This window comes from Triticum aestivum, chromosome 4D, assembly GCF_018294505.1.
Source record: "Triticum aestivum cultivar Chinese Spring chromosome 4D, IWGSC CS RefSeq v2.1, whole genome shotgun sequence".
NCBI lineage: Eukaryota > Viridiplantae > Streptophyta > Magnoliopsida > Poales > Poaceae > Triticum > Triticum aestivum.
Genome location: NC_057805.1, coordinates 16,521,959 through 16,593,388, shown reverse-complemented (window position 1 = coordinate 16,593,388; position 71,430 = coordinate 16,521,959). Strand labels below are relative to the sequence as shown.

Sequence of the window (71,430 nt, the reverse complement as noted above, 5' to 3'; positions counted from 1 at the left end):
TCAGCTCTAGCGCGGCGAGCGTCCGCCATGGAGACGACGGAGCGACGGAGCACCGATCGACGGAAGGGAAGCTACGGCGCACCCCTACCTGATGCGCCAAATGTCGGATCTGGGGTTCTGGCAAAACCCTTAAGGTTCAAACTCTGGGGTGCGAAGTTCTTTCCCTCCTACCGATCTACGCCCTAGCTCGCTAAGATCTCGCGGACGAACTCGACGAACTCGCAACACAGAAAGACACGAGATTTATACTGGTTCGGGCCACCGTTGTGGTGTAATACCCTACTTCAGTGTGTGGTGGTGGATTGCCTCTTGGGCTGATGAAGAACAGTACAAGGGGAAGAACATCCTCCTGGGGTTGAGGTGTTCTTGTGCTCGACGAACTTGTGTGGGTGAGATGTCTCTGAAAGAGTTATCCGATCAATGCCCCCAACTGGGGCGGCTAGTTCTACTTATATAGGTCCTGATCCTCTCCCCAAATATTGAGCGGGAAGGGAGCCAACAACGGCGGCCAATTTGAAAGGGGACAGCTAGTACAAGCTATCCTGACAAAAGCGGTCTTCGCCTGCGAAAGGGCTCTGGTGATGACGCCGTCTTGGGTTCCACGGTGACCTCCGTCTTGCTGGCCTGCTGGTCTTGGTCTCGTTGCACAGTTATGGAAACCTTTGCCTGATGCCTCGGTACTCCGCGCCTGCGCTTGCCCCCTTGGCACCAAAGAGGAAAGAAGGACGCTGCGCGCGCTGGCGCCCGTCTGGTGTCGATCGTCATGGCTCACGTCACGAGAGCCTCGCGAGGTTTGCCCCGCCTTGATATCTCCGCTCCTCGCGAGGCAGCCTGGAGAGGCCCCTCCTGAGGAGGTCTTGCGTCGTCCGCCTCGCGAGGGTCTTGAATGCCTTGTTGATGAAGATGGGCCGTACAGGCCTGCTAGCACAGCCAGCCGTGGGCCGCAGGCAGGCAAGTCTGGGGACCCCGTTCCCAGAACGCCGACACAAGGCAGGCGGCGAGATGGGCGCGATTCAAGTCAAGCTCTCCGTCAAGGCTCAACATCCGGCCTCCACCGGTGCTGCAGATCTCCCGCATCCCACCGGAGGCGCTGCCACCGGGGGCCGTGCTCCCGAGGGCTCCTTGAAGCTTCAGCAACCTGGCGCATGGGCCTTGCAGGGTGTCCCCGCTCTGCAAACAGGGCGCAGGAGGATCAGGGGTTCCACCCTGGAGCCTCCGCCATGGCCGGGTGACCGCGGGGAGAAACCTCATACTACGGTACAAAAAAATCGATCCAATTCCTGTTCTGATGTTTTTAGCGCTCGATCTCAACTTCATTCAATTGGGGATTCCTAGATTTTTTTGGATGGGGGATTTAGTAACACTAGTGGGTTTGATGCAATTGAAAGGGATGTCCCTTCGTGTAGCCAGTGCGAGACCTCACCTACCCCGAGAGCGCCGCGAATCCTACCTAAGGATGGCAATTTTATCCATGGACATGGATACCCGCGGATACCCGACCCGAATGGATAGGGTTTGGGTACATTTTTATGTCCATGGGCAGCACCCGAATCCGGCCCGATTACTCGTGGATAGGGAATGGACATAATTATGTATCCGTGGATATATCCGAACCCGACACGATGGTATGACATGTGTGGCAAAATTCATGATGATCCCCACTATCCCATCTTCTAATATATTTTTTTATAAAAATAAGAAGTAAATTGCACAGTCCCTCCCGATTCCCACCGTAACTTTACTCCACCACCTCTTCTCATTCTTCGATCTCCTCGTTAAACGACTTGTCATTAAGCTTCATCTTCCTCGCCTTGACTTATCCTCCGGCTGCTCTAGATGCAGTCGTCGGCGCCACCAGCCTTTACCTCTACATATGGTGTAGGCGTGCAGCACTTCAGCATCCAACGCCATTGTCCAGTGGAGCCCAACTCCATATCCCCTCGACCCCCCGTCTCGGATTCTCGCACGGGTACGGCGGCGAGCCCGCGCAAGTCTCTGAACTGGGATGCAGAGCAGCGCGACGCACGAGTACCGCTCTGCGCCGGACTAGGAGCATGGCAGCACGTGAGTGTAGGGAGACGGGCGCATACCAAGAAGTGAATCATGACCTTGCTGAGAAGGTGATGGACACACCGAATAGTCGGCATTCAGGGTAAGTTTTGCTGTTTCCTGAATCCTCTCATGTATGTGTGTGTTCCTGTACGTGGGTGTCCAACATGAGCATGTAGCAACTGGAGCAGTAGTAATTTTTCTATGTGTGGTGTTCCTACTCGCTCCCAAAATCCTCTGAGAGTCTCAGGGTAAGTTTTTCTGTGTGGTGTTCCTGCTTGTTCCCTGAATCCGCATGTATGTCTGCAAATTATTTGTTTCAATTTACAGTAGTAAATGGAGAAGTAGTCCAAAAAATCCCCTGAATACCTCTCATGTATGTCTGCAAATTAAGTTTTTTTTAGGTTATACAGTAATAATTGGAGCAGTAGTAATATTTTTGTTCCATGAATCCCGCTCGTGTATGTCTGCAAATTAAGTATTTCTTGAAGTTTACAGTACTAACTGGAGCGGTAGTAATTTTCGATGAATCATTCTCATGCATGTCTACAAATTAAGTATTTCTTGTAGTTTACTGTACCAATTAGAAGAGATTTATAGAGTTAGGTAGTTTTCGTTGGTTACCAAATCAACATTTTTCAGATATGGAACATGGCGTGATTTGTAGTTGTGCATGTTAATTAGCAATTAGGTTTTACCACGTTAGTGTATTTCAATCTAGAGAGCTACGAATCATTAAGATTCATTAGAATCTGATTTGTAATCTGGGCAGATCTACATTATTCCCTAAAAGAAGAGATGGCAAAAAATAGTTTCGTAGATTCTCTTTTGTGAGAATTTGAGAGGTTATGTGGCGATCTGCACTTGTACTATGTCATTTTGTGAGAATCTAAGAGCTTATTTGATGTCATGCACTTGTGCTATGTCACTTTGTGAGAATTTGAGAGCTTATGTGAATGTTGTGCTATGTCTTGTGTATACGTGTTGAGAGAACCCGATGGATATCCAAACCCGATGGATATTCATCGGGTTTGGACATGGGCCTAATTTTACGCCCATGGATTTTTTCGTGGATGGGCACATACTATCTTCATGGATTTGGATATGGATTTGATATTGTTCAACCCGAGCCGAACCTGATCCATTGCCATCCTTAATCCTACCTGATGTGCCGATTCCGGTGACATGTTCTAACTCCGATGAACTCGCTTGTGCGAGGGAGGCGGGACTGCGTTCAAACCAACCAGTCTTTGCGTTTGGGCAAAACCCACCCCATCGCCGTTGATCAGGGGATGTGTGGTTGAGAAGAAAGCGGGTACTCGTAAGACGTTTTCTGCTTCGGCAAACGGGTTTGGAGAGGAGGTGGAGAATTTTTTCGGTCAGCTCTGGGTTATCCCTTCCCCAACCCGCAGCCGCCGCCTACATAAACCTAGGCAGCTACCTCCAAACCCTAAATACGCCATCCCCAAATTGTTTTGGGTGAGGAAATATCTGTTCCACTCAAAGAAGTTTTCGGTCCAAGACTGCTTCCCAATTTCGTCTGTTGGTCCATTTGATCCTACCCGTACCATCTTCAAAATCTCCACTGAGGACCCTAGGTTTCCTAGATCGTTCGTTGAAGCTGTTAAGAGCGGGATGGAGAATCGTGGTCAGATGCCGCAGAGAAATCGCCGGCCACCACCGGGGAAGAAGCCCAATCCTCAGGAGGGGAAGTCTGTTACCGCTGCTGTGGGCGCTGCCGGGAAACCAGGTCAGCAGGGGGCGATCAAGCCAAATCAGGGGAACCAAGCCCAAGTTGTCCCTCCGACTGCCGCTGCCCCACCACCTCTCCCACCACCCCAGTGGTACAGCCTCTTGATCCAAAATACAAAGATATGATCTGGTTCAATTGCAGTTGGCCTGGTCACTATGTGGGGAATTGTGTGGAGCCAAAAAAGTGTTTTATTTGCGCTGGGAACCATAATGTTAACAACTGCGCTGCTTGGGCAAAGCCACAACCTGCTGCCACTTATTTTGGTAGTGCTGCTTCTGGACTGGGGTTTTATCACATTGAAGTTCCTGTGGCAGCCGAATCTAGTTGGCTAAATTACAAAAATTGTGTTGTTCTTAAGGTGGTCAAGGGAGAGGTTTCTACCTCTGAGCTGCTAACACAACTGAATGGAATCTTCTGTAAGAACAAGGAATGGCCATGGCAAATCAGAGGGCTGGAAAACAAGAAATTCCTATTAAGGTTCCCACCTTGGAAGAATGTGGATGACCTGATTGAATTCCCTCCTTTTGAGCTGCCTATTTCTGGAGTTTCTGTTAAGATCTGTGAATGGGAAGGTATGCTGGATGAGTTTGGGGCACTTACTGAAGCTTGGGTGCAGATTGATGGTATCCCACCTAAGTGGTGTGCATGGAAAGTATTTTCCCAGATTACTGCTTGCTTTGGTATCCTTGTGGATGTGGACTGGAATGGTATTTTCAAGAGCTTTTATGAAAAAATTCGAGTTAAAGTTGCCTGCAGAGATCCAAGGAAAATTCCTTTTGAGAGATTGGTGGAGATGAAAAAGAAACTTTACCTGCTGTTTTTTACAGTAGAAGGGTTTGAGCAGATTGATGAGGACAATGATGGAGGTGATGATGATCCAGGTCTGGACAATCTTGAAGGAAATGATGAGAATAACAGTAAGGATGCTGAGGATAAAGAGGGCATGGAAGAAGATGATGATGAGGCAATTGATGAATTGGACAAGGCCAATTTTCCTACCAAGACTGATAACCCAACTAGCTCGAACAAAACCATATCTCAAGTGACTGCTTCTGCAATGGAAGTCCATCCAGCCAACACAATTAATGCAATGCAAGTAATGATCTCTGGTGACTTCAAAACCTTGACACCAGTGAAAGTTAACGGAGATGAAATTGAACCAAGTTCAAGGTTTGAAAAAACTGATGCTCTGTCAGTCCATCTGGACTACTGTTCCGAACAACTTAGCAAGTTTGAGATGGAGGAATCTGATGTGGAGGAGGATAACATTAATATGGAAATGTAATGTTTACCAGAAGATCTGACTCTGGCAATGAATTCAGTCAAAAGATCACTACTTGATTCTCTGGAAAGAGCAGACACTATGGTCAAGAAAAAAATCAACATCAAAAACTCACCTACCTGGGGCCCAGTGCTTGCTGATAAACCAAGGACCAGAACTCATGGGAATATTAAGATCATGGACAAGGCAGCTGCATACATGATGATGAAGAATTTGGAAATACCAGCCACATTCAAAGGTAAATCATTTGCCACCCTTGATCCTAATGAACTTGCTTCTCATACTTCTAAAGTTGATTTATGCATTGGTAACAATGAGGAAGAACAAAAGAATATTATTCTTGACCTTATTAACAATGAGAAACTTATATGCTTGCAATTTGCTGATGAAAATCCAGAGATTGTTCTCCCTGATAATTTAGATTTGGTAGAAGTGAATGACTTTAACCCTGTTTTTGGGCAAAAGGATACACCAGATACTGAACCAGTTGGCACTGCTGGTTCAGTTGTGGAATGTCCTACCTTGAACACCAAGAAAAAGCCTTGTGGCTTATCCCATCCTTTTAAATTTAAATGATAGGAGCTTTCTGGAACATTTGCGGTTTACGTCAACCTGGTAAAATTCAGTGCCTAGGAGATTTTATTTGTAGTAATCAGGTATATGTTTCTCTGAAACCAAAAAAGAGATCATTGATGCTCATATCCTCAATAGTATTTTTGGTAGAATAGCATTTGACTGGCATTATCTCCCTGCTATCAACGCAGCTGGTGGGATCCTTGTGGGTCTCAAAAGTGATTTGTTCGAAGTGATTGGGTTTGTTAATAAGAAGTTTTGCATTGTTGCAACTCTGAAAAATAAATCAGATGGTTTTGTTTGGCATCTTTTTGCTATATATGGTACTTCTTATAATGAGCTTAAGCTTGAATTCTTTGCTGAATTACATGAGGTCATGGATGGGCTCACTTATCCAGTTCTGCTGGGGGGATTTTAATCTTGTTAGGTCCATGGCTGACAAGAACAATGGTATTATTAACAACCAGTTTACGTACCTCTTCAATGACTGGATTAATAAATGGTGTTTTATGGAAATCAATGTTGCTAATAGGAAATTTACTTGGACTAATAATCAAGATAATCCCATTTTTGCAACTATAGATAGGATTTTTGTTTCTCTGAACTGGGATGCCCACTTCCCTTTGTCAGTGGTTACTGTGCTCCCTCAGGTGGGGAGTGATCATACACCATTGCTTTTGGACACAGGGGCTTGGAGGGTTACCTCCCCGAGGATTTTTCGCTTTGAAAAATGGTGGCTTGACCACCCTGATTTTAAAAAAATGGTGATTGATACTTGGAACACCTCGGTCCCTGGTAAAACAGCTATGGATATTTGGATGAATAAAAGTAAACTTTTTAGAAAGAAAGCTAGAGGTTGGAGTATTAACATTGAGGCGGATACTAAGAAAAAGAAGAGAGAGCTTTTGCTCGAATTTGATATTCTGGACGTATTCTCTGAGAGGAACCAGATTGATGATGAAGATAAAATTAGGATGGAAGAAATTAGGAAAGAACTCGCTCTGATCTAGAGCAAAGAGGAAACTGCCTTGTGGCAACGCTCCAGAGATCGTCGAATTATTGACGGGGATAAGAATAATGCATATTTTCATGCAATGGCCAACCACAGACATAGAAAAAACCATTTATCCGAGCTGGTTGGGGATAATGGCCCAGTTTATACTACTCAGGAAATGCTGGGGTGGCTACTTCTTATTATAAAATTTTGTTCTGTTTTGAGAACAAACATAATATCTGTCTTGGCCCTTCCTTTTGGGAGGAAGATGAATTAGTTACTCAGGAAGAAAATGACCACTTACAAAAGAGCTTTTCCGAGGAGGAAATTAAGGAGGCAATCTTTGGCTCTTATGCCCATGGTGCCCCTGGCCCTGATGGGTTATCCTTCTTGTTCTACCAAACTTTTTGGGAAGTTATTAAAACAGATTTCATGGCCCTAGTTAGAGACTTTGAAGAGGGGAAGCTGGACTTACAGCGTTTAAATTTTGCTCTGATTGTTCTCATTCCTAAAGAGGCAGATGCCAGAGAGATAAAGAAGTTTCGTCCTATTAGTTTGAGTAATTGTGGGATAAAAATCTTCTCCAAAGCCATGACAAATAGGGTCTCCCCTGTGGGACGCAGGTTGATCTCGTCTAACCAAATTGCTTTCATTAAAGGGAGGTATATCTTAGAGAGCGTGGTTATGGCCCATGAAGTGATTCATGAAATTAAAAAAACAGTCTCTCAAGGTCTGGTTCTCAAATTAGATTACGAGAAGGCATATGATAGGGTTAGCTGGGAATTCTTGTTTGATATGCTTCATTCGAGAGGGTTCGGTCCTAAGTGGATTGCTTGGATTAAGAGCACGCTAGTTAATAGCACTTTTAGTGTGAGGATTAATGACACCACTAAGGGAAAGGTCTCAAACAAGGGGACCCGCACTCTCCCCTGCTGTTTAACCTTGTTGCTGATGTTTTTACAAAGATGCTCAAGAAAGCTACTTCTCAAAATCTAATTTCTGGGCTTCTATCCCATGTGATCCCTGGAGGTGTGGTTAGTCTGCAATATGCAGATGACACCATACTCTTCTTGGAAAAATCTACTCAGAAAGCAAGGAATTTTAAATGGCTTTTGTCATGTTTTGAAAACTTATCTGGTATGAAAATCAACTTCCACAAAAGTGATCTCATGACTATAAATGTAGATGATACAGTTGCCAGTGAATTTTCTCAAATTTTCTGTTGTAAAAAAGGATCTTTTCCTATTAAGTATTTGGGAGTGCCTCTGCACTATGATAAATTAAAAAGAGAGGATCTCCAACCTATCATTGATAAAATCATTAAAGGGATCTCTGGCTGGCTGGGGAGATATCTTACTTATAAAGGAAAAATTATTTTGCTGTGTGCTTGTGTTATTAGCATTCCTGCTTACTTGATGTCTGTGATCAAATTTCCTAAGTGGGCAATCAATGCCATTAACTCACAAATGGCTCGCTTCTTTTGGGGAAATGTGGGTGATCAACACAAATACCACCTGGCTAATTGGGGCTTAATTACCAGGAGGAAGGAGTTTGGAGGTTTGGGGGTACCCAATGTTAAGGAATATAATATGGCATTGTTAGCTTCTTGGGGTAAAAGATTTTTTAATAACCCTGACTCTGATTGGTCTAAACTTCTCCTCTATAAATATAGAGTTAATTCCCCAAACCTCCTCTGGGCTAAAAGTGAAGGGGGCTCTACCTTTTGGAAGAGCATTACTTGGGCAATGGCAGCTGCAAAGACATTTTATAGATGGAAGCTGGGTGATGGAAAACTCATTAGTTTTTGGCATGATGTGTGGGTGGGGGATTGTTCCCTTAAAGTGCAGTTCTGGGACTTGTTTTGTATTTGTAACCAGGTTGATAGTACTGTAGCCCAAGTCTGGGATGGTAATGATCTGAAATTAACTTTTAGGAGATGTGTTGACATGCTGGGGATGAATCGTTGGGATCAACTTGTCTGTTTGATCAAACAGAGCCCTCCATCAGATGAAGTGGAACCCCCATTTGGGGGCTAGAACCTAGTGGGACTTTCTCAGTTAAATCTTTTTACAAACAGATCAATTTTGGTGGGATAGCTTCTAGTGTTAGTATAAAGATGTGGAAAATCCTATGTCCACAGAACATTCATATCTTCCTATGGCTTTGTATTCATAATAAAATACTTACTAGAGATAATCTTGCAAAGAGAAGGGAAGTGGAAGATCCTTCCTGTTTATTTTGCTCTGAACCTGAAACTGTTCAACATCTGCTGTTTGACTGTGTGGTGGCCCAGCAAGTTTGGAACCTTGTTGCAGAAATTTTTAATATTGATAGCATATCTTGTTTTGAAAAAGTTATGGCCTTCTAGCATATGCATAAAGAAAAAACTGTTTTGAATCTGACAACTGCTACCTTGTGGAGCTTGTGGAGACTGAGAAATGAATTTTGTTTTCAGGCAGCAGTGCCGCTGGCGTCGGCCTTGCCAAATCCGAGCTCATCGGGGGAGTATATGGTGAGCCCATCATTCGTGCGCCGCCGCCGCCGCTTCTCCTTCCAGCGACTGCGGAACCATGCTTCCAGCTTACACACTACGTAACCATGCTTCCAGTTTGAGATGTAACTTGCAATGTAGAAAATCTCTTGAACTGGGGCCGAGAGGCACCTTGAATTTGCACATTCATAAGGACAAGTTCTTTTTGGCAATGAAGAGAAAAAAACATTGGTTGCTCTTGACAAAAGGCTTAGGTTTGTCCACAAGCATGTAGTACCTAAAAGGGGATTCTTGTTTCATTGACATTTTGCCAACGCAACGCTATGAAACACTCTTGATGGTAATAATATTGATATACCAGATCATAAGTATTTTATAGGGCCCAATAGGCATATCAAGACGAGATCAACCCAACTTCAGTATAAGTATATAATGTAAGCAAGTTCTTGATGCTCTGGCAAATATACCAGATCAAATTCTATAAGTACCAGCAATCACAACAACCTTAACAAAAACAACTGATATAGCTACTTTGGGAACGGAAACAGCCATACAGGAACCATCACTACAGATACACACACTGATCTTCTGCAGCTCTGTATGGTTTCCAAACAAAACCATCAGCCCGGTGATGTGAAGATATAAGCTGCAAAAGAAGTTAGAAATGTAATTTTTAGATATTAGTTGATGTATTAAGCATGGTGAATGTAATCTGTTCACGTCAAAATAATATATTTATTTCTTGTACCAATTCTCATCGTATCATCATATTATTCCATAACTGTTTTAATCGGCGTACTTATATCTATTAGGGCATCAATTTCCCCATTTTTTAAATATATTTTCATTGCCTATGAGTATTCTTAATTTCAAAAATGAAGGGTAAAGGAGTAACCTGAGGTCCCTAACATTGAAGATGACACTTACACCTAGTGCCATCTGTACATTTTGTTGAAGCATTCAGGCATTAGATTGTGTAGCGCTGGGAGCAGATGTAAACAACAAATGGCTACCAATAACATCGAATATGCAAACATGTGATTGCTAGCGAGAATAGTGCCTGCATGCTTTATATTTCAGTTTACTGTCCATGTATTCTCCCTCAACCCCCTCTTCCGATATCCACTTTCCTCACGAGCATAGTGAGACAAGCAGAAATGAACCAATAGGGATGGGATGCATAGGGACATCTTCTACATCATGCTCCCTTGGGAGCATATCATCAGGCACTTGGATGACCCGATGGTCTTGCCCAACTCCAAGTCCGAGACAACGAATTGGCGTATGTCTAGCTTAGGAAGGCATGCTCATCACAGCAGCGCTTGCCAATGACCAGTTTCAGTGGTAGAACGTTCACTATCAGTGGTTCTCCTTTGTTTTTGACACATGCTGCCACAGATGCCCTCTCCCTTGATCCATGTATGGCACTTGTCAATCAATGGCATACTGTAATCTGGCCTATTGGGATGTAATATGGCAGGGTTCAAAATAAGTGGCAAAACACTGGAGGTACCTTTAATTTGCACATTCATAAGGACAACAAGTTCTTCTGGTAATTAAAGTCAGAAAAAAACACTGGCCCCTCTTGAGAAAAGGGTTGGGTCTGTCCACAAACATGCAGCATTAAAAAGGGGCATTATTGTTTCAGTCAGGGATTTGGATAATGTGTTGAAACACTCTTGATGGTAAAATATTGGTTAACAGAACATATGTATTTTAGCTAGGGCTCAGTAGGCGTAGGTAGTGAGGAGTGAGTTACCAATTCACAACAGTTATGACAGCAACTAGGCAGCCTGACAAAACAAATACTCCCATATTAAGTGTCGCTCAAATGGATGTATCTAGCACTGAAATGCGTCGATACATCCATTTGAGCGACACTTAATATGGGACAGAGGGAGTAGATTTTTGTTCGACTACAGGAGCAGAGCTCCCAGTTTAATTTCTCAATGAAACTGAAACATGGAGTTCCGAAAGTACCAGTGCAGCAGCTGCTTTGCCCCTTGGCGCTCTCTGTCGCAGCAAACCTGCTCTCTGAAGTCCAACCCAGCACGACAACCGGTGAGCCATCTGCGCAATCAGACTACTTGGATCATACAGAAAGATATTTCTAAAACAAGTGGCATTCCTGTTTTTCCATAAGGCCCAAAGCAGCGCCATGATCCCTACCTGCCACTAAGTTCCACATCTTACCATCGAAACACATTACCCACCTACGGAGCTAAAGAACTGTGGATCTAGTTGTGTCAATCTTCAAAGCATAATTAAACAATATATCTAACCGACAACCGTACTAGTACAATGTCAGAAAAAGGTGATCTAGGGTCACCTCTTCACTACAGACCATACACATCTTACCTTTCTTAATAGACTGTCCTCAGTTGAAAACTTGAAATGCTATATAAGAACAAGCCAAATAAAAACTCCGATTTTTAAAAGCACTTCAACAAGCCATAGTTTTTTATACGGACATCTTACCTTGGCTAATTTCAGGGCTAATCCATCTACACCTATCCTCCTCCTTCGACAGACCCACATCCTTAAATTGAACTTGTGCTAGATTAGCCTGCCTAACATATTTTCTATAAGAATTAAACTCTGCAACAGTTCCTTCTCATTTTCCAACTTCCATGTCCATTTACTTAACAAAACAACATTCTTAACCTCAAGATCCACTACTTCAGTTGACTAAATGGTGTTTCTGTCTCCCCTGATCATCATGCTATAACAATTTCTTCCTAAAAATATGTATTCTCTTACAAGGCCCTTTAGGCAACTCAAACATTAACATCATATAAAAACCTCCAATGCTCATGCAATACCTCAACAAGATCAATTTCCCCCCATCAGACAGAATTTTACTTTAAACAGCCAAGATTTTTTTCTTAACAAAATGCTGAAACAACCAACTGGTTGATCTATAAAGATATAAGATGTAATAATCTTGAGCTCTTGTAAAACTGACAATATCAGAGAACCACTGCGATCACACGTCTAAGCACATAGTTATCGAATCAACCAAGCATTACAACAAACACCACTGCTACGTAACCCGATTACATCACCTCAGGCACGGAGGACCCCTGAAGGGGTCAGAAGCAGCAGTCGCAGTCGAAGGGGCAGAGGGCGGTGCCGCCGGCGTCAGCCTTGCCAAACCCGAGCTCGTCGGCGGAGTAGATGGTGAGCCCGTCATTGGTGCGCCGCCGCGGCCGCTTCTCCTCAACCTCATCATCTTGGCCAGGCTCCCAGCCATTACCTCTGGTCTCCTTCTTGCTCTTCTTCTTGCTAGACCCCTCGGCCTTGCCCTTCTTGGGCTTCTTGGACCCCTCCTCCTCCTCCTCCTCCTCCTGCAGCTTGCGCTTCTTGTCGGACTTGGTGGCCTCGAAGATCTCGTCAATCTCGTTGCTCTCCTTCTGCTTCTTCGTCTTCTTGGCAGAGACCTCCTTGCCCTCCTTCTGCTCCTTCGGCTTCGGCTTCGGCTTCGGCTTCTTGGCTGCCGCCACCGCCGTCTCTCGCTCCTCGACGGGTTTCGGAGGTTTGGGCTTCTTGGCGTCGATAGAGGGGTTGGGGGCGGAGAGCTTCTTCTTCTTTTGGGACTTGGTGGCCATTGGAGGATGTGGAGTGGGGGATTCGATGCCTCTGCCGCCGCAGAGGAGATTAAAGGCCGGAGCTGATGAGGTTCTTGGGGGTGGCGGCGCGGGGACAAGGGTTTGGGTAAACGGCGAGCGGATACAGGAGAGACAGGGGAAGAAGAAGGTGGGTCGACCAAGACCTCAGGCTTTGCGTCGGGTTGGCCCGATCGGCCCAACCCAGGAACGTTGTTCACACATCGCCTTAATAAGGCCCGTTTGGAAGCGAGATTAATGACCCCTCAAAAAAGGAAGCCAGATTAATTTTCACCTCAACTAAAAAAAAGATTATTTTTAACACTTTTTTTTTAATTTTCACCTGTTAGCAAAGTGTGCCCGTGCTCTTTCTCAAAAAAAGAAAAAAACAACGGGCCCTTACCACTTTTTTTCCAAAAGGGCCGAAACCTAAACACATTCATACAGAAGGATAAAATTACATTAAAATATTTGAAGGTGCCAAAGTCGTGTTCTTTGGCGTGCCATGTGCATAGCTCAAAGTGCCCGTGCTTCCTCCCCAAAAGGAAGGCAAAACTGTCCGTGTCTTGCAACCAATTCAAAATGGACTGATACATATTCACAAACTTGAAAAAAAGTTTGGTCATATATCAAAAAGGATATCCGAAGTGTGTTAAGATGAGGTGAGAAGGGATGTGGCTGGTCCAAAGAGAGGATCTTTTTTGCATATAGGAGTGGCTGAGACCTTTTTGCAAACATGCCACACACCATATCACCATTCGTGCAGGAACTAATGCCGGTTTCACATTCAATTTTCAGTGTAAAATTCGGCAAAGATTCATAAGAAGTATGAAACTACTAGTACAATTCACATGAAGCATCTGAAGTATTTGAAATTTCATGTCAGGTGGCCATACAGTGAACAGCTAAGAGAAAGCAGTTCCCAGGAAAGCCAAATCAGTCCAGGAACACTCCGGCATACAACAAACGTGCCGAGTAGAGCCCCCTATATCACTCCAGAGACTTTGAGACATGACAAGCAGATAGTTGCCCCCATTATTCATACACGATGAGAGAAATCGTTATCATTTCAGAAGTTACAGCACATCTGACCAACGAATAGTTCTCAGATAAATCATATCACACAACACATATGTACAGTTGACACGATGAGTTTGTATTTACAACTTGCTGACCGTTGCGTGTGATCATGATGCCACTATTCGGCACTTGGCACCTCACAATGCCTTCATGATAAATTTGGTGGAGACGACAGCTCCTTTGGCTGCCATCTTCAGGACAGCACGACTCCTGTACAGCCTGCATCCAACCGCAAAATAACAATCAGAAATGACTCTGTTTTCGCTTGTAAGTAAGTTGTAACACCGACATACAAATTTCACAGGATGAGAGCTTTACCCTGCTATTGTGATCCCCCAAGTTGCCAGTATGTAAATCACCTTTCCAGCCTCCCAGAAACTTATCCATTTCTTCCGGTCTGTCATGCTGCTCAATGCCGATGCAACAGCTGCTTACAAATTAGAAGTTAGAATCTATATCAAATCAAACAAAAATACAAGTCAAATGTGCACTAATGTATAATTAAGCTTATGTCAGAGAAACATTCGCTCCACTCTGAAATAAAGAATGCCGGAGAACAAGGGCAGAATAAACTATCATCCAACCTCAATCGAAGTAAGGAATACTTCAAATAATGGCTAACCAGTCCAAGTCTCTAAGATAGGACCACATGTGATAGTTGGTCATCTCTATGATGCGCTGACCGGAGAGATCCTCCGGAAATTTAGAAGATAATACATGCAACAATTGTAGTATAATAGCAAATTGCATACACCCGTCTTCATGACATAGCAGTGAGTTGTTAATTTCCACAATGTCGCAAGTTACATGTGGAAAAAAAGGACCATTGAGAGTTGAACGCACTGGGTCTCCATTGTGAACTTGAGAAACTACAGCCTATCTTAGAAATTCTGGCTTGTTTTTCTGTCAGCATGCATTTCTCCATTGTGGTGAACTTTCTCATGATAGCGCTAATTAGATAGACCTAATTAACCAACCCATGTGTTTGTATCACTGTTTTAAAGCAATGATTTCAGAAACAAAAGTACAAAACAACATTTAGAAAATAACAAATTTTAACTTTAAGGGCAGAAGCATGGAGGATAGTCATACCTTTTTGCAGCTCTTTCGATGATAATGACTGGAGAAAAAACAACAAACAGTTAGATGATGAAGCAGTGCCGAAGAGGATGTACCAACTCTTGGAAATAAAATACCTTGGACTTTGGATCTTCAAGAATGCACCTAGCAACAAAGGTAGCAATAGCATCGACGATGTCATCTTCATTAACCATCACATAATTTTCGTCATCAATTCCACTAATTTCCTCCAAATTGCCCCCAGCAGTGTCACAGGAAACCAAGAGCCATGACCCAGTCTTCCCCTCATCTTTAGTGTAAGGAATATCTCCAATATCCACCTCTGATTTGATTCAAATAGAAAACAGAAAGATGTTAAATTCATTAATAATTGCAGAATATAAAAGAATGAAGTAATAAACAGTTGCTATAATGCTATGAAAGCATAGTTCAGCAACAAACTTCAGAAGGTTTTAGCAAGGATGAACCTGTCACACCGCCAATAGATAGTTTGGTATGTTGATGCAGCGGCTCGTCTCGTACTTTCTCAAGATGAGCAAGGAAGCCAGCATTGTTGACTGATGCTACAAGACGATTATGCAACTGCACCGCAAAATCACATCGCCAAAAGATGTCAGTCGGCATGAAGAACCGTTTAATTATAAGCTGAATAACATGTCACTGCAGCATAATTAATCCATAAATTTATACTATTGATCTTGAGTTCATATCATGGAGATATTAAACGATTAGCTCTTGTCACACTTAAACTTAATCTATCCCAACACCATCTTTAATAACATGGAGCAGGATGCTTAGAAGTAACTTCACTGCACGGATATGGCTCAAAGCCGCACACAACTACGATGCTGTATCTCATTGTGATGCTGAATCATGCCGAATCGCAGACATATATGTGTTGTTTCTAACAACGAAACTAGGGTGCTACTACCTCCGTTCCAAAATGTTTGAAGTTCTGGGTTTGTCCTAAGTCAAACTTATATAGGTTTGATCAACTTTAGAGAAATATCTACGGCATCAAATATATAGTATGAAAATATATGTTATGAAGAATCTAGTGAAGCTGATTTCTCATTGTAATCAGATAAACAAGTGTCTGTAACAATTAATCATGCAGCATCGTGGCGAAAATAGGTAAAAACAATCTTCGAGGACGTCAAAGCGGTGGTGCGAGGGGCTCACGTCGGGAGGGCACTCCTGGGAAACAAAGGGCGCGCCCTGAAGCTCGCGAAGGAGGGCGAGGTCGTCCGCGAGGCGGGCGCGGAGGACGGCGTTCTCCGCCCGCAGCCGCGCGGCCTCCTCCCCGTCGGCGGCCAGCGCCGTGGCGCCGTCGTGGTCCGGAGCGTGGCCGGAGCGGTGCTCGTAGGCGTAGCGCGCGACCTCGGCGATCTCGACGAGGGTGTGCGCGACCTTGGGGATCTGGTGCGCCATCACCGCCTCGGTCGATCGATCGATCGGTGGCTCGGCTGGTGGTGGCCTGGTCTCCCCGGCGGTGGCGCGACGATGAGGGCCGGGGAGGCGCAGTCGGCGGGACGGCGGCGAAGCAAACCCTATCCACGCACGCGACCTCGGAAGTGGACGGCGTGCTCGATTGGGGGGTTGGGTTGGTGCCGTGCTTCCAAACCAGGAGTAGAACGAAATTGAGGGATTGAAGTCACGTTCAGGTGGGCCCCACTGATAATCACCCGATAAACTCGTTGACCCCGTCGTGCCTTCGGAGCATCTCCAATAGCAGACTCCAAAACCTATGTGAAATCTCTAATAGCAGACTTCCAAAACCTATGTAAAAACTTATTTTTTGGGGGGCAATACATTTAAAATTGCATGGGAAATCAAAAAAAATCTGCATGAGAATGAATTTTTTTTTGCTACCCAGAACAATATTTAGGTCCTCCTGAACACGCCATCAAAAATCCAAAAGCGGTGGCGCCAAGCTTAATCACCGTCGTATGGACGCGCTGCCCCATCCCACCTTCGCGCCGGCTGATTCTGGCCCCCGGCCACCCCGAGCCCCGATGCCTTATCCCATCCCTCGGCATCATTCGACGCAGCCATTGTGAACCCTGCCGAGCTCGCCACATTGTCGCCCCATCCCGACACTTCCAAGCGTTCCTCAGTTGTCACCGCGCCCGCGCCGCCCCAAGATGGTCGTTGACACCAGCCGAGTTCGAGTATGAGCAGCCGAGTTGGTTTTAAGATCCCAGTCTCCGGCTCCTCCTGACTAACCGGCTTCTCAGTCATCCATTAGCTGGTAATTCAGCCATTGGTCATCTTCCATACAGAGACCTTTGGCCGAAGTGGGAGAAAGAGAGCAGAGCTCGGGAGTTAACTCCTGCTTATCACGCCTCAACTCTCGATGGAGGAGGTGCGGTCCGCTAACAAGAGATTCAGGCGTGGAAACCACGCCGTGAAGGTTTTGATTGTTAACCGATGCTTCCATCGATCCCTTTTGATCACACAACGGGCCTCTCAATGAAAGCACCAATGTCTGTACTAAAATGGGTTGATCTCGAGTCGGGGGATCTCGGATCGGTGGGTAACATGAGACGAAGGAGGCAGTGTTTACCCAGGTTCGGTCTCTCTCGAAGAGGTAAAACCCTACGTCCTGCTTTGATTATATTGATGATGAAGCATCGAGTGCAAGCTTGATCTACGTCAAGATCGTATGGTGTGTTCTAACCCTAAGGCAGATGATTGTGATTGTGTCTCTACGGACTAAACCCCACGATTTATATAGGCACCAGGGTAGATAGGGTTATATATGGTCGGTTGCCAACTAGGAATAAACACGCCGATGATTGAAGTTGTCCTTGGATTACACGTCAATACTTCAGCAGTGTCTGTCTTGATCACGCCTGGGTTCGAGGCTTCCAGAGTCCTTCCTTGTGAGACCGGTGGGCCATAATCTCGACCCATGAACTGTGGGTCAACTAGGTTGTTACCCCTTAGTCCAGGACACCGTCAGTGAACAAGCTGGAATCAACCATAAAATTATGTATATCACATAGAAAACAAGCCTGGAAGCAGGCAATTAGCGAACGGAGAATCCTCTCACGCGGGGTTTAGCCAAGACATCAGACGTCCACCTTTACCCTAATCCGACGATGTATGACTAGTCTGATGGATGCATCCTATTAGTAGTCGGATGCCTAACGGTGTCTATTTATGAACCACATGGAAGTAAGCAATGATCACCCGGGTCTCCAACTTATGCCCCTGTAGCTCACACTTAACATTCATTATTGATTAGTACGTTTTGTACAGAGGGAAGGAAAGACATTGAAGAATTCGACAATGTGAACCACATGGAGGCGAGGAGGATAATGTTGATAATGTGTGAGATGTCAGTGATATTTATTATGTTGATCGACCTATGCTACACAAATGGTATTTGGATACTCCTATAAGTTCCTTTCCATGTGTCCTCTCTCTTCTCTTAGCACGCTTTTATGCTTCTTCTGTTGGGAGTCCATAGTCCTACTTCATCCATCCCAAAGAGCACAAAAGGAAAACAAGATTGACCGAGAAGGATTGAGATGCATAGGGAAACACGATCTAATTGTAAGATACCACCTCTGGTTTCCTACACGCGGTTGCTCTACACATTCCTACTTATCAACATAAGTTTAATGTGGTTAGTTGTCTTGGTAACAAAAGATATCAGGGCGGCCGAGTCTCACATGCTCCACTCACCAGTGTTTTGCATCTCAAGAGTTATGGGGATCGTGTGACACACTAGGGCATAGAACCATGTGGGAACCGCTGACTGTCTACTAAGTATGTCAAACAACCATGGAGCAGATGATCGCATCCTGGCCAAGAGAATCACGCGGCGCTCATAGTAGGAACTAGAGTCCGTGAGAGTTTGGTCGTTCTCTTAGATAATAAAGTGTTGGTGCTCCTGCTTAGGTTCCTGACCCCCATGAGGCCATGAGGATGTGCAAAGAACGTCTTGAACAGCTAGCAACACTCGACTTAACAATTGCGATGATTGTAGGCGAAACCATTTGGACATGACCAACTTTCCTGTATTAACTTAAGATTCAGATGGGACTAGTATAGGTTGTCTAGATAATTGTATGTGCGTTGCATTTGCACACGGGGGCACCTATATTTTGTAAGCAATCACCGTCATTACCAGTAGTTTTAATAATGTTATAATGCAATTCCATACCAGCATTGACAATTGAATCGGTACTTATTGACATAGGAAAGAAAATACAGTTCATGAATATGTACTATGTAGGCTCGGTTTGGTTCAACTTAGTACACATGAATATGCAATATCATTGTCCAATTAATTAATCTTGGTCCGAAGAAAGAAAATTCCATACAAAAGAAGAAGATAAAAATTAAGTCTTGACAGAACCTACTGCCATCGCTGAATCTACATTGGCATTCAGACTGAAGCAAAGATTAGGAACTCGCAGAAGTTTTTTCACGGAAGGAAAGCAGAGGAATCAATCAAAGATGCTATTGCCATTCGACTGCTGCCTGAACATCTTGATGATTTAGAAAATTTCAAAAACTAGAATTGTCAAAAATGGAAGGCCAATGCATTTCACCACAAATCAAACAGGCCTGGAGAAATCTGTGTAATCTAAAAAGAAGTCCCCTTGTACGTCACTCTGATTTCCCCCCATTGCCATTGCCATTGCCATTGTTGATGTTGGTCTTGTTGGCCTTGGCCTTGGCGGCGTAGGCGGCGCCGTGGAAGTCGAGGAAGAGCGCGAGCAGGGAGGCGTTGAAGACGGCGTTGAACGCCCACCCGGCCATCCCCTCGCACCCGCCGCCGGCGAAGTGGAACCAGAGCATGACGACGGAGGCGGCGAAGCTGAAGAGGAACTGCAGGATCTGCAGCTCGGTGACGGCGCGCTTCCAGCGCGGCGGCCAGCGGAGGCCCAGGGTGCAGCAGAGGTAGTAGGCGTACATGACGACGTGCACGGCGGCGTTGGTGACGAGCGCGACGGGCATGAGCGACTGGCGCGTGGCGAGCCAGAGGTAGCACATGGCGATGACGAGGGCGTGGTGGTAGACGTGGAGCAGGGTGAGCGGGCGGCGGGCGAGGAGGATGAGCAGCGTGTCGCCGAGCTCGTACATCTTGGAGAGGTAGAAGACGTGCGCCCAGAAGAAGACCGGGCCCGACGCCTCCGTGGCGCCGTCCGGGGGGAAGCAGAAGGCCCAGCGCGGCGAGGGCGCCGTGGCCGCGGCGGAGAGCACGCAGCCGGCGGCCATCGCGGCGGAGAGGGCGAGGAGGACGCAGTTGTGCAGCGCGGAGACGGCGCGGAGGGCGCGCGGCGGGAGGGACGGCAGGGGCAGGATGCGGCGGTGGAGGAGGAGCACCGTGGCGAGGTAGGCGCAGATGACGGCGGCGGGGAAGGACGGCGACGCCGCGAGCGTGGTGCCCGGGCGCCAGTGGAAGGAGGCGACGGCGGGGTGCTCGACCAGGAGCCACCGGACGTGGCGCAGCAGCGCGGCCGCCATTGGGGTGAGCTCGCTCCAACCGACGGCGCCGGCGAATTGACCTGCCTCGTGTGGCGCTGTGGGTGACACGTAGGGCAAAATGATAAGAAATTCCCACCTACCGCAGGGCCTAAAATGGGCTTCGCCGCGCGTGCATATAGTAGATCGGCAGACGTCAACAAGATGGGCCGCCTTGACTTGTATAGTACTATCTTTTTTTTTTCAATTTTGCTAAAGCACATCTAGATGTGCCATAAGTTTTGCGCATCTAAGGCCTATATCATTGACCTTACGCGGAGATTTGTGTGGATATTTTTTTCCTGTTCTTCATTTTCTTTTTAGGCTTGATGAAGTCATTTAGATGTGCAATTCACATCTAATTGTGCCCTAGACACACCCTATTTTTATATGAAATATATTTCTTCCCCAAATAAATCCATTTCTGTTTTGTTTCTGTTATTTGCAGTATTTTTTACTATTGGTAAACTTTCTTATTTATTTATGGTATCGGAGTGCTCACCAACAAGATCCATAAGACACCGAAACTTGATGGAAGCAGTTGTTTTAATCCCGAGCTCATGTGAGCTCGGGTGAACAGTAAAATAAAAAAAAGGAAAAATATTTAAAATAATTCTTTTTTTGTGAAACATTGACAAAATGTTTGTTAGCTTGTAAAATATCATCACCATACGATATTCGTGGAAATTATGGAAAAAAACAAAATCGATGCTCTAAAATGTTATTTTCAAAAGAATTTTGGAGCATCGTTTTTTTTGCCACATTTTCCACGAATGTCATTTCACGATGAAATTTTGCAAGCTATGGAAAATTTGTCAATGTTTCATAGAAAAACTTCAGTTTTTTTTTTTGTGATTTTACTATTCACTCGAGCTTACATGAGCTCTGGATTAGAACAACACTTTCAAAACTTAATGAGCTTCTCCCTGAACCAAGTTAGATATGGGCCTTAATTTTACGAGATCCAGAAGTGCCGCTGTCTCTATAGTATTAGAGAAGTCAAAAGAGCAATGTGGACGTTGACAAGGAACAAGATTTTGTAATTCCTCCAAGTGGTGCTACGACCTGTATAACTAAAGGCCGCTCCGGCTATGGTTTGGCAATAAGCCAAAACACCTTGTTTGTGAGGACATAGTAATTTTTTCTACAGAAAGCAGCTTCAAGAGCCCAAACGAATGAGGCCACCGTTCGATACTTGATCATCGTGGATGACTCGTGAGACAGTCCTGCTACTAGTTGGCCTGCACTTGCCCGTTTGTTCCTCCCCTCTTTCTATTTTTCATTCCAGATGCCTCCCAAGCTCACATTCTTATATATGCGCACCTTTATAAACGACACATTGGATCTCCATAGTAGTTCCATTACTCTAAACTAATCCAAATGGCAATGAAAGCTCAAGACTTAACAAAAAGTATATATGAACATCATTATTTTAGCTCCCTCCATCTTGGTCAGTATGCTTTCCTATCGCTCCTTGTACTACTTTCTCTACCCATTTGCACACTTATATATAAGGTTCGCGCGATAGGATGAGAAGAAGTGAAGGCGGATTTGGAGCACATGGCTTCGAGGATGCATTAAAGATTAAATCTAGCCTAAAAGTTAGTACATGAGATGTATGCATAATGAACAGATTTCATATATGATGAAAATATGGGAGGAATACAAAAAGTGTGGATCTTAGTATATTTAATTTCAGAAGGTTTTTTTTTTGCGGGAAGTTAATTTCAGAAGGTTGCTACCTAAAAAGTTCAAAAGGTTGCAGTACTGGGGGATATGGTACGTTCGATGGAGGACTATATATACTTCCTCATCGCAGATCCATCATTATTAGTGCACACTAAGCTAGACTATTTTTTAAGAAAGTAGGAGCATATGTTCATCGCAGGAAAATTCTAAAAATTCTTAATACATGATAATGGTCATCAACCAAATGCCTCTTTGTTATGGTTTTCGGAATTCATCCCTATGGTATTGCTGACGATTCTCAAGTCCAAGATTTTACATGGTCAAATGGTTACAATATTTCAAAATGTTCACAACCATAATGCTAGATTATCCGTTTCATATATTTTCAAAACTCAAAACAGAATTCTTGTTATTTTGGATATTCGGCATTATGGTTGATATTTTTATAGATTTTAAAATAAAATTAAGTTTTTTAACATGCATCAACTGTTTCTAATTTCATATGTTCTAAATATGATACATTAAATTTTTATTTGGAATAAAAAATATACGACAGAACCAAAAGTTATTTTTGGCATCCAATTTCTAAATATGCATTTTTTGTGGGTTAAAATATTCAAATTCGAGGCTAAAAGGTTGGGAATTTTTTTTATAATTTACGCATTTTTAATACCATAGTCCTAATTTTAATGTATCAGTAGTAGAGTGATTAATAAATCTTAACATTAATATAAAATATTATTTTCCCTCCAAAAGTATATTAAGTGCCGCATGGTTTTGTGTGCTTCAATGCCATTGCGTATTAGTCTAACCGTGGGGTCCATATGCACCTATGTATTGTAAGTTTGCAACTCAGATAAAAAGTAGAAAATACATTTCATGTACCTCAAATAAAAACACATAGGACATATGTTGCTCTCTAACAGCTCGATTCACCCTGCAAAAAAAGGAAAAATAAACAGCTCGTGCTCATAGAACCATGGTATCGCTTCATTTACGAGAAGTAGAACAATGACTAAAAACCAGCACTTGTACTCATACAACCATGGCATCGCTTCATTTACGAGAAGAAGTACAACAATGGGTGAAAACTCACTCTGTGCATTTTAAAATCGAACTGAAAATAAACCGAACCAAATCAATTTGATGGTTTTATATGGTTTCTAGTTTCGGCATGGTATGAACTTTCCATACCGTTTTGAATTTCGGTTTTTATGGTATATACCAAAAAACCATACTTCACTCACCATATCGAGAACTCATACTTTTCTTGAGCAACCAGCAGGAGCACTGATTTTTTTATTATTAAAAACGAATATAATATCTACAAAGTTGACATGCCTGGAATAAACGGGAACATGTCGGAACCACATACTTCACTCCCCATGTTAACAACTCATGACTGTTGTGAACTCATCAGTTGTAGTTTGGAAACACGCCAAAAAACTTTGTTCCTTAGGGCTTCATCCTTTTTTCTGCGGAAGCTACTTCAGAAGCCCAAACGAATGAGGCCTCTGCCCAACATTTCACCGTCTTGAATGACCAATGAGATAGTGCAGCTACTGGTTGGTGCTTGCTCGTTCATTCACCTTCTCTTTCTATTCATTCCAGATGCCTCCCAAGCTCATATTCTTATATATCGCACCTTTATGTACAAAATATTCGGTCTTCGTAGTAATTCCATTACTCTAAACTAATCCAAACGACAATGAAAGCTCAAGACTAAACAAGAAGTATGTATGAACATCATTATTTTAGCTCCCTCCATCATGGTCAGTCTGCTTTTCTATCGCTCCTTGTATTGCTTTCGCTACCCATTTGCACGCTTATATATAAGGTTCATGCGGTTGGTGGTAGGATAAGAAAGAAGTGAAGACGGATTTGGTGCACATGGCGACGATCTTGCATTGAATCTAGACTAAAAGTTAGTACTTGTTAGAGATGTATGCATGTTGAGCGGATTTTATAAATAGTGAAAATATGGGAGGAATACAAAATTGTAGATCTTAGCATAGTTAATCCAGAAGGTTGCAACAGTGGGGGATATGGGGTCCGTGAAGCACTAACTGTACTTCTTCGTCGCAGATCCATAATCATTAGGGCACACTAAACGAGACTATTTTTTAAGAAAGTAGGATTATATGTTCATGAGAGAGAAAAATGTGAAAATTGTTAACATGATAATGGTCGTCAACCAAATGTGCTTTGTGAAGGTTTTCGGAATTCATCCCTATGGTATTGCAGACATCTGGTTCCACTTCACCGGCGGCGGCTGTGAGGAGATGGCCGGGTGGGCCTTCAACGTCGTCTTCAACGTGTCCCTGCTCGCGCTCTTCCTCGACTTCCACGGCGCAGCCTATGCTGTCTCTGAGGGCAAGAAGAGGAGCAGCAACAACAATAATGGGGGATAATCAGAGTTACGACGTGCGTGCGCGAAGAGGAAAAATAAATAGATTACATATTTTCGATTGATTCCAGGCTTGTTTGATTTCCGAAATGCATCGTTCTTTCATTTTGTATAATTCCAGTTCAATTTTTCCAAATCATCAAGATGTTCATGCAGCAGGCGAATGACAATACCATCTTGATTCATTCATTCCTCTGCTTTTCTAATATGAACTTCTGCTAGTTCTTCAGCTTTTGCTTCATCAGTCTCAATGCTACGTAGATTCAACGATGGCAGTCGCTTCTGCCAGGACTATTTTTATCTTCTTTTTTTGTATGGAAATTTCTTTCTTCGGAGCAAGATTAATTGGACAATGCATAGTATAGTAGTAACAAAATTCAAACATCAACAAGGTAGCACCTCTGATGTTAGTTTTAGCCTTGCGATAGCAGATTTTGGGCGACCGCAGTGAGAACTGAAGAATTTTTACCACAAGAACCAACATAGGAGTATTTTGGAGACGCATTCTCACTAGTAGCGACACCACATTGTTCAGAATTTCAAAACCATGAAAACTAAGAATTTTAATCTTAAAACACACCACATTGTTCAGAATTTCAGACCATGAAAACTAAGAATTTTAATCTTAAAATATGAACATAAAAACCTATCGCTACAAGTTTTAAGATATGTCTGGGACTGCAGTGTAATCTCAATTTTATGGAGTTTGGTCCTTCATTCGGCTGGGATAAAGGAAGTCGTACTTCAGCCTGATCAAACTTTAAAAGAGTGGTGACAAGATGCCAGAGCTAGAGTTCAAGGAACCAAACGAAACTCTCTGAACACCTTGGTGTTGCTGGTCACCTGGAGCATATGGCGGGAGAGGAATGTTAGGGTATTTGAGAATTCTCACATGCCAATGACGAAGATCTTTGATCAAGTTATTGTTGATGCCAAGCTTTGGGTAGAAGCGAGCATGGGTCATTTTGTTCTCCACTAGCTGCTGCTTTTAACTTTGGTCATTTGTTATAGGCTTGGTATGTTGCTTTAGTCTTGAATTTATGGTCGATTGAATGTTGTTGTATTTTTGTCTCTCTATCTTAATATTATATATGTAGTCCTTCTGCATGGTTCAAAAAACCAAAGTTTTAAGATATGTCAATAGCAAATTATTGGTGTGTAGAGGGAGAAATCCGCTCAATACATACGGGAAGCACCGATGGCCCTTGTCAATGATTAGATGCTATACTTTAATCCTAAAGCATTTTTCTACTTTAATCCTAAAGCATTTTTCTCCCGAATACAAGGGAGACACATAGATTTTACACTAATTCAACATATATCTATATTACATATACTATGCTCTTTATTTTTTAAGGCCTCACAATTAATTGAGGTCTTCAATACACTGCTCTCTAATTTTTATCCGAATGATAAGTGGCACACATGTGACATGAAGCAGTCCGGCCCTGACGTTTTTTACAACTAAAGTTGTCATCTGAAAAGACCCCCCCCCCCCAAACCCGAAAGTTGCCATACAAAAAGAAAGTTGGCATGCTTGACAACTAAAATTACCATCCTCGCGTCACTGAACTCGCAAAAAAAACGTTCGGAGTTGCTATGTGTTCATGCCACACGTGTGACACTTATCAGGTCCAATTTTTAAGGCATCAATTCTCAATGAATCAAGGTCTTCAATTTAGAATTGGGTCACCCAATTTTGACTAGGTCAACAATTTCTCAAGGAGCTCTGTTATTAAATTCTTTTAATTCATTATGCTACCTAATTTGGAAGTTCTGCCATTCATTTGAGGTATTCAATTTCAAAATTGGTTCATGATTTTTGATCGGGTGTGGTTTTTCAAATCAGTCGACGGCAACCGGCAATAGTATATCAATCCCGCACACTCTCACACCACCTAGAAAGAAATTGCCATCACGTGATACTATAACACCAATATAGAAGCCCACGCAAGTCTGGCCGCCGAGGAAGTTGCCATACGTCTCTCCTCCTAAGGAAAGGTGGCTAGGGTTTCTGCCTCCCGTCGGTGGCGTCACCGATCTGCCACGTCTTCTGTGGTCTTATGACGATGGGTGTGCGGTGGATCTCAGCCCTTGCTGGCGGGAGGGCTCCGGTTTTAGATGCTTCTTCAAGTTTTGTTAGGGTTTGTGTCCTGGTCAGGAAGACGAGATGACAACAGCTCCCTAAAGATGGAATAAGGTTCTTCCAGCATAGTCCCTACCTCGGTGGTGCGTCTAGCATGATGGGAGGGCGTGTGGAGGTGTCTCCGACGAATCTCGCGGGATTTGGTCGATGGTTTTCTTTGGTGGATCTGCTCGGATCCGGTCTTTGTTCATGTGTCTTCAGTTTGGATCCTTCTGATCTAAGCTTCTGTTCATCAGCGGCGGTTGTTGTTCTAGTGCATTGGTCCTATTGGGCCTTAGCACGACGACTTCCCGACTGTCTACTACAACAAGTTGTGCCCGGCTCTGGCGAGGGAGGGGATGATGGCGGCGTGCCTTCAGCTCCCTTCAGTGCTCGTAGTCGTTGCTAAGTGGTCTACAATATGAATACATTTTTTATTATTTATGGTGTTCGATGTACTGCCATGATTGAGAATGAATAGATCGAAAGTTTCCCGCAAAAAACCCCATCAATATAGTATTTGCAACCACCGCCATGGAAAATTTCCACACATAAGCTTGTGTTGATTAATAGATAGCACTAAATCACACTACCAGATAGCACTAAATCACAGTAAGGAAAGCACACCATAACGCCGCATTATAAATAAAAAGAAAACACACTCCATTATCTGCCCTTCTCACCAAACCAAATACTTTCTCAGTTCTAAAATATAAGGTGTGTTAATTTTTTTCAAAAGTTATTTTTTTTAACTTTGATCAAGTTAAGAGCCAAAAATATCAACATCCACAATATTAAAGAAATAAAATATAAAAATTCATTTCATGATGAATCTAGAGATACCGATTTGATATTATGTATATCGATATATTGCTCTAAAAAATTGGTCAAATTTAAAGGGGTTTGACTTTTGAAAAACTAATACACCTTATATTTGAAAACAAAAGAGTAAAAACTATGAAAATCCAACAACACCAATGCCACAGCAAAGCGTGCCCAACCCTTCTTGTCCACATGACCAAATGCGCACACCGTACCGCATGACTTCTGCACAATCTAAAAAGAATTTGTTGATGACTCTTTTTTTGGCCTGAGCACGTGTCATCCTGTTTGATACACTAGAATATGTAGTCAATTAAATACAAACTAGATACTTTGACTGCCCGTTGCAAAAGGATATAAATATTCTAGACGTTAGCCTGTAATTTACATGTCCATATTAATGTGATAATGTAGATAAATGTATCAAATCCTACCCGTGGTTTACCTATCTAAATAAATTTTAAGATTTTATTTGATAATCACTTATTTGGTAAGAACTTATTATCTTGAAAATCATAATTTCATTTGACAAGTTAATAAAAGGTGGGACAACTAGGACAGGTTTCAACAAAACCAGTGAAAAAAAATTAGAGATAGAAGGGAAAAACTGAAAATGAAGAGAGCGAGGGGAACATAGGTTGGACGAATTATTCTGCCTTACAGGAAAGTGAACCTTAAGTCTTTTTATAAGTATAAGTAGACGAATTATTCTGCCTTACAGGAAAGTGAACCTTAAGTCTTTTTATAAGTATAAGTAGACGTAGAGAAGATACTGTGTTTTATCCTACGGATTAAACTGGGTGAGTATGAACGAAGCGAACACTACAATGCCACCACTACGCCATCAACCATCTCAGCTGCTTATAAACCTATAAAAATGGCACCCAAAGTCTGAAATTAATGAAAAGGAAGTTGATCCTGTCCAAATGGTTTCGCCAGCAATCATGCAAGTGTTGGGTTTAAGAGCATCTACAGCCGGGCACTCCAAACCCTCCTTAAACGGTCGGGCGGCCCGCCCGGTCACTGACCGGTCATAAAATTTCGACCAGTCAGGCGCCTCAAATGAGCCTCAAACGCCCAGACTGACCGGCACCTCTCATATCCAGCCCAAATATGGGGTGGATACAGGGGCGCCCGGGCACGCCCAACATGCCCGCCACGTCGGACCAGACCCACTCTGCTCCACCCGACCCCACATATATTCCTCCCCATCCTCTCGCCGGACCAAACCCTAACCACTTCATTCCACTCCCCTCCGCCACCCAAGCTTATCTCCGACGGTCTCCGGCCGTGTTCAGGATATAACCATTAGAGTCACCCGCCCAGGAGGGGCCGGGTTACGTCATAATGGTCATCACGCGAAGCCCAGTACCAAACTTGAAGACGGCGGGTCAATAATGGGCTTAAGACCCGGAGATGGCTTAAGGCCCGTAGTGACAACCGCCGTGAGGGTGAAACTTGTAGTGTAAGGCAAGAATAGTTGAGAGTCTGAGCCGGACACTGTTATGAGCCGGCCGGGACTCTGAGAGCCGCGGGGCGTCAACCTCTCTATATAAAGGGACGACCCGGCGGCGGTTTAGGGACAAGTAAGACAAACTCGATAACCAGGCAGGACGGTTTAGCTCCTGGTGATCGAAACCCTAATCAATACCACCTCAACTGGACGTACGCTTTTACCTTCACCGTAAGGGGCCGAACCAGTATAACCCTCGTGTTCCTTGTCCCGTTTAACCCCTTTAAGCTTCCTAGTTGCGATGGCTCCACGACTAAGTTCTTACGCGAGGACATCTGCCGTGACAATTCCACAACAGTTGGCGCCCACCGTGGGGCCAGCGCACGGTGGATTTGAGTTCTTGAAGGGCAGCTTCGAAGGGCTCAAGGGATACGCTGTGGGCCGGATGACCAAGAGTCGTCGCGGCAAGCTCTACATCGATGATGCAAACTGGGGCCCCGACGCCGGCTCAATCGAGTACGGGTACCGGGTCCCCTTCGGCGGAATTCATGTCTTCATTGGCAAGATTGGTGAGCCGGGCCCTGAGCCGGATCTCTGCGCCGATCTCATCGAGACGGCTCAGCGTACATGACCCGCCCGGGCTCTACCTGCTTTGAAGCATGCTTTCGTGGGATGTGTCCATGGAGGACTCTCTGAAGGATCTGGATCTGGTGATGAGACGACCGCCGGCTCTGACGGCGAGTCGTCTACGGATGAGTCAAACTCTTTGTATCAACTTCAAGATGGCAGGCTCAGGGGTTGTTCCGATGGCGACAGCATTCCAGACCCCTTTGAGCCGCCGAGCCGGGTTGGAATCTTCATGGCCGGTGCACAACCTGTTCAAAGCCCCGCTGCCGGGTCAGGAAGCCCTGTGCCCTCGCCGGCTCAGGTGCTGATGGATCTCACAGACAAGATGACGGTTTTGTTGACCGCTACGGTTGCCCCAGCAGATCAAGCTCAGCATGACGCGGAGGTGGCACAGTTAAAGGTGGATCTAGCAAAAGCCAAGGAGGATCTGGCGGCGGAAGGGATCAGGATGGCTGCAGAGAGGGCGGCTCTCGACGCCCAGACTCAGCTGATTCAGGCACAGTCTTTCCGGCTCACGATGGATCAAAACGCGTCCAATGGGGTCATGAGAAGGAGGCATCAAAAGGCCCAATCTCGGCTCCCTCCGGTTTACGATCCTCGAAACCTCTTCAACACGTCGGGTGCAGGGTCTAGTAACCCGCCAGAGATCATAGTGCCCGGGACTGGGTCGCCAATTCAGCCCCAAGTGATGGGACCTCCCCGGGTGAACCCTGCCCCGCCTCAGTACGTGCCGATACCATCGGGTCATTATGCCAACCCGTTGGAAAACATGGTCGCCGCGGCCCGGCTCATAACGGGGCCTTTCACGTGGTAGACCAAGACAGAGCACGGCAAGAGGCGGAGCAGGTGCCTCAGTTGACGGCTTACCAGCCACCCCCGGCTTATCCGACGGCTTCCATCGACGCGGGTATACCTACGAGGACTGGGGGTGTCCCTTGTCTGGTGTCGGCTCTCCGCAATGAACGTCTGCCCAAGGATTTCAAAGGACCTAGGAAGGTGCCTAATTACATGGCTGATTTACAACCCGGAGCCTGGATCGAGAGTTACGAGATGGCCATGGAGTTGCTGGAGGTCAGCGAAGCGGCAATGGCCAAGTACTTCACCATGATGTTAGATGGGACTGCCCGCACTTGGTTGAAAGGGCTGCCACCGAATTCTATCGGGTCTTGGGCTGAGCTGAAATCCCGGTTCATCCAAAACTTCAAAGATACCTGTAGGCAGTCTATGTCAATTGTGGATTTGACTAACTGTAAACAGCAGGAGGGTGAGTCTACAACCCATTGGGTTCGCCGGGTCAAAGAGATAATACATTCATCTGATAAGATGGATGCCGGCTCTGCAGTCTTAATGTTGGAGCAGAATTGTCGTTTCCTTCCCCTGAAGATGAAACTCGGGCGGCTCAAGCGCGATTGCAATGATATGGGTACGCTGATGGCGGCTCTCGTCAAGTACACCGACTCTGATAGTACCAAGGACCCCGCGTCAGATGATGAAAGGACAGGGAAGGGAAAGAAGAACGGCAATGGCAAGGGTCCTCAGCATAACCCGGCGAACCAAGGAGGTAGCAAGCGTAAGGCTGATGGCAGCATAGAGTTTGTGGCCAATGCCAGCTCACAGGGTAACAACCAGCGACGTAAGGGGAGGCCACCTCCCCGAGCCGGCGGTTCAGGCCCAACGCTTGAGCAGTTGTTGAATGAGCCTTGTCCAAGGCATGGCTCGAGGGAGAAGCCAGCTACTCATCTATGGAAAGATTGCGCAATCATGAGGCCTTTAAGAATTCCAATGCCTTTAATGGCAACAATGGCTCGGGCGGCGGCTCAGGCGCTGGCGGTTTCATGGCCCGGGCGGCGGCTCAAATTCCAATCCTCAGAATGTTCAAGGGGGCTTTAATCAGCAGTCCGGCCAGGGTCATCAACAGCAACATGGGGGATACCAGACCAATCCAAAGCAGCTCAATGGTGGACAGTATCATGTGTTTACCACCAGTCTGTGTAAGCGAGATCAGAAGCTTCATAAGAGGGCTGTGAATGCTGTTGAGCCGGCGGTTCCACGCTATTTAAGATGGTCCGAGCAGCCTATTGTGTGGAGTAGGGAGGATCACCCTCCCCGGGTTGATAATCCGGGTCACCTGGCCCTGGTGATGGCTCCTCAGGTGGGAGGATATAAGTTCACTAAAGTACTCATGGATGGAGGCAGCAGCATCAACATCCTCTATTATGAGACCTTCCGTCGTATGGGGTTGATTGATAAGAACCTCAGCCAGTCCAATACTGTTTTCCATGGTGTGGTGCCTGGTAAGTCGGCTTATCCAGTTGGTAAGATCGAGCTGGAAGTGGCCTTTGGAGATGAGTACAACTACAGGGCGGAAAAATTGACCTTTGAGGTGGTCAAGATAAGAAGTCCGTATCATGCCATATTTGGGCGGCCGGCTTATGCCAAGTTCATGGCACGGCCGTGTTACGTATATTTACAGCTCAAGATGCCAGGTCACAATGGGACCATTACGGTTCATGGCAGCCGAAAGATAGCCTTGGAGTGTGAGGAAGGTGACGCGGCTTATGCAGAATCTGTTTGTGCAACAGAGGAGTTGAAGTTTTACAAGGACAATGTTGACCCAACAGATATGACATCTCTGAAAAAGCCGACCACGGAGCATGAGCCGGCAATGAAATTTAATTCAGCTGATGAGACTAAACTTGTTGATTTCGTTCCAGGTGACTCATCTCAGCAGTTTAGCATCAGTACCAATCTGGATCCAAAATAGGAAAGCGCGCTCATCGAGTTCATTCGTGAGAATAGGGACATCTTTGCATGGAAACCTTCTGACATGCCAGGTGTACCTAGAGAACTCGCTGAGCAAACTCTCAATATTGATCCGAAATTTAAGCCGGTCAGGCAATTCCTTCAGCGGTTTAATGAGGAGAGGCGGAAAGCCATTGGTGAGGAGGTGGCCCGGCTCTTGGCGGCCGGGTTTATTGTCGAAGTCTTTCATCTAGAATGGTTAGCTAACCCGGTGCTCGTGCTCAAGAAGAATGGCACCTGGCGGATGTGTGTGGACTACACGGACTTAAACAAGGCGTGTCCGGCTGATCCTTTTGATCTTCCCCGTATTGATCAAATCATTGATGCTACGGCGGGTTGTGAGCGCTTAAGTTTTTTGGATGCTTATTCTGGATACCATCAGATTAAAATGGCAGTTAAGGACCAGGAGAAGACGATGTTCATCACTCCCTTTGGAGCCTTCTGTTATGTGTCTATGCCTTTTGGACTCAAGAGTGCACAGGCGACTTATCAGCGTTGTGTGCAGAATTGTCTTCATAACCAGATTGGGCGCAATGTTCATGCCTATGTGGATGATATCGTGGTTAAGTCCAGGGAGAAGGAGACCCTGGTAGATGACCTTAGAGAAACCTTCGATAATCTCCGGGTTTACAAGATGATGCTTAACCCGGCCAAGTGTGTTTTTGGTGTTCCCGCAGACAAGCTCTTGGGTTTCCTGGTTTCTAACAGAGGCATTGAAGCTAACCCGGAAAAAATCAAGGCAATCACCTCTCTGGCTAAGCCGGCGTGTATAAACGACGTCCAGCGTCTGGCAGGCCGCATCACTGCTTTGAGCCGGTTTATAAGCCGTTTGGGTGAAAAGGCCATGCCACTATATCAGTTGATGAAGAAAACTGATGACTTTATCTGGAATGATGCTGCTAATGCTGCTTTTGAGGATTTGAAGAGACAGCTGGCTGAACCCCCAGTTCTTGCTGCTCCGATTGACAAGGAGCCCTTATTACTGTATGTGGCTGCTAACACACGAGCCGTCAGTGTGGCTGTGGTGGTGGAGCGCAAGGAAGAGGGTAAGGGGTATCCGGTTCAGCGGCCGGTTTACTACGTCAGTGAAGTGCTCATCGAGTCCAAACAGCGGTATCCACATTGGCAGAAGCTTGTTTATGGTGTCTTCATGGCAAGCCGGAAGCTTAAGCATTATTTCCAAGGTCACCCCATCACTGTGGTTAGTTCTGCTCCCCTTGGAGATATCATCCAAAACAGAGAAGCCACAGGAAGAGTGGCTAAGTGGGCTATAGAGCTTGGGCCTCATGGTCTGAAATACGTGCCACGCACTGCTGTTAAATCTCAAGCTTTGGTGGATTTCATCAACGATTGGACAGAGCTGCAGGTGCCTGAAGAAAAGCCGGATAATACATATTGGACTATTCACTTCGATGGGTCTAGGCAATTGGAGGGCTCGGGGGCTGGAGTTGTATTGACTTCCCCTAAAGGTGACAAGTTTCGTTATGTGCTACGGTTGATGTTTCCTTGTACTAACAATGCAGCTGAGTACGAGGCCTTGCTCCATGGTCTTCGGATGGCTAAGGAGATGAGCTTGAGCCGGGTAAGGTGCTTCGGCGACTCAGATTTAGTGGCTCAACAAGTATCAGGCAAGTGGGATTCCAAGGACCCTCTCATGGCGGCTTATCGCCGTGAAGTTGATGCCATTGCTGGACACTTTCAGGGTTACCAAGTAGAGCACGTTGATCGCAGGAAGAACGAAGCGGCTGATGCATTAAGCCGGCTAGGCTCTCAGCGAAAGCCGGTGCCGCCTAATACTTTTTTGGACATCTTGCATAACCCTTCTGTTAAGTTGCCTACAGAGGAAGACTTGGTTGTCCCTGACCCGGAGGCACAGTTGGTGGCGGCTCTCCACATCACCCCAGACTGGACAGTACCATACTTGGCTTACATGACCCGGGGAGAGTTGCCTGAGGATGAAACTTTGGCCAGACAAATAACCCGGCGGTCTCAGTCAATGATGATTATCAATGGCGAGCTACATCGCCGCAGTGTCACTGGAACTTTCCAGCGTTGTGTTTCCCCTGAGGAAGGCCAAGATGTTTTGCGTGAGATTCACGAGGGGGATTGTGGCCATCATGCCGGCTCAAAATCTCTTGTGGCCAAGGCTTTTCGTCATGGTTTTTACTGGCTGACGGATCATGCTGATGCGGAGGACTTGGTCAGTAGATGTGACGGTTGTCAGAGGTTCTCGCGACGGGCTCATGTGCCGGCTCAGGAGCTGAGGATGATTCCAATTACTTGGCCATTTGCGGTCTGGGGGCTTGATATGGTTGGGCCTTTTAAAAGGTCCAAGGATAAGAAGACCCACCTTTTGGTGGCAGTTGACAAGTTCACAAAGTGGGTTGAGGCAGAGCCAGTTAGCAAGTGTGACGCGGCCACAGCGGTTCAGTTCATGAAAAAGGCGCCATGGAGGAGTTTTGTCAACGAGAGCATATTCGACTTGATGTTTCATCAGTGGCTCACCCTCAATCCAATGGTCAAGCTGAGAGAGCTAATCAGGAGATTTTGAAGGGCATTAAGCCCCGGCTTTTGGTCCCTTTGCAACGGACGCCGGGTTGTTGGGTGGAGGAGTTACCCTCCGTGTTATGGAGCATTAATACTACTCCTAACAGATCTACGGGTTACACGCCTTTCTTCATGGTTTATGAAGCGGAAGCAGTCCTCCCTAGCGACATCCGTCATGACTCACCTCGAGTGGCGGCTTATGTTGAGGCGGATAATGAGCGGGCGCGCCAAGATGCTCTTGACTTGTTGGACGAACAGCGTGATGTGGCAGCAGCTCGCTCGGCGATTTACCAACAAGACCTGCGCCGTTATCACAGCCGCCGGGTTAAGTCCCGGGTCTTCCAGGAAGGTGATCTGGTGCTCCGGCTCATCCAAGATCAAACAGATGCACACAAATTATCCCCGCCTTGGGAAGGGCCCTTTGTGGTCAGCAAGAACTTGCACAACGGGTCATGCTACCTTATCGACGTTCGGGAGCACAAAGATTCACGCAAGTCGGAGGAAGAGACCCGTCGGCCGTGGAACATAGCTCAGCTTCGGCCTTATTACACTTGAGCCACCCGCTCTCATAATGTACATATTTCTGTAGCCATGTATATATTATGATAAATAATAAAGCAGGACCTCTGTCCTTTTCTCCTCCAAAGGTAAACGTGTTATTTCCATTACAACATCACATGGTCACTTGGAGGTGGATCCGGCTTATGATCGTATTCGAATCTAGCCGTAAACAATATGATCACCTGGGGGCTTCCTGTTCAAACATAGGTCGCATTCGAACCAAAGAGAACATAGCTGTCGATACCCACTTGATTGGCAAATTGCCGAGCTCATTAGGGAGTTTTCTTTGATCATATTTGAATCATAGCTCAACCCCCTTTGGGAACCGACGTGGATCGTATTCGAATCAGCGTCGTTAAACAACTCTTAAGGTCATTTGGGGGCTTCCTGTTCACACATGGGTCGTATTCGAACCAAAGAGAACATAGCTGTCGGTACCCTCTTGATCGGCAACGCCAAAGCCACTGGGGGCTATATGATTGCATTCGAATCTTAGCTTAACCCCTTTGGGACGGTTCTCTGGTCGTATTCGAACCGGAAGCCCCTAAGTTTTGATCTCCTGACTTACAACAAGTTCTTTTGGTCATATCAACAGTGTGCAAGGGCGGCTCTTACTTTGCCAGCTTAATTTTGATTCACAACGTTGATAGCACATAGTAAGTATTATTGATGCTGGTGAACGGGAGTTGAGATCTTAACCTCATTATTCGGGTTACATAAACCAGAAGTATACTTGAAGGCTTGTAAGTATGTTATTATGGTTACATCAGGGATATAATTGAGGGCCAGTCTTTGGTGACTTTGGTTCATATTCCGGGTTATATAAGGTTTATGATTCTCGGTGCGGTAAGCCACCCAGAGACTTGTGACTTGTTTTCTATGCAGGATGGTTAAAGACAGCTATTCGAGCTTAAGGAAAATAAATGATCAATTATAACCCGGAGGAATATGAAGAAGCAGCTTAAATGGAGTTAAGCATTCAACACGTGCACGATGGCACGACAAAATTAAGTGTTTGTCCTACTCTATTACAAGACTCCCCGAGTCCAAAAGGTGAGGCATTGTTTTAAGGTGTAACCATGAGCCGCCTAAAAGTCAAGGTGCTTGTTGAGTTGAAGCTTCCGGCTCATCCCTCTCCGCTCCTCCGGCTGATTCCATGACCTGGAAGGTTGATGATTTCCAGTCAATGCCGCTCAAAGCTTCAAATTGAGCTTCGTCATCAATTAACCCGGCCGGGTCAACTTCTGGGGCGAAGGTATGCTTACGAGTCGGAGGGATCAAGCTGATGGCTTCATAACGTGGAGTAGGGATCCTCTGATTTTCCGCGTCGTAGCCCGGCTGATACTTGGTAAGGTCGGTGTCATTCCCAATCAGGGTGGCCACCGGGCGCACGCTCTTCACACAGGCAGCAAAGTCTTTTTGATCAAAGGGGGTGCCATCTTCCTTCAGGCTGGGGTATCCAAGAGCGATGTCGGCCGGGTCTAGCTCCGGAAGAAAAGCCTTGGCCCGGCTCAAAGCAGCTATAGCTCCGGCTCTTGCAGAGGCCCGTCTTAGCTCTTGGAAGCGCTAAGGAAGAACGGCAAGCCGCCTGAGTACATCCGCCAGGTGAGTCGGAACCTCGTTGGACAGAGCCACAACGGCTAACGCACGCTGTGACCCGGTGTAGAGTTGCTCCACCAAGGTGTACACGGCCTTCAACTTGGTCAGAACATTCTGATTAAGGTTGGAGCTTCTGGGACCTGCATAACAAAGTTAGGTGAACTGATGGCAATTGTGGGACTTCTAAGACATAAAGAATGTAAGCTTGTTAAAGGCTTGCAGAATGACTTACCGAAGATTGCGGCGACCATCTGTGACACATGGCGCTTTAAGCCGAAGAGTTCGGCGGTTCTCTCCGTCAGAGCAGCCTCCGCTTGTTCGGCCCGGCTGACCAAAGCAGTTTTCTCCTCGGCCCAAGTCTTTCTTTCGGTTTCAAATTTCTTCTTCAGCTTTTCTTGTGCAGCAACACTGAACTCAAATTTGGCGTTGGCCTTCCGGGTCTCAGTTTCCTGAGTCTTCAGGCGGTTCTTCAGCTCAGAGATTTCAGCTTCAAATTTCTCGCAGGCAGCCTGTACAAATTCCGGGTTATAGTATGAGTGATTATTATGCAACATTAAAGTCCCAAGCACTTTGCAAGCAAAGACACTTGGCACTTGGGGGCTAATGTAAGCTGAAAGATTCTATTTACAATTGCCGGTTCATGAAGGTAAGCCGGAAGTTAAGTCTACAACATATTCTATCATAAGTAATAGACTTGGGGGCTAGCATAGTAAGACTGACTATGGAGTAAGCAAGAGGGTTGTACCTCAGATTTTTGCTGTATCTTCTTCACCATATCAATCTCCAGGTCCCGGCTGTTGTGCACTTGACCAATGTAACCAGAAACAATGTCTCCAATGTTCAAGTTAGCATAGTCAGTGATCTCCAGTCTAGCCCGGCGGCGCTCTAGCAGCTCTTCCTTGGCAGAGCATCTGGCCAGCACAGTGGGTCTTCCCGGCTCAACATATTCAGTCCGGGTAATCACCACATCTGGGTCATCGGCCGGTTGAGCTGAGCTGGGAATCTCCGGGTTGTCGGAACCCGCCATGGTTTGTTCTTCAGTTGAGGCGGCGGTGTCCGGAGCTGGTGCAGATGGCGGCTCATGAGCAGAAGCTTCCGGTTCAGTCAAGACCGGCTTTTCGACCGGCTTATTTTTCTTGGCCCTTTTGCTGAGCTTGGCTTGGGCACTGAAAGTCAAAAGATTAGTACAAAAAACATAAATAAGATAAGCACAAATGAGATGATCATCATTACCCGGGTGCGGTCTTGAAAGCCTGCAGGTTAGATTGCATGGAGTCACCAGAGGAAGGTGAAGTTTCCTGATAATTTGAGTCAGACGAATTGAGTGGTTGACGAGTGACGCCCGCTAAAGGATGAAAAGGGTATAAGTTGGAGATAACCTCAGTCCGGCGCTTTCTTGATGCCTCAGGTAAGCCGGAGGAGAGGTCTGCATCCTTGCTGGCCCGGGTTTGCCTCCGGCTCTCATGAATCTGTTGCTTCAAAAGAAATTGAGGATCTTGATAAGCTAAAGGATGCGAAAATCTTACTTTCCGGGTTACTCTTCGGACTTTCAGCCTTGGCAAGGGGTCCGAGTCGGAGGAAAGTATAGTTACCTCTTCAGTCACCGGGTTACTCGCTCCGGTATCATCCTGCGGATAATCAAGTCAGTAAGGTGGTTAAAAAACAGACGAAAAGCAGAATAAGAGCCTGACAAAACAAGGGTTACCTCTGACTCGGAGCTATCATCTAGCTGAAGCAGCTCTGAGGCGCTAGGCTTACTCCCCTTCTTGCGGGGAGCGGCTCTCCTGGCGGCTTTCTTAGCCTTCCTGGCCTTTTTAGCCGCCTCATGGTCATACTTGAGCTTCCAGAACTTGTCATTAGCCTGAAAAATACGACAAAGATTTCTTAAGGTTCAGATGAAAACTATTAAAAGGGAAAGCAAGGTGCTCAGGTCAGTGGCTTACTGCCGGAGCCGGGTTAGCTTCGCAGAAGGGGCTTAAGCCGGTCCTCCCGCAGTCTGCTAAGCTCTCGTTCAAGAGGGACTTGGTCATGTCGTCCACGACGTCCTCAGGTAGATCGTTGGGGCTGTGCCGCAGAGGGTCGTCCTTCCGGCCCGTGTAATTACACATTAAGCCGGGGCGGCGGCTCAAGGGAATCACCCGCCAAGAAAGCCAGACCCGGACCAGATCAACGCCGTTGAGACCATCTCCCAGAAGAGCCTTAATCTTGTTGATGGTAGGGATCAATGGTTGACGCTCAGCTTGAGATAGTTTGTCTGGCAGGGGGTGATTTGGCTCCAGACGCAGAGCACGAAAGCCGGGCAGAGGGTTCTCATCAGCCGGAGAAGTGTCCTGGCAATAGAACCATGTCTGGTTCCTGTCGGGGATATACCACGCGGTATGACCCGGCCGGAAGTATGACCCGGCCGGACTTGGCGGCTCACAGAGACCCGACGAGTATTTGGTGACTTACTGATAACCCCAACGGCGGGTCAGGCGGACAACAAGGCCCAAGGCCCAGCAGGCTGGCTTATACTCTGGTGGGCCGTCTTAAGGAGAAAGGGATGACGAATATTTCCTTTACGAGGAAGCAAGACCCGGACTTGTATTCAACTTGTAAGAAAAGATAGACTAGTCCTAGTCCTACTAGGACTCCGCATGTAACCCGCCCCTCTAACTTATATAAGGAGGGGCAGGGCTCCCCAAACAAGGGACAAGAAACAATCTCTAGGGTTAGACACCGAGAGCCGGTTCCCGGCGACTCTCCCATGATCATAATGAGACCTAGCCTCAAACAGCATGTAGGGTTGTTACCGGATGATGTTTCCCGGGGCCCGAAGCTGTCTAAACCCTTGTCTTGTGCGTTGATCCGCCCTGCGTCTCTCATCCCAATCAACCCCTCTCAAGCTACTACATAGATGCGCTGGCCTCACGACTAAGTCCTCACCCTAGGACATCTGCCGTGACTATTCCACGACAGTTGGCGCCCACCGTGGGGCTTGCGCACGGTGGTGTTGAGTTCTTGGAGGGATCTCTCACAGTGATCAAGAAGTTCATAATTTTTCAATGAAGAGGATCTGAGTTGGAAGGATCTGCGTCAGCTTCAAATTCATCGGTTTGGATTTGTAATTTTTGTGATTTAAGGTCAAGAGAAATTAGGGTTACGCGTGAATGAACGTGACCCGGCGATCACTCGAATCTGGAGGCAATTATTCAAGCTACCACTGAGCGACCCACCGACCCCTCTTCTGTTGCGCCACGAGCCGCCGCCTGGTCAAGGGAAAATTAGGTTTGCATCAGGTGCATTGCCTCTGCTGCAAGTCGAAGACGTGTCTGAGATCGATCAGTGCAAGGATCAAATTACCAAGAGCGACAAAAGGACAAGAGGAATTTTTGAAGCGTACTGTGCGCCTGGCAAGTGGTAAAATTGCAAGTCACTGCCAGCTACCACGTCCTCACGTGAAGATTTAAATCGCTTCTTAAATAAAAGTACTAATACAACTAGTGCTTCTCATGTGCTGGACGGAGACCACGATGAAGACAAGTCATCTCACGGAATCAACGGGGCACTCAGGTCCATCAGGGGAAAATTACCATAAAAAAAGGGGAGATGCCCACGACCCGGAAACGGAGCCAGCCGTGATTCAGATTTACCTTGTTCCGCCTCGCGGCTCCACTTCCTCAGCCCGCCGGATTTCGCCTCCGCCCCGGAGACTGAGAGATGTCCCGAGTCAGCTGCGAGCCACCTTGCTCTACTTCGTCACGGACCTCCGCAGCGGCAAGCGACGCCGAGCCGCCGTAACCTCGTTCCAGCCTCCCCCAATGGCTAAGAGTCGCCGCGGCCCCTGCCGGAGCAGGTCTCGGGCCGCCCCTGGCTGTGAGCCGGCTGCCCGCCTCTACTGCCTGCACCGGCGTCGCCCCCGCAGCTGTGTCCCGACCCGCCTTGAGCCGCCACGCTGCTGCGGCCTTGACCCGCCGCCGCACCTGTGAGCCGCTGCCCGGACCCCGCCTCGGACGCCATCTCTGCTCCCGGCGTTCGACGCCATAGCGTTCGCCTCGCCCTCGCCGGTGAGAAGCCTCAAGTCGGCATCGCCTTCACCTGTTTTTGCCACCCCGAACACCTCCGTCTCAGCCTCAATTCGCCGAGTTGCCGCTTCTCTGGTTCTCCGGCCTTGCCTGAAAGACGCCGCCGCCTGGAGTTGCCTCTGTCAAAACCAAATCGCCTCTGCTTCGACGCTCGCGGCCCTGACCAGCGCCTGTCCCGCGCGGTTCCACCTCGCCGGGTCACAATATTACAGCCCGCACCTCCGCTCGCAAGACCGGCTATGGACGTTCCCTCTGAGCGCCTGCGCTGACTGCCTCCCAAGCCAGGTCCTGCGCCACGCTCCGTCAGGTTCATCCCTGCCTCTGAATCGCCTTGCGCCGGCCACGCCGGGCTGCGTCAAGCCGGCTGCCCGCCTCTGCTGCTGTTGGCGGGTAACCTGCCATCTACAACCGCTACACCAAAGGGGGAGCCACCCTGTCGACCCTGTGGGCGCGCCCCTGTTTCTGCCGTCTCTGCTTCACGTTGTCAACCCGTCGTCTCGGGCTGTTCGGAGTTAAGCCGAATCTCGGCTGCAGTCCTCGACCTGCGCGGCCAGACAAAGTCGCCCCGGGTTGCTTTCGACCTTACCTTGAGTCGCCAGAGTCTGTTGCCGATGGCCTTCGCCAAGCTGCTGAATTACCGGTGCTCTTCTGCCTTGCCGTTGTGTTGTTTTGAGCCGCCACCGATGCGGAGCGCCCTCGCCTCGAATTGCCGCCTTACAAAAGGGAGGTTCTAAAGACTTGCTGAACAAAAAACAATCAGTCGATTAACTCATGGCCACGTTATGAACCGGCCTCGTGCGCCGGCGTCGGAGGCGATGTATGCATCTGCACCGCCCGTGCCGGGTGTTTAAGGACCGGGAGAATAACCCGGAGGGTTTCTGCTTGGATCGCCGGGACCATATTGAGTCGCCGACCTGCCTCAATCGTCTCTGTCGCGATGAACAGATCATCCGTTGTCCGAACAAAAAACATCAGGTGATATCCGTCTGGTTTGTTTTCATAGCACATATTAATTTTTGTGTGAACAATTACTTTGGCGTGTGATATTTTTTGATACAGGACAATTGTTCACTACATCAACACAACGTGGTTGACTTGCCCATCCACGCGGCTTACCGCGCCGGCGATCGATTCGCCCGTCCGGACCGGCTTACAACACCACGGCCGGCTCATCTGTCTATGCCGCCTCTGATGCAATGGTCGTCTTTACCATCCGTCTCTCGCGGGTTGGTCTATATAAACACACTGGGCCGCACCTGTATGCATGAGCTGTTTATTGAATATGAGCGAGTCACTGCTTGGGAAGCCCGGTTTTCCTCCAACAAATTGGAAGGGAATTATCATGTATTATCAGCCGCCGTCTGCACTGGATGGTTCAATGGGCAGGCGCACAAGTCGCCGCCACTACAGTTTGGTTAACTTCAAAACATCCAGTTGGAAGGAACCATTGGCCGAGTTGCTGACACGGCTCATACGGGATCATTTATAACCCGCCGCAGTCACTTCAACCTTCTATGGATTCACATCGCGCTATCAACACCAATGATATACACCTTATGTTATGGTCAATATGGAGAATCTCAAAGCCAACTCCTCGAGTCGTCTTGAGACTCGGGGGCTACAATGATATGACTCGGCAGCATTGGTCGGTTTCAATGCATTCAAGAACTCCGGGTCATTGGAGGGAAAAATAACCCGGTCCCGGAGGCTACCGCCATATTGGTGAAAAGTTTAAAGGCCGTCAGAAAATTTCCGGCTTAAAAAGAAGGATTCCGGTTTAAATCCGGCTCAAGGGAAATTTATCTGCCACAAAGTTTTGAAGCTCTCAAATCCGGTTCAAAATCCGGTTCAAGGTAAATTTGTTTATCAAAAAGCTTTGAAACTTTCAATATCCGGTTTTTCCAGTTCAAAAAGAATTTATCTCTCGCAAAAGTTCGAGTTTTCAGGAAAAATTAAAGGGACCAAAAAGAGTCTATTACAAAGCACAACCCAAACATAGGTACCCTGCTTTAATGACCATTGGGAGCTGATCGTATTCGAATTTAGCTTAACCCTTTTGGCGTGACCCTGATCGTATTCGAATCAGAGTCGTTAAATATTCTCATGATCACTAGGGGGCTTCCTGTTCAAACATAGGTCGTATTCGAACCAAAGAGAACATAGCTGTCGATACCCTTTTGATCAGCACACTGCCGAGCTCATTGGGGAGTTTCTTGGTCATATTTGAACCATAGCTCAACCCCCTTTGGGAACCGACGTGGATCGTATTCGAATCAGCGTCGTTAAACAACTCTCAAGGTCATTTGGGGGCTTCCCGTTCAAACATAGGTCGTATTCGAACCAAAGAGAACATAGCTGTCGATACCCTCTTGATCGGCAACGCCAAAGCCACTGGGGGCTATATAATCGTATTCGAATCTTAGCTTAACCCCTTTGGGACGGTTTTCTGGTCGTATTCGAATCAGAAGCCTCAAGATTTTTTGAAGTTTCTTTTTGCAAATAATTTTTGGGATTTTATTTGAAGCTCTTTTGAACACATCTAAAGTGTATATGAGTGGTTTCTATTTAAACCCGGCTTGATTTTCGATGATAAGTCGCCGGCTTATGACAATCATCATCTATGTGGAAGCGTTGGCTTCTAAGGATTGGGTTATCACACTTACTGCACAGGTATCATAAGCCGGCAGTACAGTTCAATATCACAGGTCATATAAACCGACAAATGCAAATTCAATATCACAAGTATGATATTATTGTTATGTTTCAAAGTTATGATTCATAAAAGGCTTATCTGTGACTCATTTTTTACACATCAGTGGTTATATGTAAGATATTAAGACCCGCCCTGCGGTAAACCGCCAAGGTTTCTTGTGATCTACTTGTGTGCAGGATAAGACTACATTTGGGTGGTTACCCGTCCTGGCTTTTGACGTTAAGTCGCCAGGACATATGTTGTTTAAACTCTGTGCGGGATTTACAGAGCTATGACTTACATAAATGATTAAGTTCAAGCCCATCATCAAAGATTGAAACTGGTGTCTCAAAAGGGTTATCAATTCTTGATTTTCTCAAAGGCTATAAGCCGCCGGGTTATAAAAATTCCGGCTTGCAATGGAGGCGTAATAAATCGCCATCGGCCAAGAGCCGCCGGGTATTTAAACTCCGGATTTACTTGTCAACAGATAAGGTATTTGAAATCTTTAAATAGCCAAACTTGGCTGGGTTTTCATTATGATTTGAATGATTGAGGTTTTCAAACCGGGTTAGTCAAATCTTTAATAGCCAACATGGCTGGATTTTTATTATGGTTATCAGAAACTAATATTATGATTGAGGTTTTCAAAGTCGCTTCAGCGCAATGGCTATTATTTTATCAATGGACATGATTTATTCTACAATGGAAGGAATAGTCCCGAGTCGCTGCTGGCTTACAACCCGGCACTTGGGGGCTACATTATTCAAAGTTGAGATTACATCAAATATGCAAGTCCCATGTCACTGCCAGCATGCACCATGGTACTTGGGGGCTAATGCAAAGTCATTTTTACTGGCCTTATTGAAGACCCGACTCATCACATTGTAATGAGCCGGCCCTTGGGGGCTACTGATTGCTCCTATCAACAGTTCAAGGTACACAAGTCTTAAATCCATTATATTGAAAGGTCCATTACTCAGTTGGAAGAGTACAAAGCTCTTAACCTTCTGGACGTGGGTTCGGGCCCCATGGAGAGGATTACAGCATATGGTATTTTTTTCAAGGAAATATATATAAAGTCCCAGCTCAATATTATCTTACTGAGCCGGCCCTTGGGGGCTACATGTTGCTGCTCAAGTCTACATCTACAAAGTCCCTGCTCATTATTGCATAATGATCCGGCCCTTGGAGGCTACACCGGTTGAAGTTTTGTGAGCATAAGACAATTACAAGTCCCAGGTTGATGCAAGCATGACAACCCGTCACTTGGGGGCTACAGGTAACACGGATATAAGGAGAAATACTTTCGAATTCTCAGTTTTGAGCAAATCAGATTGACCCGGCATCACCAATCATTATGACCTGGTGTCTGCAACAATCATAGCCCGGCGTCATCAACAATTATGACCCGGCGTCGGCAACAATTATGACTCGGTGCCATCAATATTTATAAACCGGCAATTTTGGTAATGTTAAACCGGCAAGTTCTACATCTTTAAACCGGCTGAGTATCAGATGAGTATTTCAAGACCAATATTTCTTAAGCCGGCGCTTTGAAAGCCGACTCAAGTGGATTATTCTTTACAATATTTCTCTACAAGAGACCAATGTCAGCAAATTGACTCTGAAGCTGGCTTATTGACCTGGACTTTTCAAAAGAAGTATCTGGATTTTTTGCATTGACAAAGTTGAAACATATCTGCTAAAGAAGATTTACTATGAGATCATGGACATATACATATCAACAAGGAAATGACAAGGACTTAAAGATGATCAGGTGCCGGTTCAGGAAAATATTTAACCCGGAACACAACCTATCAAGTTTGTTCTTGTGTTTATTTTACAGGATCAGTTTAACATGGATAAATCCAAATTAAACTGGGGGCTAATGTCGGGGATATACCACGCGGTATGACCCGACCGGAAGTATGACCCGGCCAGACTTGGCGGCTCACAGAGACCCGGCGAGTATTTGGTGACTTACTGATAACCCCAACGGCGGGTCAGGCGGACGACAAGGACCAAGGCCCAGCAGGCTGGCTTATACTCTGGTGGGCCGGCTTAAGGAGAAAGGGATGACGAATATTTCCTTTACGAGGAAGCAAGACCCGGACTTGTATTCAACTTGTAAGAAAAGATAGACTAGTCCTAGTCCTACTAGGACTCCGCATGTAACCCGCCCCTCTAACTTATATAAGGAGGGGCAGGGCTCCCCAAACAAGGGACAAGAAACAATCTCTAGGGTTAGACACCGAGAGCCGGTTCCCGGCGACTCTCCCATGATCATAATGAGACCTAGCCTCAAACAACATGTAGGGTTGTTACCGGATGATGCTTCCCGGGGCCCGAAGCTGTCTAAACCCTTATCTTGTGCGTTGATCCGCCCTGCGTCTCTCATCCCAATCAACCCCTCTCAAGCTACTACATAGATGCGCTGGCCTCACGACTAAGTCCTCACCCTAGGACATCTGCCGTGACTATTCCACGACAGTTCCAGTCCTTTGGGTGGCTTGGCGGCTCAGCATAAGGAAAAAGGCAATCTCTCCGTCGTTGAATGGAGATTCCACCAAGCTCCAAGCTAGGCCCGTTGGCGCACTCATTCTGGCGATTCAGATAGAACAATTCCCTAAAAAGCAGTAGGCTGGGCTCTTCTCCAAGATATACTTCGCAGAATACTTGAAAGTTGCAAATATTTGACACGGAATTGGGTCTTATGTCTTGCGGCCGCAGATCGAAGAAGTTCAGAACATCTCTAAAGAATTTTGAGCCGGGAGGTGCGAAGCCCCGGCTCATGTGATCAGCAAATATCACCACCTCGCCATCTCTTGGTTGAGGTCTTTCCTCCGACGGGTCAGGGGCACGATAAGACATGACCTCCTTCTTGGGCAGGTAACCCGTCTTCACGAAATCAGCTAAAGTGTCATCAGTAACATTGGATCTCATCCAGTTGCACGTGATGGGTGCCTTGGGAGCCTTGGGCGGCATTGTGAAAGACGAAAGCCTATGACAAAAGGAAATGTCCGGTTCAACTATAAGCCGGAGAAAGTTTACAGTTCAATATTCAAGATGGCGGCTTATGAAGGGGCCTAATGACATATGGCTAATGGCGTCGGGTTATCTAAGCCGCTGAGGGCATCGTGAGTAATTCAAGTTGTCTAAAACTTTATCATAAATGAGCCGGAAATTTTACAGCGCGTGGCCTCTTTTAAGCCGGAGATATGAGCCGCCATATCTAAGCAAATGCAATTTTTGACTAAGTATGGCGCAAACAAGTTTCACAGATCGCAGTAATTATTTTGGATCAAACGATCGGCTAAAAAGGAAAAATTTCTAGACCTAGAAAGCTGATACAGAGAAGTTCATGAGCTCTAAGGGGATCTCTTTGCAAGTAAAGGGGGCGTACTATTATTGAAAATGGGTGCGAAACTACAGCCGCGCGAGTTCTATATGTTTTCTGGATCTAAGAGGGCCGTGTAGAAGAAACTGTGAATAAATGACGACGAACTGCGAAGAACAGGGGAGAACAGAAAGAACCCTAATGCGGATCTACTCTATGGAGTGGCAAGGACTTACGGGTGCTGATGAGTCGCGGAGGTCGCCGCCGTTTCTCTGGACAGGTCATGGTGATGCAGCGGCCGAGGTTGACGAAGACCAGGAGAGCGGCGGCGGCGGCGGAGCTCGAGCTCTCGGGTGTCAGAGGAGGAAGACGATGGAGGCGACAAGTGAATGAAGGCTTATTGGCCGGGCTTATTTATAAGGTGCGGCTAATAAGTGGGCGCGAGAAACGAGGAGGCCATGGCGTGATTATCTCGCCACAGAAGCGCCTCGATTTTCGGGATGGCTATTAAAGATAAAGATCCGTTGGAGTATGACAGAATAAAAAAATGGACTTAATGGAAGATGACGTCATGGCGGGTTACCAGGAATCCAGAAGATGACGTCACGGCGAGTTATAACCTTCGCACAAATATAAGCCGGAGGATTTTCACTCAAAGGGATTGAAGATTGACATGAACCGGTTCAAATCAATCTGGGGCCTAATGTTGAGGATATAACCATTAGAGTCACCCGCCCAGGAGGGGCCGGGTTACGTCATAATGGTCATCACGCGAAGCCCAGTACCAAACTTGAAGACGGCGGGTCAATAATGGGCTTAAGACCCGGAGATGGCTTAAGGCCCGTAGTGACAACCGCCGTGAGGGTGAAACTTGTAGTGTAAGGCAAGAATAGTTGAGAGTCTGAGCCGGACACTGTTATGAGCCAGCCGGGACTCTGAGAGCCGCGGGGCGTCAACCTCTCTATATAAAGGGACGACCCGGCGGCGGTTTAGGGACAAGTAAGACAAACTCGATAACCAGGCAGGACGGTTTAGCTCCTGGTGATCGAAACCCTAATCAATACCACCTCAACTGGACGTAGGCTTTTACCTTCACCGTAAGGGGCCAAACCAGTATAACCCTCGTGTTCCTTGTCCCGTTTAACCCCTTTAAGCTTCCTAGCTGCGATGGCTCTACGACTAAGTTCTTAGCGAGGACATCTGCCGTGACAATTCCACGACAGGCCGTCTCCGGCATGGCGGGCAGCGGATCCGAGTCCTTCACCTCCAGATCCATCGACCCCGAGCTCATCCCACGCGGCCCCGAGGAGGAGATGGTCGTTTGGCTTGCGCTCTGTCGCTCTCAAGAGGAGGCCCGTGCCCGACAGCGCTCGGACTCCTTCCGTCAGGAATCCATTACGTCCACCCAAATGGCGCATGGATCCGGCGCTAGGTGTGTCGCCGCTGCCTTACCGGAGGCGGTGCAGTCCGTCTGGCGTCCGAACGCGGTGGCGGACGTGCAACCCCTCCGTTGGATGCGCCGAGCATCGGGACGCACCATGAGCCTCGTCCAACGAGAAAATGGCACGGCGTGCCCGCCATGCGAGGCAGCGGGCGCGGGAGGCGGCGACAGCCCTCGCGGCGGTGGACATCAACGAGGCGGAGTAGTATTCTCCGGCGCCCCGTGTGGTGCAGCAGTCCGGGCACCACAACCCCATCATGGTGGACGTCGCTGGCTCGTCCCAGGATGGATCCATCATCAATCTGACGTCCACCGACACCGTTCGGGTTTTGGGCTCCAACAAGGAAGAGTAGGGCATGGGAGACGGCGGCACCTTGAGTTCCCGTGAGCCAACTCATCTCCTATGCCCTACTCTACCTTGCCGGTGACTGGACTAACACTCTGGGGATCGCAGTCGGCCACCGTACATGGCCATGGCAGAACCGGGCGAGCTCCGGTTAGATTAGGTTTCACATTGCACGTAATAATATGGATTTGAGATTTCTAATTTGAGTTGTCCGGTTGTACAATCAAATATTTAAGACGTGATCGGTCACTGTCCGCGGGCTGTTCGCGGGCGTTTGAGGGGTCGGATTTGGGTACCCGGCTGTAGATGCTCTAAAAAGTTTATCGCACATCCTCATGAGTAGGAGTATTAACTGTCTACGGAAACCACTCAACTGGAAACATCTTATGGACTTCAATTTTAAGTGTTCCATGGATCTCTTTGCAAGCATATGATGCCCGGCTGCGGGTTGGTGGGATTCTCGTCGCTCCACTCGGTTGTCGTTTTTTTTCTTGACTTGCTTGTTTGGGGACTTTTCCACCACTTTGTATTGGTTCGGACGTTTGAGCTTTATATATAAAGTTAGGCGAAAGTTTGTTTAGAGAGTATGTGATCTCTCCTATCTCCACGGTTGTGTGGCATGCTTTGTAGCCAGTGTCAACCTCTCGTATTGTTGTATGTTCTAGATGTTCATGCAGCAGGCGAATGATAATAACATCTTGATTCATTCATTCCTCTGCTTTTCTAATGTGAACTTGCTTCAGTCTGAAAAACATAGATTCAACGATGGTAGTAGCTTCTGTCAGGACTATTTTTATCTTCTTTTTTAAAATGGACTTGTAAAACGCTTCAGCTAGTTGGTGAAACAAACTTTCCTTCAACTCCGCTCCCATGAATCACAACTAGTCTGGACGCATTGCTTAACACCAGTTGGAGCAAGATAGAGAAAAAAAAAACATATTCCAATTGATCGAACTGAACCCACCCATCGGCTGGGCATCATAAAACGTACCCAATATAAAAACAAAAAGGCATACAACACTAAAAGTACAATAATCCTACACCTATGAACATATACGTAAATCATGCTGGTGGGCCCCCTCCATTCCACAACTCCAATCAAAATTGTCCATGTTGCTATTACGTAAAACATGTAGCTGATTGTTCTAGGTGTAGCATTACTTCTAAAACTATATTAGTTTGCTGAACAGAAACTCAAAATAAAAGTTCACCATCAAACTTCGACAGTTCACTACGTATCTCTATTATTATTATTTTCACAGTACGCTTAAAAATCAAGTACAAGAAACTACAACTTGTTGCGAACAACAAACATAGCAAGAACTCCCACGCCCAAGCTAATCAAAAGATTAGCCATCACAACTAAAACAGGCAAAATGCAAAGAGGCATATCCTAAATAAACCGACAAGCCGCGTCTCGACCAATACCAGCAACCCCACGGCTTCCACCAAACTTTCCTCATCGACGCACCAACCACCCTTGAATGCCTAAGAAGAGACAGCGAGTGGGTAGCGGCACTTAGTCAGACCCGAGAAAGCCATCGTCTTGGGCTCACTGGCAGCTGTGTACATAGCGCCCATGAAGATATGCTCCTACTAGCAGCAAGCACCGGAGAACCACATCCCAGAACCTCCAAGCCAAGACTCCATCTACGATGCCCCAACAGAGTAACGACGCCATGACACCGCCATCGCAGGTCCACCAAGCTGTCACCCGGAGACAACATCACAAGTGATAGGGAAAAGATGCCAACACACCTCGGTGGCGCCTCCAAAAAGGGAAACGGCACTCACGGGAGCCATCGCCGCCAGCCCATACGAAGAAAGGCATGATTTTCATCCACAATGTTGGGCGCACCTCCCACCCATCCGGTAGGAGTACGATCATACTGTTCATGATGGGTCACATCGCCGCCGCAGCAGCACCTCGCAATCCTACCCGATCCGTCACGGATCACCGAAACCCGGCACAGCCAAGGAAACACGGTCCGTCTCCACCTCGTTCACGGGCCAAGAACAAGCACCTCCTTCGGTCCTCCCCATCCTCGAACAAGAGCACCGCCAGGCCACCGGCACCGAGAGCAGCAAGTCCCACCACTCCAGGCGCACAGGCCCGTGCGGATACGACCATGGGACCCAGATCAGATCTGGCCAGCGTCATCGCCACCCACACCTGCACCGCTGCTGCCTCCTACAAGAACTTCGGCATCGCCCGCGACCTAAAGGCACGACCGCAGAGTAGGGGCCGCGCGGCCGCCGCACGCGCAACATCTCCTGGCCAAGCTCCGCCTCCCTCTGCAATCCCGGCCAAACCGCGCCTCCACCTACGCCATCGCCTGGCGGAGAACCACCACGCGCCGGCCACACCTCTGCGAGCTTTGGACCCGGCTTCGCCGCACCACCACGCTCCCTGCCGCGCGCCACCACACTGAAAGCACCCCGGCGCCGCCCCTTCACGGTGCTATCCCGCGCGAAGGAGCTCCGTCGGGCCGCGACGTCCACGCCCTTCGCCTTTGTCGAACGGGCGCCAACCCAAAGGTTCTACTCAGGCTGCAGGTGGGACTAAATGCAGGGTGGGCGTCCCACCACAACCCACTTAGTCCCACCAAAGTTTGGTGGGTGATAACTGATAACTAAGAACCCATCAAAACTTAGGTGGATTAGCTAGGCATAAGTGGGATTCCACTAAGCAAATGTACAAATGACGCTCCTTCTTTTCGCCCAGTCCCTCCCTTCGCACATAGACTAAGCAAGCAGATGACTGGACGAGAACAGCAACATGTTTTGAGCGATGCAGGTCATCTTCAGATAAGATGCGCCAAATCGATCTGGCTAGGCACTAAGTTTTGAGTAATGTTTGTGCTAATGGATCAGTCACTAGCTCTACATGCTATGTTGTCTCTGTGTTGCACGGGGGGAGCCCCGTGCTGCGCCCGTGGTGGTGGCTGGCCTCGTCGGCCAATGGAGCTACTGCATGGCCTCAAGCTCCCAGAGGTTGGCCGGGAAGGTGGCCGTGATCACCGGCGCCGCTGGCGGCATCGGCAAGGCGACAACAGCGGATTTCTTTGGAAGCGACGCCAAGGTCGTCAACGTCGATGTCCAGGACGATCTGGGCCGCGCCCTGGCGGCCGAGCACAACGCCGACTCCACGCCGTACACCCGTTGCGACGTCACCGACGAGGCGTAGGTCGTCGCGGTGATCGACCTTGCCGTAGTCTGCAGGTAAGCTGGACATCATGCTCAACAACGCCGGCATCGTGGGCTCCCTAGCGCGGCCCGAGCTGGACGCGCTCGACCTCGCCGACTTCGACGTCGTCATGGCGATCAACACCCGGGGCTCAAATCCTGTCCCCGTGAGAGCTCGGCGCCGTCGATGGTCTGTCTTTTTTTTTTAAATAGCATAAAATTACTAATTTATAGGCTAGGGTTTCAAAAAAACTACCACTTTTTAATTTTTCTTAGAAAGCTACCAAAGGGGAGGCGAGGAGACCTACACGCGCTCCTTCTCCTCGCTCGACCCGCCGCGCCGCACGGGTTGCAAAAATGTCACCGTCGTCGCGGGGTCGCAGGTCCGCCATGATGAATGTAGCAAAGACTCCTAACATTTTGCAGCCAACACCCTAAAGTTTTCATTTTCTTACAAACAAGGCCAAAAGTGGTCGGAGCCCTGGAAAGCTCACCCAGGAGTGGGATGGAGGCTGTCGCGGCGAAACCCTCTCTTTCTGGCGGGAAAATGGTCTTTCTAGCGGCGGAGCAGCGGCTGTGGGCAGGTGGGTAGCGCCGGGATCGGCATGGCGGCAAAAGGGGAAGTGGCGTCCTGTGGCGCGCGGGTCGAATCTGGGCGGGGAAAAGACGTTTCTCGCCTGATAGTGGTGGCCCACGCGCCACTTTTTCTTCCGCTGGAGCCCCCAAATGCCCCCCAGTGCGTTGGGTTCGGCCTGGGATAGTTGGGCCAAAAAATGAACTGAGCCAGCGAAATTCGGCGTCCTGGGGGAGGGGGGGGGAGGACTGGGTTTTTTTTCGGCGCCGGCAGAAAAAAAGGGTCTTGGGAGGCCTGTTGGGGGTGCGGCTGGATAAGCTCTAAGCAAAACAACCAAATATTTGTTCTGAAAATGGAAGTGCAAATACTAGTACTAATGAGGTTCATGTGAATGACACTACCGATGAGGATATTTTTTTTGGAACATAGACGCTAGCAGCGTCCGGCTTTAACTTAATAAAGCCACCAGGCAGAATCCACATAAAGAGTCTTACAAGCCAAATAAAGACATTCAAACGAGCCCATGGCTCAAGATAAAGCTAAGTAGATCGCAGCCACAAGTTCGGTAACACAAAAGCGGAGCATCAAGGCCAAAGCTAGCAAAACGAGGAGGATCATGGAGCAGCCATCGTCCCGTGCCGCGCCTGCATCATGGTAGTCTTGATCAGCTCCATAGTCTCTTTCATGCGCTCGATGTCACGCTTCTTCCTCAGTGGAGCCCAAACCTGAAGGAAAATATGGCATTTGAAGATAATATTAGCGGGGTGGGCCGGGAACTTGTGTTCAATCGTAATTTTGTTACGAACCGTCCAGAGGGACCAAAGAAGCGCCCCAACGCATCTCCAAACTATCCTCGCATTGGCCCCTCTTTGCGACGTTAAGATAGACAACATGTCGTGGCTAGATTGAGGGTGCCAATTTTGATTGAATGCGTCTCTCACCGCACTCCATGCAAATCTAGCAAGCACACAACCAAAGAAAACGTGGTTCGCGTTTTCCCCTAAACCGCAAGTGGTGCACGTGCCGTCCGCCGGCCCATTTCGTTTGGCAACGTTGTCCGACGTAGGTAAGCGGTTGCGAAACATTTGCCATAAGAAGATCTTGATTTTGAGAGGGATGTCAGCCTTCCATAGCCCCCTAGCTATGTCTAACGTAGTTCCCGCAGATAGCTTGTCATATAGGGACTTGACCGTAAATCTCTTAGAAGCGGTCAACTTCCACGAGATCGTGTCCGCCCCATTACTACGGGTCAGACCACCCAAGTCGGCCGACAAAGCGTCCCAGCTAGCGGCCTCCCTGGTCTCTAGATTCCTAATGAACGAGATGGCTGGAGGTTGGACGCGCAAAGCATCGGCCACGAAAATGTTAGTGTCCGTTGCCAATTGGTATAGTTCCGGATGAGAGTGCCATAACGGCTCCTGACCCCACCAGTGGTCGAGCCAGAACCGTGTGGACTTGCCGTTGTTTACCCGGAACTGCGCACCAACTGAAAACGCCGGTCGAACCGCTTGGATCCCGTTCCAAAAGGCCGAGCCGTTGATTTTAGCCTTGAACAAATTCCCCTCCGGGAAATATTTAGCTCGGAGGATGTCTGCCCAGAGCCCCGACTCGTTTTGGGCAAGACGCCACCACCACTTAGTTAGCAAGGCCACGTTCATGAGTTTAGAATTCGTAATACCTAGGCCGCCAAATTTTTTTGGCCTACACGCAGCTGCCCATTTCACTAAGTGGTACTTGCGCTTGGTCCCGGCTCCTTCCCAAAAGAATCGGGAGCGAGGAGTATCGAGTCTTGTGTGGACCCCATCCGCTAGTAGGAACATCCCCATAGTGAATATAGGGAGGGAAGATAAGCTCGAGTTGGTTAGGATTAGCCTCGCCGCCGAGGACATAAACCTACCCCTCCAAGGGCTCACTCTGTTAGCGACCTTCCCATAAAGCGGTTCTCATTCCGCTATGGTAAGTTTCTTGGTCGATATCGGGAGGCCCAAGTATTTAATCGGAAAGCTCCCTAGCTTGCAATTAAGGAGATTCGCAACCCGCGAGCTAGCTAGATCATCCATCCCAATGGTGATCACTTCGCTCTTCAGAAAGTTGATCTTAAGCCCTGATAAGATCTCGAACGCAAGCAGAAGTAGCTTGGTGGTAGCTATACTGTGGTCGTCGGGTTCGAATAAGAGCATCGTATCGTCTGCGTATTGCAAATGCGTGACCCCACCCGGAATCAGATGCGCTACGAGCCCTTTAATGTGTCCCGCTGCCCTTGCTTTATTAATCATGGCCGCCAGGGCATCCGCAACAAAGTTAAAGATGAGCGGGGAGCTTGGGTCTCCCTGACGGAGACCGCACTTGTTACGAAAGAACTTGCCCATTGTGCCATTGATGTTGACCGCCGTGTGCCCACTACACACGAGGTGCATGATGCGATGTACGAATCCTGCCTCAAAACCCTTTTTGAGGAGGACTTCTCGTACGAACTCCCAGTTAACGCGATCGTACGCTTTCTCGAAATCTAATTTGAGAAGCACTCCCTGTGCCTTGGTCCTTTTCAACTCGTGAACGATCTCTTGTAACGCAATTGGTCCCTCGAGGATGTTGCGGTGTTTGAGGAAACCCGTTTGACTAGAGCTAATCACTCGTTGAGCGACCGGAGCCAAGCGCGATGCATATGCTTTCGCACAAATTTTGAACGGGACGTTGATCAAGGTAATGGGTCTAAAAAGCTTAATGTTATCCGCCCCTTTGACCTTAGGAATAAGGCTAATGGCTCCGTAGTTCAGCCGGGAGAGGTCCACCGTGCCTAAAGCGAAGCCGTTGACAATGTCGTAAAACAAGTGCTTAAGGCAGGGCCAAAATTTCTTAAAGAACTCCACCGGCCAACCGGCCGGCCCAGGCGCCGTGCTCGTTTTCATGCCGTGTAAGGCCTGGTCTATTTCCTCAGGAAGGAAGGCAAGGGCTAACCTATCGTTCTCTTCCTGCGAGACACGCTCCGCGGTATCCCACAAATCACCGCGAAGGCGTAAAGGTTTTTCCACGGCTGTCCCCAAAAGGCCTATGAAAAACTCGTAGATATGAGCCACGATTTGGTCCTGTGCCAACAGAACACCTTGGTCTGATTGGAGATGTAAAATGGTGCATTTCCTTTTCCGCCCGTTCGCGTAGGCATGGAAATATCCAGTGTTTGCGTCTCCTTTCGTGACCCATTTGACTCCACCCCTGCGTCGCCAATATTCCTCTTCCGCGCGCAAAATCGCTGTTACTTGGTCTTCTAATGCGTACCTATGCGCCCACTCGGCCTCCGAGAAAGGCCGGCGATCAGCCTCCATATCTAACAGCGAAATAGTCTCAACTATGCGCACGCGCTCTTTTTTGGACTCGCTACCATGATTAGCGCCCCACCCACGCAGGTAGGCACGCAGCTTGCCAGCAGCCGCGACCCAGCACTCTGCTGGACCGCGTTGGGGTCCCAGATGAGCACAAATCGCGCCCCAACGCTCCACCACCATCTGGGTAAATCCCTCTGCTTCGAACCACGCCGTTTCGAAGTAGAACCTAGGGCTACGGCGGATGAGCTCCTCCCCTGAGGAAAAAATGAGCGGGACGTGGTCTGATCCGATGCGCGTCTCCGCCACGAGGGAGCACATGGGAACAGAACCTCCCATTCCGGAGTAAAAAAGACCCTATCCAGCACGCTACGGACCGGCTGCATCTGCTTGTTAGTCCAGGTATATCTGGCCCCAGTCCGTGCGGCCTCCCGCAATGCTGCTGCCGCAATGGCATTATTGAATAAGGCCACCCTCGACCAGTCAATATGAGCATTATTCTTATCCGCCCCCGAGCGAATTAAGTTAAAGTCTCCCCCTACCACCACAGGGAGGTTGATTGCCCTTTTGGCCCCGACCAGGTTGGTTAGTTCTAGCAGGAACGCTGGCGATCTGGAGTGGTCAGCCGGCCCATAGACACACACGACCACCCACGACAGACCAGAAACACGATGTTTAATAGTAGCAGATAAAAGGAAAACACCAACATCCCAATGCAGAACATCACATACATCTTTATTACAACCCAACAGAATGCCACCAGAATGACCGACAGAGGGAACCCACTGCCACTCAAAACGTTGAAGAGGATCATAAGCAAGCAATTCCCTGAAGGTAAAATCAGATTTAATCGTCTCTTGTAGCGCAACCACGTCGATATGTTCTTTGGCCATGTATTCTCTAAGCTGCGTGCGCCGACCACCGTGGCCACAACCACGGATATTCCAGAACATGTAACGCATCTAAATCACCCTGTTACGTAGGCGCACACCTCTAGAGGTCACCGCCTTCGCCACTCTCTTCCTAGCCGTCGCTCGGCCATTAGAAGGAAGGACACCAGCTTCCCTAGCTAGTGTCACCTCGTCGGGCACTCTCTCGTCACCAGCCTCTACTGGCACAATGGCTAACTCGCTGTTGCTAGCACAGCGCACAGCAGCGGCCGCCAGCGCAGCCTGCGCCTCTTCCCTAGCGTGCACAAGAGATATAATATCGGACTGCGCCCCACGAGTCTCCACCCCGCAGTCATCTAGAATGCTCACCAGGTGCTCATCCGAGAAGGCATTAAGAATGCGAAAAGAGGGCAAGGGGTTACCTGCGGCGTCCATGTTCTTGTCGGCGATGCGGAGTTTGGTGCTCTCCAAGGAAGAGAGATCGCCGAGCTTGGCCTTGGCCCGAACGCTCGAGGCGCGCTGCACCACCGGGATCGCCTTGGTGCGCCTGGCCTTGTTGATAGTCCCCGTCGTCCCCAGCGCTGCGCCCAACTCACCACCCAGGTCAGAACTCTCCACCTCCGCCAACACCATCGCCTGCTTGTTCGCCGGTTTCCTCCCCGCCGTGTTCTTCGGTTGCCTGCCCCCACTGTTGGAACCCCGACGCGGAGCAGGCGTAAGGTCAGCTGGCTCGCTCACCACGTAACCAGAGTCCGCCCCCACGGCCACTGGGGAGGAAGATGTTGGAAGAGAGGGAGAGACAGCAGAGGAGACCCCGCCCGCGCCAGTCAGAGTCGCCGCCACCTGGGACGGGCCAAGGTTGGACCCGTACTCGTTGAAGGAAAGCTCCAGCGACCTGGCTAGCGGGGGCCCGCTGACCGCGGTGTCCTGAGTCGCCACCCCCATGGCACCAACCTCGGCCGACAGCGCACCCAGCTTGTCCCAAGTTTCCGTGTCAATGGATGTGTCCTGGATGCTGTCGTCTTGATCCTCTCCCCTGTCTGGCATCTTGGTATCCTGGTTCTCCGCACCACGAGGGCCGCCCTCGCACCCTTGAGGCTCCTTGCCTGGTTCGGCCCTGCCGTGTTTTTCGATGCCCAGCGTCCGAGCGCCCGGATTCGCGTCCTTGTCAGGAGGGATGGCAGGGCCCGCTCCCAGCACGGCCCGCTCACCACCCCTTTTGGGAAGGGTCTCGCGCTCCACCTTGATTTGGTATCCCTCGTGGTTGAACCACACCTCGACAACTCCATTGAGATGAGGATATCGAGGGCCTAATTTTTGATTTCGCGCCGGGCCCATGTTTTCTCGAGAAGTTGTCTGCTGATGCATATCGAGAAGTTGGGAAAGTGTTGCAACTAATTGTTGTGCACTTCCACGTTAGTTCAAGTCGTTTCTGCTAGCCGCCTAGCCCTGCTTTAGGTGTTGAAGGAAGACGATCTTGAGCTATTTGCTTCTAATTATGGTGCACTTCCAGGTTAGTTCATCTTCCCTTTCTACTTTCCATTCCAGATGCCTCACAACCTCATACATCTTCTTCTTCTTATACATGCACACATTTATGTAGGAGAAATGGTGACTTCATAATTCCTTTTTCACTTTCTCTAAACTAAACCAAACGACAAGGAAAGCTAAAGAGACTCAACAAGAAGTATATATGAACATCTTATTATAGCTCCTCCATCATGATCGGTATGGCTTCCTATTGCTACTTCTATTACTTACCTTTCATATTCAGACGCTTATATATATACAAGGTTCATACAGTAGGATGAGAAGAATTGAAGGCGGATTTGGTGCGGAGGTACCGAGGCTGCATTAAGGAATTGGTACCTGTTAAAGATCAAATGGTTATAGTATTCCAAAATGTTCACAAGTATAGATTAATTGTTTCGTTATTTTCAAAGTTAAAACATTCTTTTTATTTGGATATTTAACATTATGGCTGATATTTTTTAGAGAATTTTAAATAAAATCAAATTAGTTAATCATGCAACAGATGTTTCTAATTTCACATGTTCTAAAAATGATACATTGCACATGGAATAAAAAAAATCATACACAACAACCAGAGGTTATTCAAGGTGTACAATTTTTTAATATTCATATTTGAAGTTAATAGATTGAATGCAATTTGGATATTTTTAACAACATAGTCCCAATTTTAAATTATCGGTAGTAGAGTGATTGATAAATCCCACCTTTTATAGAAAATGTCATGTTCCCTCCAAAAATATATTAAATGCCACATATTTTGATTGCTTTAATGCCATTAAATAGTAGTATAACCGTGGGGGTCCATATGTACATACCTCATAAATAAAAACAAGTGGGGCATATGTCGCCCTCGTCATATACGTCTACAACCATGACATCACTTCATTCACGAGAAGACCAACATCACGAGGGCAAGATTGCGCGCAAGAAGCTCTACTGTGCAAACCTTTGGTAATAGTATGTTTTTCGGTTCCTTAGTCCATTTACTACATGATATTGGCTCATAATGGTATGTTTTTACTACATGATATTGGTTCCTTAGTTCTTTTTTATTTAATGTTTTTGTAGCACCGTCATGAACTCCTGATATGAAAAATATACAAAAAGGAAGGATTGAAGGACTAATGAGGTTCAAATATTTCTTCATAAAAGGCGCCTTTGGTAAGTTTAAACAAAATAACCAAATATTTCTTCTGAAAATGGAAGTGTAAATACTAGTACTAATGAGGTTCATGAATGACACTACTGATGACGATATTGAGGCAGCGGCGGAGCCAGCGTAGAGCTATTGGGTTCAAGTGAACCCAATGGATTTTGCTTGATACGTTTGTATATATATGTATTTACGCGACGTGAACCCAGTAAAATATCTTGTTTGACCCCAACAAGTATACCTCACGTGGAACAAAGGGCCCAAAGGCAACAGCCCACTAATCCATTCACATGCCTAAACCATGAGTCCGTGAGTCACGCAAACATGCAGCCACACGCGGCACGCCTCATCTATCGTCTGTTTTTTTTCATCATTCGTCTTTTCGTTTCTTTGACTCCCATCTCGCCTCTTCGTGTTGCTTGGTGACCCGGCCACCGCCGCATAACCACGGCAAGCAAGCAGCCGCAGATCGACATCGGCAACAATTAAATCCCAAAAGTTGAGGTAATTAGATTACATTGCCGCATCTTCTCTCTCTCTCTTGTCTATGTTCTATCTAATGACCTAATAGCCCAATACAACAATGATTGTTTTGCCCTAGTCTTATAAAGAAATCCATGCACTTTGATTGATCTACTTTATGGAGCGGTATTTTTCAAAGGGAAATCGGTCAGTAGATCAAGATAATGATATAGGCACATCGAGGTCATCAATTAGACCTAGGCAAAGTGCATCGAATGTCACTGCAGTTAAGTCTCCCGAAGCCTACTATTCATATAGAAATTAACTTAGATGAGTTGCCTTATGATACGGATGATCGAATGAGAATTTCGGAGTACACAAGAAACCCAAAGAAGCAAGATGAGAGAAGGTGCAAATATTTAACGAGGGGACCTTATAGGCCATCGTCTGATTTTGATTATCCACAGAGGGAGATTGAAGATACTCAATGGAGATTTAATCTAGATTGTTGATGAGTAGTGTCCTTGACTTGAGTATAATGATAAAGTGAATTAGGCCTTCTTCGGCTACCTTTTCAAAGATTACGACGAGGGATAAGCTGGGACTGGTGCGTTTGCAATTAACGGCTAGAACGGTTGGAACAAGAAAAGCAGACTATATACTCATGAGGGTAAGGGTAGTGTTATTAGCTTTCATAATGTAATAGTAGAAAGATGTGTTGCTTTGATGAATCAAGTTCAGTCAATTCAGGTTGCTCTTGATAAGCAAACTGACCATACAAAAAAGTAAAATCGAATCTGGCTTAATGATTTCATTGATTCATTGAGATACTTGTTGCATTAAGGCTTAACTTTTCGAGGCCATGATGAGTCAGAAGAGTCAAAAAATAAGAAATTTTTTTGAGAGTTGGTACATACTTTGGCAAACCAAAATAAAGCTATATAAAATGTAGGTCTGGAGTGAACCCAATGAACAAATTTTCTGGCTCCGCCCCTGTATTGAGGGCCTATTTATTGAGGGCGATTATGTCACAAGGAGAGAACAAAATGATGAACCACCCCAGCTCCCGCGACAGGCAACGCAGGATCAATACATTGTTGTTTGGCGCTCTTTTTTTTCCTTTTTGTATTACTCACTGTAGAGCCCGAGACTCTAAAAACTTTGATTAACCAGTGGAGTTCTCTCTTTGTCGAAGAAAAATAATGTTTGGCCATGTCGAGACGGCTGACACTAAACGCTTGGAACACTTCATTCCATTACTGACCGTGCATAGCAGAATCGCTAGCAACGAAACACAGTGGCAAAAGTAGGTACAACGCCCGGCCAAACGGCTTGGGGTGTCCGCTCCATCTTGGACCCGAACAGCGCAAGAGCTAGCGTCTGCTACCTCATTACATGCCCGAGGGCAGAAATCAAAACCGTCTTGCATTATGGGACGGAGGGAGTAAAGTTTAACGACGTAAAAGACTCGATGTCACGGAGAAGAACTCCGTTCTGCGATGAGCCGTAGCTAGCTGACTTGAGGGCTTGGAGGAGGAGCATTGCATCTGTTTCCACCATAACATGGCTGATTCCCATGGCTTGAGCATGCATGCATGCTTCAGTTTCCGTGTGCAGCAGAACGTCCTGGGCGTATCTGATTTTTCCTGCCCCCGCCCACAACGACGTCGCCATCCATCAGTGTCACGTCACGGATAACATAGGCCCAGCCCTTGCATGCGTCCCAGCGAAGCAGCATGAGGATCAGTCCAAGTTGTCGCCTTGCCTCTAGGCTCGCAGGTTCTAGCGGCGACACTCTAGAGACGGCCCCACAGGCTTCGCCCCCATCCGCACGCACGCAGAATACCGGAAACACCCCTGGCCGCCGAGCCTGCAGCCTCTGCCCTTATCCTCTTCCTCTGTTTTTCCCCACTTTGCCCCCACCCACCCCACCCCTCGCGGGGGCGGCGGCGAGGCCACCGGTCACCGCATTGCCTACTTCTTCCCCGCTCGTCTCGGACTCCCACGCCACGCCATCGCCCTCGAAGCCTCTCCGCGGAGCACGCCAGCTCGAAGGAGCTCCGACCGGAGATCCGTGGTAGCTTGCCCGACTGCTGCTTCAGCTGGTGACGACCACTAACTTGCTCGCATTGTTCTACGAGTTCCTTCCGTTCTAGCCTTTGTTTTGATTGCCGAGGTAAATCTAATCCAGATGTTTCGATATGGGAATGGATGCTCCCATCCTTCCTTCCAGTTCTATGTGAATCTGCTTGCGGCGCAGTGGAGCACTGTGTTCATTTTTTCCAACCAAGTTGTTGGTTCAGTTCAAGGTGCTTTCGCCAGTTTTGTACAGATAGTTTGATTGGAGTGTTTGGACCTGAGGAATCGGGTAAACAGCTGGGCGTGATTCTTGGTGATACTCCGCTGATCACCTTTTTGTCGGCGCCATGGAAGCCGTGCACGGCATACAGTCTCTGGCTTCAGGAGATGGCCACCATCACCTTTCCCGGACCCTTGTCCCGGCGCTGCTCATCTCCGTGGGCTATATTGATCTTGGCAAGTGGGTGGCCACGGTCGATGCAGGGACCCGGTTTGGGTACGACCTCGTGCTGCTGGTGCTTCTCTTCAATTTCTCCTCGGTTCTGTATCAGTATATGTGCACCTGTATCGGCATGGTCACCGAGAAGAATCTTGCACAGGTACACGATCCCTCAACTCTTGTTATTCATCATTGCATATATTTTCACATCACAGAAATTTGTTACTAGAAACGTTCATATTGTTTTCTACAAACTTGGTCAAACTTTATAAAGTTTGGCTTCGGTCAAAGCTAATATGGGGAGTAAATAAAAACGGAGGGAGCAAGTTCTTTTTGCAAGATACTCTATTGCACTTCCTTTTCACATTTCCCAGTTGCATCCACTATATAGTTCTTACTTGTAATGCTTTTATGTGGATTTCAAGATCTCCGACCAGGAGTACAGTCGGTTTATATGTGTCGGCCTTGGTGTCCAGGCAGGACTGTCTTTACTTACTTCAGAACTAACCATGGTATGTCACCATGTCTACAAATTTGAGGGCAAATCTTCTTGTTTGTCAAAGCATCATTCTAGAATATTTTGTATTTGCCATGTTATGTGTATCGACTTGTAAGTAGTCCATTACCTTGTGAGAATGTGAGTTAAGTCCTGACTTCTCTGAACATTTAATATTTTGTCTGTTTCAGATTTCAGGCATAGCAGTTGGATTCAACCTTGTATTTGATCACGATGATCTCATCACAGGCATTATTTTTGCATGCGTTGTAATTAATCTGCTGCCATATCTCTTATCCCCTCGGGTAAGTTTATTATTGACCCTGGAACTGGTAATTCTTGATAGGTTCATCTAACTCCTCTATGACCCTATGTGCGTTTGATATATTATTCCTGACCATTCTAGGACAAGAGGATGTCTGGAACGTTAAATGCCTGCATAGCGGGCTTTACGATCCTTTGTTTTGTGCTTGGTTTGTTGATAAGTCAACCAGAGATACCTCTCCATGTGAATGTGATGTTCCCCAAGTTGAGTGGTGAAAGTGCTTACTCATTGATGGCACTTATGGGTGCAAACGTAATATCACACAATTTTTATGTTCATTCATCAGTTGTTCAGGTATTTTCCATTGCATCTTGCTCATACGTAGTTTATATTGTCCACATATTTGGATTTACATTTGAAGGTGCACTAGCTGGTGTCAAACTGTCTTCCATTATGGGCTGTGTGGTTATATGTTGCAACTTGTGTTGATATCTGGAGCAGTTGGCTTGCATGGTTTGTGTGTCATATTTCATAGTTTCAGATACAGATTATGCCACCGATGGTGCTGAATACATAATAATAACTGTTCATCACAAAAAGGGGCAATTGCCCCAAAAAAGACTAAATAGTTGGGCGTTGGGCTTTATGCTTGTGTTTGGTGCCATATCTCAAGTAGCTTCTGCATATCATTTGATTTGTCTCATGTCATTCCACTCGTCAGAATTATCATCAATACCATAGGAAATAGTGCTTCAACTATGCTGCTATGATCATCGAATCACTCATGGGGTATTTGGTTCAAGGAAGGGGTGAGTGGAAGATCCATCATGCTTTCATCCCTCATAAGCACAAACTAACAAAAATGAGGATGGAGTCATCCCCGAAAATTCATGGAATGATCGGTTGATCACATGATGGACCAACCCACCTTCGCATGAAGAGGCGGTCCTCCAACCCAACATTCAATTGAAGTATTAATGTTTCCAGGGTTCTCGGACAATGTACCTTTTTTTTGCTAAATTTTCATTCTTATTATGCAAGTAAACATGGAGAAAATGGTATTTGCATGTTTTCATTAAGTGTCATGTGGATTGGTTCCTAAGTGAATGATGCTAGCGGAACTAGCACTGTTATATTTTGTGTTTTCTATTACGTGATTAATTCAACTATTAGAAAGTCTGGAAAACTATTAAAATTTGGTTATGATGGTTCAGAAATATTATAGAACACATCAGGTATTACGTGGCAATGCACTCTGTATTCCCTGATTCCACTATTATTTACAAACAAGTCCATTTTACTATTTGTTCCTGCTTATTTGAGTTCATTTTATCATATATGCAGGTTCAGAGGAGGTCTCATGTTCTTACCCTTCGTACCCTGTTTCATGACCACCTTTTTTCTATATTATTCATTTCTACTGGAGTTTTTCTTGTGAACTATGTTCTGTTGAGCTCAGCAGCATCAGAATCTAGTCACAATGTGATCCACTCCTTTCACGATGCTGTAGATCTGATGAACCAGGTTTGTGAGTCCAGTTTCTACAGTATAAATCCAAATATTAAAATTACAATCATGCCTTTTGGTGTTCTAAGTATACGTTGAGATTTCTTCCTGAGTTTCTCTGGGTTCTTGTCTTCTGCAGATATTTACGAATCCCATGGCTCCACTTGTGTTACTAGCGGTTCTTCTCTTTTCGAGCCACATTATTTCGTTGACATGTGTTATCGCCAGTCATGCAGTCATGGAGAATTTCTTTGGTGCAAATCTGTCTCTTTCTGCGCATCATGTGCTACTCAAGGTTCTTTCCATGATTCCTACTATCTATTGTGCAAAAGTAGCAGGCTCCGAAGGGATATATCAGTTACTCATTCTTTGTCCAGTAATCCAGGGCATGACCCTGCCCTCCTCTGCCATTCCTGTTTTCCGTATTGCCTCATCAAGGTCAATAATGGGCAACTACAGGATATCTCTATACGTTGAGATACTAGCCTTCCTTGCGTTTCTTCTTATGTTGTTCACAAATATCATTTTCGCGGCGGAAATCATGTTCGGTGACAGCAGCTGGACAAACAACCTGAAAGGGAACACTGAAAGCCCTGTCATAATTCCACATACTGTACTAATTCTAATGTCTTGTGCGTCTATTGCTTTTACACTCTTCCTGGCTGTGACTCCGATAAAATCAGCCAGTAGTGAAGCTGATGAAACTCGGGAGTGGCATGTGCACTCTCCGAGAGAAGCATTCGACACCACTTACCACAGAGAAGATACTTCTCCGGAATATATTGCACACGAAGAAATTCAAAGGTATTCTATTGATGCTGTTCCAAGGGATTCTTCATTGGAAAGTCATCAGAAATCAGCTTTGGAGCATACTGACAGTTCTGAAACCACTGCAGAATCCGATAACAACGGGACCCAACAATCAACTGCTCATATGGCGACCATTCCTGAGGCTGACCCCTTAACATCCTGCAGTCTCGGGGAGTCAAAATCAGTTGGTAGGCCTGACTTTACGGATTCAACGCCAAAGGTCTCTACTGCCACCGTAGTAGAACAGAGTTCAGCAGAGAATATCAAAATGAAGAGCGCAGCTGAGAAAGATGTTCAAGTAGAAGCAGATGTTTGCACAGACAAGGACAATGAGACTTCACATAATGTGAGCTCCAGTAATAAGTCCACTGGAGGCAAAGCACCCTCTTTATCTTCCAGTGATCCACCATCCCTTACTATGAACAGATATAAAGACACTGATGCTGTCAGTGGCACTGGTGGCCTATCAAAGCTGCCTGGTTTGGGCCGTGCTGCAAGGAGACAGTTAGCAGCAATCCTCGATGAGTTCTGGGGGCGTCTTTTTGATTATCACGGTAAGCCGACACTAGAAGCTGATGCTGAAAGGATCCACCTTTTGCTTGGACTGGACTTGATAAGAGATGGTTCAGCTGGGAGAACGGATAACCAAAACACTCGAGCTTCCAAGAAACCCTTAACGAGAGATACAGTGCCAGGATCAGGCATCTCTACTCCAGACTTGTCTTTTGGGCTTCAGATGGGTACCATGGGGTCATCAACCTGGTCACAGAGCATGTATTTACCAAACAGAGACACCCTGAGTTCAAGCAGCATCTTTCTTAACCAAAATGCAAAAGAAATCACAAAGCATGATGTGGCACCTTATTGTGATAACCAGTTCTATCAGCCTACTACCATTCATGGTGGGTGTCAGCTAGCAAACTATCTGAAAGGGATAAATGCAAGTCGGAGTTCACGTTCCAGCATTCCACTGGACGCACGACGACCTCCTATATCTTCTGAATCTGCTGGCTCTGCTATTCGTGCTTATAGCCGGAACGTGCTTGGTTCATTTGGTTCTACCACTTTGCAGAACCCAACAATGAGCGGCTTAAGTACAATGATGGTAGGAAGATCCTATTACGATCCCACCACCATTCTTGGGGGTGGGAGTGGTGGCTCATCTGCTTACCCAAAGAAGTACCACAGCTCACCCGATATATCTGCTGTAATTGCTGCAAGCAGGAGTTCACTGTTGAACAAAGTAAATCCGGGCAGAGCTGCTGTAAATCAGCCATATCTTAGTAGGATGGCATGTGAAAGATCACATGATGTGGACACAGCGAACATGTTCCAGAGCTCTGTGCAGTCGAGTATGAACACCAAACCAGCATCACTCTGGTCCCGGCAACCATTTGAACAGCTGTTTGGTGTGCCGAGCGCAGAGTTGACTAATAGGAGTGAGGTGAACACCGAGCGGAGATCAAATGGCACCAAGGATGATTTCTCATACAAGGAATGTGAAGCAAAGCTTCTCCAGTCTCTCAGACTTTGCATCATGAAGCTCTTAAAGCTGGAAGGGTCGAGATGGCTTTTTCGGCAGAATGGTGGTTGTGATGAAAATCTAATTGATGAAGTCGCTGCAGCTGAGAGAATTTCACAAGAAACCACAGACGGCATGGACACTAACTGCACACACAGACAGCTCAATTGTGGTGCTGATTGCGTTTGGCAGGCTTCCCTGGTTGTTAGTTTTGGTGTCTGGTGTATCCGTCGGGTGCTAGGCCTGTCGCTTGCGGAAAGTAGGCCAGAACTTTGGGGCAAGTATACTTATGTTCTCAACCGTCTTCAGGTAATCCTTTTGCCTTGTTATTTGGCAGGCTTGCAGTAGACTACAACACACACCCTTATACTGCTAAAAAAACGCACCTTGAGAATTGAGTCAAGGCATTGTTTGCTCATCCATGTAGCAAAGATTCTTTTTAACATTTTTGACATTCAGGTGAAAATTAAAAAAAAAAGAAAACATCTTTGACATTTAAAATGAGATTCCAGTTTCCAGTAAACTATGCTAGAGTCCAATTAATTTGAGTGTATATCAACTATTTGAGCACAAGAATTTCAACTAATTAACCATGGAGGGTGGAACTGTTACATGACATAACTGAACTTACCGTGGTTGGTTGGAACGTAGTGTTGAGCATACATCAATTTCATGTCATTCTCATTGTATATTCCCCTGCAAATGTGAGGTTTTCAGTAGAAAAATAATGGTTCTCCGTCATTCTCCAGAAAGAAGAAAAAAATCATCAATACACCTGACTACCTGAGCAAGTTCTACTGGGCAGTTAAATGTTTCTGCGATGAAATATGCAGATGCCAAGCTCTTACTATACCTACTACTATGCACATTCTGGCATCCAGATTTTCTGACATCTTGTTTTTGCTTACTTCATTTGATGCAGGGGGTCCTCGATCCTGCATTTTGCAAGCCTCGGAAACCCGTCACCGGGTGCTCATGCCTCGAGAAAGCACGTCTGGTCGCCGCCAACCCCATGTCCGCCGCCTTCACCGCCGCAGCTGACATCTCGGCGCTGATCAAAGATGTGGAGCAAGAGCAAGCCATTTCTGGCCGGAGGGGTCGAAGCGGCACGGTAGCAGGAGATGTTGCCTTCCCTAAAGGGAAGGAAAACCTTGCTTCTGTGCTCAAGCGATACAAGCGCAGGCTCGCGAGCAACAAGCCACCTGCCGGATCATAGCCGTCAGTTGGCCTGTCACCAAGCCTCTGTAGACTGTAGGGTTCTTGTTACCGCCGCTTCTCGTATCTAAGGTATCTTGGGTGTTTCTGCTGCACGCCGAGTGCGCCTGGAAGCTTCTCGGTCTTGGTTCAGTGATGGGAATTGACTGTAACTGTGGTTTTTTCCATGTAATGGCAATTGCATGCATAATGTTTCTACGAGGGCGAGGGTGAACTGTCACTGTAGAGATGTACATAAAAACGTTTGTAGTTTGTTGAAGTAGCGCTGTAAATTTGACTAACTCAAATTCCTCTTGTGGCTAAATCTTTGTACAGCATTTCAGTGTTTCCGCGGTTTTTGCCGCCCCTTTCCACGAACAAGTCACTGAGAACCCTAGGATCCAGGAATTGTCCTGATTGATGCACCGCGATAGTTTCTGATCTCTTGTGGTCCATCATCATTCCTAATGCAGACTATTTCCACGTAAACACTTGTTTGTTTGGTTGGTTGGTTTTCCGTCTCTGGCATTGATTGTTATATACTCCCATATCTGAATAAAATTCTTAGAGCAACTCTAGCGAAACACCTGTCTTAAAAATCCAAAATGTGTCCCTTAACCTATTTCTTTTTACAATTTTTATTATAAGATCTAGCAGATCCCCTGTCCTAAAAATCAAAAACCTTTACCGAAAAAGGCTTTCGTCCCGCTTTATATATAAAGCAACTGCCCAAGCCAAAACCTTTTGAGCACAAACTAGCAAATCCCCTAAAAAACAAACTGATTTGAAATGCACATTTAAACTAGCTCATTTCATAATTTAATTTATTTACCACATTAACATCGTACATAGCATAATTCAACCGTCCATTGCCTACTACCTCGACATCGAACTAGGTTAAACATCAACATAAAACATATAAAAACTAAAGTAAAATATACCACTAGTCCTAAAACTAATGGAGGGTGTCAAGTTAGTCACTTAGTCATAACTCATAATACTATGAAGATGCACATTCAAGTCCTAAAAGTTTGCTAAATGTGTCACCCGTAGTCCTATCCGCGCTGCACCAGCTTTAACTTGCACGGGTGGCAGGTTGACTACTACCACGTGGCAACTTTTTACACAAAACTCCACCAAAAGGTCATCTCTTCTAATTTTTAGTGCAAAGGAGAATGGCGGAGTATATCTTCTTTAATTGCATCCTTGCCAAGTTCGTGTGAAGCTGTGTCTGTGATTGGCTTAACGTTACTTGGGACCCTAAGAATTTTTCCCAGCTTTGTGGTCTCCTCGCTTCACTCTCGGATCATTCTAAGCGTATTTTTTGGGTTGCTTTTGTTGCTTTGGCTTGGTCTTTTAGGACTACCAGAAATAAGTTTACCATTGAACATATCTTTTATGCTAAGCCGTCTGATTGTCACAACTTGATTTCCAAGATTCACATATCTGCTCACTCCTTGTCATCGGCGCCTGATTAGAGCTTTTTTTTGGTGTCCCCTAGTACCTTCGTTGTGATTTATTGGCTGTTGGGAATCGTAGCATAATTTTAAAATTTTCCTACGCTCACCAAGATCCATCTATGGAGTATACTAGCAACGAGGGGAAAGGAGTGCATCTACATACCCTTGTAGATCGCGAGCGGAAGCGTTCCAATGAACGTGGATGACGGAGTCGTACTCGCCGTGATCCAAATCACCGATGACCGAGTGCCGAACGGACGGCACCTCCGCGTTCAACACACGTACGGTGCAGCGACGTCTCCTCCTTCTTGATCCAGCAAGGGGGAAGGAGAGGTTGATGGAGATCCAGCAGCACGACGGCGTGGTGGTGGATGTAGCGGGATGCCGGCAGGGCTTCGCCGAGCTTCTACGAGAGAGAGGGGTGTAACAGGGGAGGAGGCAGGGCCCCCTGGGAGGGGGGGGGGGGCGCCGGCCAAACCCATCTGGATGGGGGGGCGGCGGCCAGGGGGGTGCCTTGCCCCCCAAGGCAAGTGGGAAGCCCCCCCACCCTAGGGTTTCCAACCCTAGGCGCATGGGGGAGGCCCATGGGGGGCGCCCAGCCCACTAGGGGCTGGTTCCCTTCCCACTTCAGCCCACGGGGCCCTCCGGGATAGGTGGCCCCACCCGGTGGACCCCCGGGACCCTTCCGGTGGTCCCGGTACAATACCGGTAACCCCCGAAACTTTCCCGGTGGCCGAAACTTGACTTCCTATATATAATTCTTTACCTACGGACCATTCCGGAACTCCTCGTGACGTCCGGGATCTCATCCGGGACTCCGAAAAACTTTCGGGTTTCCGCATACACATATCTCTACAACCCTAGCGTCACCGAACCTTAAGTGTGTAGACCCTACGGGTTCGGGAGACTTGTAGACATGACCGAGATGCCTCTCCGGTCAATAACCAACAGCGGGATCTGGATACCCATGTTGGCTCCCACATGTTCCACGATGATCTCATCGGATGAACCACGATATCGAGGATTCAATCAATCCCGTATACAATTCCCTTTGTTAATCGGTATGTTACTTGCCCGAGATTCGATCGTCGGTATCCCAATACCTTGTTCAATCTCGTTACCGGCAAGTCTCTTTACTCGTACCGCAATGCATGATCCCGTGACTAACGCCTTAGTCACATAGAGCTCATTATGATGATGCATTACCGAGTGGGCCCAGAGATACCTCTCCGTCACACGGAGTGACAAATCCCAGTCTCGATCCGTGCCAACCCAACAGACACTTTCGGAGATACCCGTAGTGCACCTTTATAGCCACCCAGTTACGTTGTGACGTTTGGCACACCCAAAGCACTCCTACAGTATCCGGGAGTTGCATGATCTCATGGTCTAAGGAATAGATACCTGACATTGGAAAAGCTCTAGCAAACGAAACTACATGATCTTTTATGCTATGCTTAGGATTGGGTCTTGTCCATCACATCATTCTCCTAATGATGTGATCCCGTTATCAATGACATCCAATGTCCATAATCAGGAAACCATGACTATCTGTTGATCAACGAGCTAGTCAACTAGAGGCTTACTAGGGACACGTTGTGGTCTATATATTCACACATGTATTACGATTTTCGGATA

At 47.0% G+C, this 71,430-nt stretch overlaps 3 protein-coding genes and 1 pseudogene across 5 annotated transcripts; 2 read left to right on the top strand and 2 right to left on the bottom strand.

Annotated features, from left to right (window-relative positions):
- Window positions 1-13,593: 13,593 nt before the first annotated feature.
- On the bottom strand, window positions 13,594-16,539 carry LOC123095805 (uncharacterized). Its single transcript, XM_044517371.1, has 6 exons — window positions 16,090-16,539; window positions 15,375-15,489; window positions 15,024-15,229; window positions 14,920-14,947; window positions 14,146-14,254; window positions 13,594-14,046 (listed from the first exon to the last, which is right to left on the bottom strand). Exons 1-6 carry the CDS (start codon window positions 16,336-16,338, stop codon window positions 13,965-13,967), a joined length of 789 nt encoding a protein of 262 aa, XP_044373306.1. The 5' UTR covers window positions 16,339-16,539; the 3' UTR covers window positions 13,594-13,964.
- A 2,647-nt stretch (window positions 16,540-19,186) lies between these two features.
- On the bottom strand, window positions 19,187-20,499 carry LOC123095804 (elongation of fatty acids protein 3-like). Its single transcript, XM_044517370.1, has one exon. The coding sequence runs from the start codon at window positions 20,389-20,391 to the stop codon at window positions 19,531-19,533; it is 861 nt and encodes a 286-aa protein (XP_044373305.1). The 5' UTR covers window positions 20,392-20,499; the 3' UTR covers window positions 19,187-19,530.
- A 31,291-nt stretch (window positions 20,500-51,790) lies between these two features.
- LOC123096581 (momilactone A synthase-like) lies at window positions 51,791-52,505 on the top strand (annotated as a pseudogene).
- Window positions 52,506-61,947: 9,442 nt separating this feature from the next.
- LOC123095803 (protein ETHYLENE-INSENSITIVE 2) lies at window positions 61,948-68,689 on the top strand. Of its 3 annotated transcripts, none has more exons than XM_044517367.1 (8): window positions 61,948-62,126; window positions 62,255-62,699; window positions 62,965-63,051; window positions 63,227-63,340; window positions 63,442-63,654; window positions 64,645-64,824; window positions 64,946-67,447; window positions 68,061-68,689. In XM_044517367.1, exons 2-8 carry the CDS (start codon window positions 62,448-62,450, stop codon window positions 68,352-68,354), a joined length of 3,642 nt encoding a protein of 1,213 aa, XP_044373302.1. In that variant the 5' UTR covers window positions 61,948-62,126; window positions 62,255-62,447; the 3' UTR covers window positions 68,355-68,689. The 3 variants fall into 3 exon arrangements, with proteins under 3 accessions (XP_044373302.1, XP_044373303.1, XP_044373304.1); XM_044517368.1 differs by having other exon boundaries at window positions 62,213-62,699; XM_044517369.1 differs by having other exon boundaries at window positions 67,888-68,068.
- Window positions 68,690-71,430: the final 2,741 nt, after the last annotated feature.

Coding starts and splice junctions, on each gene's coding strand:
- LOC123095805 (XM_044517371.1), bottom strand. CDS start 16,338: ATGGCGCACCAGATCCCCAAGGTCGCGCACACCCTCGTCGAGATCGCC. Junction 15,230..15,374: donor ATCTATTGGCGGTGTGACAG/GTTCATCCTTGC, acceptor GAATCAAATCAG/AGGTGGATATTGGAGATATT. Junction 14,948..15,023: donor TTGAAGATCCAAAGTCCAAG/GTATTTTATTTC, acceptor TTTTTTCTCCAG/TCATTATCATCGAAAGAGCT.
- LOC123095803 (XM_044517367.1), top strand. CDS start 62,448: ATGGAAGCCGTGCACGGCATACAGTCTCTGGCTTCAGGAGATGGCCAC. Junction 63,052..63,226: donor TTACTTCAGAACTAACCATG/GTATGTCACCAT, acceptor TGTCTGTTTCAG/ATTTCAGGCATAGCAGTTGG. Junction 64,825..64,945: donor CTGTAGATCTGATGAACCAG/GTTTGTGAGTCC, acceptor TGTCTTCTGCAG/ATATTTACGAATCCCATGGC.
- LOC123095804 (XM_044517370.1), bottom strand. CDS start 20,391: ATGGCGGCCGCGCTGCTGCGCCACGTCCGGTGGCTCCTGGTCGAGCAC.